General features: G+C 39.3%; 1 long non-coding RNA gene across 1 annotated transcript; it reads right to left on the minus strand.

Annotated features, from left to right (window-relative positions):
- Window positions 1–31795: 31795 nt before the first annotated feature.
- On the minus strand, window positions 31796–49347 carry LOC109638421 (uncharacterized). Its single transcript, XR_002203330.2, has 3 exons — window positions 49199–49347; window positions 45447–45525; window positions 31796–32325 (listed from the first exon to the last, which is right to left on the minus strand). It is a non-coding gene; the product is annotated as an uncharacterized lncRNA (long non-coding RNA).
- Window positions 49348–72089: the final 22742 nt, after the last annotated feature.

A 72089-nucleotide genomic window follows, 5' to 3' on the forward strand; every position in this document is an offset into this window, starting at 1 on the left:
TCTGAACTATTCCTTAATCACAGTATATATATGTCCTATAAGACTAGTATCAGGATTTAAACAACATGTATAGACTTTACACCAAAAGAATTTGGGTAATAGATTCATAGCACATATTTACTAAATCATCAGAGTTCCCCATAATGTTGACACGTAAACGGCAAATCAAACACCAGCAGACTTTATTAATAATGCTGCTGAATCTAAATAGAAGGAACAACTATGAGTTGCAGTTCTATCAGAGGTGACCCACACAGTTCTGCACTGTGGCGTCATGATGAGTGTTTTGGTCGTTCTGGCTCCACAGAGACTGGGACTGCCCCTGAGTTTGGGCTCATTCATTCAGCATGTGTCTGTGCTTTCTTTCAGTGCGCTGCCAATTTAAAATTAGACTCTGGATTTAATTTGAACCGGATCAGTGGATCTGCAGCGTCACAGTCAGTAGGGACGAGGCACTCTGCTGTAGTTCCATTTGTGATTTAAAGACATTATTCAGTTGTTGTTTTTACATTAAAATCTGAGTTAACGGTTCTGTTTGTTTTCCCTTGGATGTTTGCTCCGCATGTTTTATTAGTTTGCATTTCATTGTGTCTCTCAGTACACCTGACACGCCGCACTGTGCCTGCTTTGTTTACTATCATCACAGGTTTGGTGCTGTCTGAGTTGATGGATGTGTCCTGCAGGAGTTCCACTCTCGCTAACAGCCGACACATCAACAAACGCCACTGCATCTTAAAACAAGGACAGCTTGATTGATTCATTTCCATGCTGTTGCCTTCATTTGTAATTACTGTTATATTTTTATGTCGTTACCATGACCGGCTCCCCCACAGGCTGATGGATAATACATCTCTATCCACTCTTGCACTGGGCTTAATTGAGTCTCTGTAATGCAAATTCACTGAGTTTATTAAAGGCTGAGTTTCCACATAGCGATAAAGGGCTGCAGCCACTGTCTGTCCATTTTCTGAGTTTAGGAATATGAGTTAAAGTACATCTCCGTGAACAACTATTTTTCTTTCACTGACTTTTTCCACAATCATCTGTAACATTTGAACATCTATAACTAATTTAGTCTAAGGAAGCCTCAAAAAGCTTTTAAAGGGTACAAGCACATTACAGTGAAAAGGCACATTATTGAAGAATAATGTTTGAGTAATGCTTTTGATAGGATTACTAGTTATGAGGCCAAGCAATCATTGGTTACACAACAAATGAGACCATGCTACCTTATAATTTAAATAACATTACAATAGCCGTGTCCCCAGTCCTTGCAACTAGGTCATGCCATTTCAAAGTCTCTTTCAAATGTAGCACAGAAATGTGTCCTCCCAAGCAAAAAATGACCCAATTGATGGATGATTCTCATACCACCCTACCTCAGCAGTCATTGCTTGTGAGCGTCAAATAAAGAATAGAGTATACAATTTAGAGTATGACAGCAAATACCAAAGACAAAACAGAGTCAGTAGCTTTTGAAGGCCACCTATAATGCATCATCTGAAGAAATTCTGAATTTGGACCCTGCTGAATGTGAAAGACAATACTCTGCAGTTCCCCTCAGCTCTATGTCTGGGACCAGTCTCCTGGGTGGAGAGTATGAGTGTTGGACTGTTCTGTGACATGTGTCAATATATCATTGTTGTGCTTACTGCTCGCCCCCACATTGGCAGCAGCAATTGCAACTATAGAATCCATCCATGCTCCCGTTAGAACTAAATTGTCAATATCATATCTTTACTTAAGCAGAACCAAAAACACAAGTATTGTGTTTTTCCAAAGCCTGATATATATTATTACTCTGTGCCTTACAGCTCCATTATTGTCCATAAACTACTAAAAACACATCAGAGAGCCACACTTGCACTAGATGATATGGGCTTTCATCAGCCTGAAAACTCACGCTCAGTCCCACACACACGCACACAATCCTGCAGTGGCCTAATGGTTCATTTGCAGATCCGCTGGACGTGGACTCTTTCTTTTATGACCAATATCAAACCTGTCTGTTTTCTCTTGATATGTCTGCTGCCATTATACAAAAGAGGCACGATGTTACAAAAGAAGAATTTCTGCAAAGCCTGAAAAGAAGAAGGAAAACACTACCATGCTTTCATCAGCCTCCTCATTCAAGCTTCACCATCACATTTTTGGCTAGTAACTGACACGTGTAGTCATTATGATATCTAATGTCGAATCATATTCATAGGACTGTTCACTTACCTATCTACCCTGACACCACCACCATTAGCTTACAACTAAAATAAATTAATCAGTTTGAAATGGTTTTACCTTTAATAACGCATCATTTTATCAAGCTGGAAGCATGAGAAATCTAAAAGAACATTTGTACAAAAGGTCTCTGGCAAAAATGGTTGTGATAGTAAAAGTAGGAGGTGAATCACCCATTCATTCATTTACTTTTTTTGTGAACTGTTTGAATAAGCAGAATTTGGACTAAAAGTCAACCTTCGAAGTGAGAAATCGCTCTGAATGCAGAGCTCATGCTCTTGATCGCCTCTGGGGATACTAAAGTTATTTTAGCTGTTTTGAAAAAGTAAAAACCTTTCTTATTGCTCCTTTGAACTTTGACTTTTTTAATCTGTTGGGTTTGTGTTGTTGCCACTTTTCTGTTTCTCCATCCCCCCCCTTCTCCCTTGTCTATTTCTGCCATCTAAAGTATTCCTGTGGCCCGTCCACCTCATTTCCACTGGGTCCATGCCTTAGGAAGACGAATGAGCTGTGTCTGATGTACAATCCTGCAGGTGAGAAAGCAGCCAAGAAAACTCAGACTTTGCTGAATGAGCATCTAACAGATTGTAGGCCCCAGAACAGAGGATGCCAGGCCTCTCACCGCAATCATAAGGGTTGAGAACGGGTGGAAATTATCACTCTTAAATCTGCCATGGCCCTAAAGACTGATGTTCACCATTCTGTCATCTATTCTACTTGAACTGTTTGTGCAGACAAGGTCAATCCGGCTTGTCAGACCCCCCTCCTGGCTCTCGATTGCTCTCCAGGACACTTCAGGATCCCAGAGTGGCTGGATGAGGCTGTGTGCCCCTGAATACATCAGGCTCTCCACTTACTTTGCACCTGTGACTGCACAGCATTTGTCTTCATGTGTTTTTGCATGTGTCTGGGTGATGAAGATAAGGGGAAAACTTTTGTCTCTGCACATGCTGAAGAGTGTAATTGTCAGACCACTAATTCCTGCTCTTAGACAACCACTTGCTCTGCCCAGCGGTTTCTTAAGAGGCCCTGCTGTGTTCAGTTTGACCTACAACTTTCAAGTCAATGTCTCCCTGACTTCCTATCCTTCCTCTTTGGGGATAATTACAGACCTCAATCTCACTTGTGTATTAAATTGCTTAGTCCTTCCATTTATTTGAGGATCCAATGTGCAAAGAATTAAAAGCATTTTGTCAAACACTGAGCCACTGAGTCGATATTTGGCCTCAGCACTCTGGAGGAGATGATGTTGTTGGACAGCCAATGGATGAATTTGGACGGCCAGTCAGGCAGTGTGGGCTATCAGAGCAAGAACGTGCTCAGATGGCAATAAATCCCAACATATCCTGTTGCCCTCTGTCAATTATGAGCCATAATCCCTTTCTTTTCTGAGAGTCAAATGGCCTCTCGGCTCAGCTCACTCACTGGAGTGCCAAGCTCAGGCACTGGTTTCCACTGCAAAGAGAGGTAGTGAGAAATAGCGATTACCATAATTACCATTGAGCACAGGTCTATGACTGTCCAAGGCACTGGCGGGTAAACTTTCACGCCAAATTTCATGATATACACAAATTCTTCATCAGTTTCAAATCTCATTCTCACAAACATATTAAACCAGTATGCAGTGGGGAGGAAAAGCCTGTCCACATAAATGGAAACCCTTTTCCATGGTTTGGATAGGGCCCCTTGGTTGAGATAAAGGGAAATCTTAATATACATACATATATTATGATCATATATTATGATCATTGTTTTTTGTGACAATTGGGAAAGGCTCTCTTATGTTTTAACATGGAAATACCACCATGCACACTGCCAGCTCCATGTAGAATTACATTTTTTAAATTTTTTTATTTGTGAAATAATTCAATTGGGGTTACTATACAAAATGCAAGCCAGGCCTTATCATGCAACATCAGTGTTGGACCTCATAGATACTCTTGTGGCTCAATGGAAGCCACATTTTTCTTATTTTACACTATGCTTGTTTTAACGCTTTTATCATTCTAACAAGCTGGCTCTATGTGGAAATGTTGGCTGGTCCAGACTAAAAGTATCTCAGCAGGCAGGGGTTAAAGCAACACTATTTAACTTTTACAGAACTTTTAGCAGTATCCACACCTGGAGATTAATTCTGTTGAGCTCTGTGTCAGAGCAAATAAGAGTTTTTCATGTAAACTCTGACTGCGTAGTCCCACTACCACTGAATTGAAACACAACTGAACAGTGAATATTCCCTGTTATCCCCGGCTTCCTGAGCCAGAGCAGCTGCTGCTGTAACAAATACACAAAAATGATTCATGAATATGTCCATATTGAATATCAGCGATTAAACAATGGTTTTTAATGTTGAAGTCTTTTTCAGTGATCATATGTTGGTAAGCCACATTATATTGGCAACTATTACAAGGCATTATATTGGATTATATTCATCATGATTAAAGCAAAGGGCTCATGCAGTATTCAAACGTAGGACCCCTTGCACCCGAAGCAAGAATCATGCCCTTAGACCTACAAGCCTTGAGCATGAACCTTAAACTCATCAACAGCCTCCATTGGGACCATGTTTGCTGTATCATTGAATTATCCAATTGCTCTGGCCTGAAGGGTCCAGCTTCATACCTGAGGGCAAGTGAGCCTTTAGTGGCTTTCTAAGCTTTTACATAACCAGACCCAGTGGATTTATATCACTTATTTCTTTCTCTTTTTTATAATGGTAAATTGGTATTGCACAATCTATATAAAAAAAAGAGGCAATACAATTTCTGCTCTGACAAGCAAAGCAAACTATGATTACTGTGCATTTTAACCTGGAACCACTGGCACACTAAGCAGAAATCATACCACTAGATCAACAAGCCACTCACTCGTGTACAATTCCCCTCAAATCTCTCGGATTGTTTACAAAATGAGACATGAACGAGGTACAAATTGGTTTAGAGAGAGACTGCTGGACTCATCATTTCCAATAGAAATAAGTTCAACATTAAATACGTTGAACTTTGTTTCACAGAGACATGACCAAAGAGTTCAAGTGTGTTTTTGTTTTGAATGAAACTCAGCACATTGGATTTGGACGGCCAGTCAGGCAGTGTGGGCTATCAGAGCAAGAATGTGTTCAGATGGCAATAAATCCCAACATATCCTGTTGCCATCTGTCAATTATCAATTATGTCAGTCAAGCTCAATACATTTTACTTAAAGCTTCATGATATTTCAATTCAACTGAATAACAAATAACAATTCACAATTACACAATTGAAAATGAACCTCTGGGCCGACTCTGAAAATGTAATATTATGCACTATCCCTGTCAAATAAAGTGATAAAGTGATGACTAATTCAATGTCTTGCTCAAGGAACCTTCAACATGCTCATTTGAAGAGAAAGGCTTTGAACAACCAACCACCCACTCAGTGAACAATCAGCTTTACCCTCTGAGTCACAGCTACCCACTATTTGGCTGATATATATGATGTGTTGGTATATGCATCAAAGCTATATACTCAAATTGTCATTTTTTTAATGATTCCCTCATCAGCGGTTGTCATTAAAGATGAAACTATAGTTTAATCTGATCACAGCATTGGGAGACAGCTGAGTAGACACAGGTTTTTTTTTTTTTACATAAAGCATTTTTAAATTGTCATGTTCAAATTATTAGATCATGAGTTCCATCTTACATTCAATTTGTATGTTGTTTTGTTGATATTGTTTGTCCAAATTCTCAAAGACCGAACACATGGCATTGCATCTGTTGTCTGACTATCCTTAATGGCTTCTTGGCTCTGCTAGCATTAGCATGAAGGTCAAAAGGACACAACGGGGGAAAGATAATTACATAGCTGACTTTAGAGATTCACTTAAATCATGTCTATCCCTGATGATCCAAAACAATCTGGAACGCAGCATATTCCTCTTATTTTATGTGGATTACACCCTTGAGCAATTATGAGTGTGGAGGAAATGGAACAAGGCCAGTGGAGGAGCAGCAGAGAGAGGAGAGATCATGAAAAGAAAACCCAGAGGAAAGAATGATATATGTGAGCAAGTCTCTATTGTGAATTCATTTAAAACACAAGCCAAATACAACCATGTCACAACATGAGCCTTAACAAAATTTACTTCAATAATTCATGCAAATGCCTGCGACCATGATTTATTTGGTGTACTCCACTCTGGCTAAATTAGCCATAAAGAGTAATATAACATTTGCAGGCGCTGCACAAATGATATGTAGGTTGTATGTTTTGTCATAACTGATGCAATTTATCTTGAACAACTAAATGAGTCAGGCCTGACTTTCGAGGGCCAGTATCTTTCTTTCTGCAGGGAATTAATTTCTTAAAGTACTTCCCAGCATGTGCTCATGTCATAAAATATGGGCCAATTCACGGTTTCACTTTTACAGCTATGTGAGAGCCAAACAATATTTATCCCTATCGTGTTTACACTGTAAGGCTTTTGGAAATGTCTGTTAACATGCTGGACTCTTTATGCTTGTATAATTTTCTATAATTCAGATCAACTCGGACCAAAGTCATTAATTTTCTTAATTTTAAGCAGCTTTGCTGCAATACAGGGTTGGATATTCCAATAATTAACTCAACAGACCCCTAAGAGACTGATTTGATCAGAATGGTCTGAAATTTTATCCTAGTGATGTAGTTGATAATTCATCACCCAAGAAATGCAAGCACCCATATACATGTGTATTTTACACTGGGCCTCATTCAGGCAATGTTCATAGACTGTATATAAAATTGAATGACATGGTAACTCTTTAAAAATAGGGTTTTGATCAGTAGTGGCTGGCTGCATTCCATGTGACACTCCTCCTCCATGTTAGTGTTTGTGACATGGGCCAAACTAAACAGTCAAAATAAACATCAGATTGTCTTTTTTCAGAATGGTTTCTGTGATTAACGGTAGTTCTTATCACAGTGATGTATGTTCATGTGTTTATTTTTCCTGTAAGTTTGTTTTTATTCGCATATTGGCTGCTATAAAAACAGGATGAAACATCATGATTGACAGCTGAGGCTAACTTGCAATTGGTCAAGCATGCATATGGGAGGGACCTCAATGCCACTTCTCCATCACCCAATCACTACTGCACATACTTTGACTCCAAAAGCACACGGTGGCAGCATTTGTATCCAGGATGTTTTATACAGTCTACAGCTCATACCCACAGATATTAACTTTACTGGTGCGTTAATCAGAACTTAAGTCAGATTGTATTTTTCAATGTAACAACAAAATTGGAGAAAGCCCACGAAAAACCACAGCTTTGGAAAATGACTTGATATGAATATTTCATCAGAATGAGTGTTTCTGGTTAAACACTTCTTCCAAATGATTTGTTCTTGCATACCACAAAATCTGCCTGGTTACTTATTGTACATGATATTAACACACACACTGTAGTAATGTGGTCATCAGGATAGTTACTCTTTGAGTAGCTAAACAAAACTATGGCCTAACTGTCCATGTGGCAAGGCTTGAGGAGGTCATACTGAAAGACATTTCAAAATATGCAGATCTGAATGTAAAACTAGAATGGCACTTAGCAAAGCGTATACCACTGCCAAGGCCTGATAGTCCCCTTAAATTCAATCAAGCTGCATCAAAATGTACACACTCAAATATATAAGTCCATTAAATGTGCCTGTTCTGTTTTGCATTGAGATCCATATATTATTCAATTGGTAACCTGTTAAAAATGTTGAAAGACCCCATTGTGAAGTAATTCCTGGATCCACCCCCTCATCTGGTTCTGCACTATAATTGAATGAAATCTTTCCTGACCCATTCTGCATTCTTCTATAAAGTTTAAAAAAATAAGTGTTTGTATAGTGTTAAGAAACAAAAAGGGAGACAAGGGACAGGGGTAAAACCATAGGCTCCTTGGCGGAGGTAACAATGATACTGTGTGGCCACATTACAGCCGACGAGAACCAGGTGGGAATAGGGACTGTCTTGAGGAAAGCACATGACAAGACAGAGACATTACTTGTGTGCAGAACAGTGATTCTTCTTCATTTTGTTCGGCTGGTGCATATTATGTTTCCACCGCAATTCCTCACTAAGTGGCCACTTCCTTAGTAACACCTGCCTGCTAAAGCAAACAGACTGCTCCTCCAAACATCCCATTATGTGGCTATAGCTCAGTACACCCAGCATGCAAACACAGTCAAGAGGTTCAGTTACTGTTTAACTAAATCTCAAAATGAGCCAGATGTCTCGTGTACATGACTCTGAATGAGGTGTGATTGCTGGTGTCAGGAAACAGCTTCAACTCCTGGGGACTAGTCAGATAAATAAACAATACAAAAAGCAGCTAGCAGCAGTCCACGGGGCTAAAAGACTTTTTTGGTCACCAAGATTAGTCAGAGGAGACTTGTTAAAACTGACAGGAAGGACATGCATGTAGCAGCAAGGGCAAAAGCTGTTTTTTAAAAATTCAAAATAATTGCAACAAATTCCTTTGTCATAAATATCGTCAAAAGCTGAAAAAAAGGATTTGAAAGGTTTAAATATATAAAAATAAACTGATTTTGCATGATTTAAACTAAGTTTTGAAGCATTGCATCACTTTAATAGATGGAAAAAATATTTCTCCTCTAAACTGCAGCCCTCTTTTTAGTGTTCCTCCAACACATTTTCAGGATTTCAAATGTGTCACTGTTTTTTTTTCCAGGTTTGAAACCTTGTAACCTTGCGTGATCTTAAAACTGGTTCGAGTACGTTGTAAAAAAAGTTCTGAAACGATTTTTAAAGGGCAAATCTTTGTTTCGAAACTTTGCACACATACAACTTTACTCCTATTGCAGAGTCTAGTTTACAATACCCACTGTTCAGACCACACACTTGAAGCTTACGAGTCACTGATGGTCTGGAAAAGGTCAGGATCCTAAAGGCAGGGGCATGATGAGCAGGCATCAGGCAGTTAAAGCACATTCTGGTTTGTGCTTTGTGTATTCTGTGTTGTTATTGGATGGATATAAATATGCAAAGTAACCTAAATAAACCATTTTTTTGCCAAGCCATGAAAATGTCCAGACAATGGGGTTCAGGCAAGGGGTGTGCAGGAGACAGGATGTAATGTATACATTCTGCTGCAGAGATCATGGGTTTTTGTTCATAACCATATCGACAGACATTCGTGTTCTCGTATACATTGTAAAAAACTACATAACTGAAAGATGGTATATAAACTGAAGCTGAGGTGACTATCAAGCACAGCTTCTTAAAATGGTGCAACTTACAAGTAGATTTCATCAGTTTCCATCAATGAAGTTGTAGCAGGATGGTGATGATTATTTTAAAAACGTTTTTTGCATTCTTCATTTTCCACCTTATTTTAGCAAAAACCTAAAATGTGAGGTGCTATTTCTTGGTGCAGCTTTTTTAAAGTATAATTTTTAATCATCAGCAACCAGATGATAAAGGAGGCTTGTGCTACCTTGGTTATGTGACAGAAGCAGACTTCTTTAGTGGTATTTAAGCCAATCAGGCCAAAGGCCACTATGAAGCCACACTTTGGATGACTTTGCAGATACGCAGAGCTGAAATGTAGTGGATAAAATCTTGATTGAGTGTTATAAGGCATATAGCGCCCTGTAAAGTTGAGAACATATGAGAGTTGACTGTTTTATAATTCAACATAAAATCTCTGCCTGCACAATACCAGACAAAACCAGAGCCCTGACTGGGCGACACTGGTTTCATCCTGAGGTGTGAAAACTCCTCTCAGAGTTTCACTGATTGTACTTCCCTCTTCTGCTGCCTCTCCAGAGAAGCAGAGGTCCTCCTTACACTCCCCTGCTCTCTGGTGTAACTGCCAACAGTGGAGCCCAGAAAATGACCCAGGGCCTGTTTTTATATGCTCTCACCAGATGCCTACACCAGCAGCCTGTCCTGTTCCCTGCAGAGCGAACTGTACATGTGAAACTCCTGGCATAAAGCAGATGATAAACTGATAAAAAAAAAAGCTCCCTTCACATATGAGGTCATAATTCAATCATAATTAAGGTCACATGTTCATTTTACTACATCTAATTTAACGATTCCAGCTTTGTGATTCATACAGATATATATATAAATACGAATGTACATGCATACATTGGATCAAATAAGACTACACTGCCGCAAATGAAAAATAAAACAGACATAAACAGCTTGCACAATACAATATATCCATCCAATAGATATGGGCAAAGCAAAAATGCTGCAGGTTCCTGAGGGCAGTTTGGGTCACCTTTTTTGTGGCATGACCTTCACCTTCATCATCAGTGGAGCCACCAGTGCAGACATTAGAAGAGACCACCTGAAACACCTATATTCATAGCGACTAAAACTTTCTTTCGACCTGAAACCTTTTTTTCACCACATACCCTTTTCTATGTATGTTGTTAAGTTAAGGCTATCTACCTATGATATGGTCTGTCGACAGCAACATAACTGCAGGGAGGATCATAAGTGACGAGGAACATATGTGTTTTTATAGTTATGCACTATGTATGATTCTATTGTGGAGTGTTTCCTTATTTTCTGCAGGCCTTGTTATAAACTAAGTCGTTCCAACCATGCAGGATTATCATTGATCACACTGGTCTATGTAAAAGAGGTTCATGCTGAGACAGAAGTTTTCCAAAGCGTGGGCTGTGCCAGGTAGAGATAAATATGGACCCTTATTTGAATATAAGAAGCAAGCAAATGCAAATTCTGAAGTTGCCCTTAATGAGAAGACGGTCAGGTCTGACTCACTTGGGAGAACTCTGCAAAACAAAAGTCTTGATGATTTCTGGAAAGATAGAGGAAAGAATAATTGTCAAACATCTTTACCTTAGAGAACTGGCTTTGATGAAAATTCTCAGTTATGGAAATATTGCTATGATCTTTTCAACTGTGATAAATTAGAAAGTGGGCAATGTAGATTAAATTAAGGATGTGATTGTTACCTAACCATAAGTCCAGCATTGGATTCCACAACCCTGATTTTTAGCACATGAGAGATGATGCAAGTTAGATGTATGTTCTCTGTTTGATAAAAATATTAGAGATTGACGGGCGGTAGTTTGTCACTGATCTGCTAGTGCAGTTAAATAGATGTGGAACAAGGTGCATGCTGATAATTCTCCATCAACCATTATGTACACTGATGATTTGCTGATGTTTTGACCATGTACTGGTTTCAACAATTATTGAGGGTATGTCCGCAATATAGTAGGAGGTAGGAGGGAGGTGAACTGCTCATGGAGGCGAGATCTAGCATGACAACATTCTGTCAATATAAAGATTCCTAAGCGCGCTTAAAACTTGCCTCTACAGAAATATAGTAAAACATGAGACTGGAAAACACATACACAGCGAATAGTAAAAAACCCATGGATCATATTAACATTAACGCAAAGAAATAACAGACCTAGATTCTTATCTACTTATATTTCCACTGTAAAAATATGGAACAAAATAACAGAACAAATTGGACTCATCCACTGATACAGACAATCTAGGATCACAGAAATCAGGGTCAGTTTCCTCCTTAGCATGAACAAAAACAAGACCCTTATTCCTCTGCATGACAAAATAGAAGACTTACATTCCAGCACCATATGTCTCATTAGCAAGGATGGAAAAAGTGGGCTAAATTCTCACAGAGCTCTTAGCATGGCTGAAAACTATTCTACTGTATGTGCCACATCTGTGAAACAGGGTTAAGTAGTGCTGATACTTGTATATGGGTTATCCAGAGGGCATAAAGTGACCATGTGTGCTTAGAACATGTATATTTTCAAATTTCAAAGAACCACATATTTACATCTCACACGGGGGACTATTGAAAAAAAGAATGAAACATAAGTTTAATACATATAGCTAACAAATTAGACAACATAATATAGGGCAATTCACATCCTGAAGCCTGGACCAGTTTGTGCTTATTCTATTCCACCATTCCTTCCTTTTAGCAAGCGTAGCCAAATAGGCATTAGAAGGGATCAGATGTAGATCATATGTAAATAAGGGGTGGATGTGATACATTCATTTTACTCAGCTGAATCCAATTCGCCAAGCTGGTTCAGCTCTCATTTTGATGTTGTGTGACAGTTTTACATGACAGGTGCAGAGAGTTCCCTCCCCCTGGTTGCCCCATCAGAGAATGATAAATGAGCATCTGTCTGTTTTGGTGTAACAAATGGAACCAGATCACTGTAGCGGATATCAAGACATTAAAGACCAATTCCCTGTATCGTCTGTGAACCGTGTGTTGCCGTATGTTCAAAACACAAGTGTTGTGATCATATTTAGAAATCTGTTGACCCACTGAAACTTCACAAGAACCACGTCCATTTGAAATGTTAGATGAAGTATAAACACATAATCTCATGTACTTATCTCCTAATGTGACATTCTCACATGATCAAATACACATATGCAAGGGGAATAGTCTATAGGCATTTATGGGGAACTGAAACAGTTAACAAATCATGATCAATTTGCGGTTGAGTCATGCTATTAGGACGAATAGGCAGGGATGCAACCACCAATCTAAAGGCCAACTGTCCCTAACCCCTAATCTTAAGGGTCCAGTGTGTAAGATTTGGGTGAAAGGGAACTATTGGCAGAAATTTAATGTAGAATAATCCTCATGATGTTTTCACTAGTTCATTTCATCTAAATTTTATGAATTGTATTTTTCTTTACCCCAGAAGAGACCCTTTATATTGAAATACTTTATATTTACATTGAGGGTCCCCTCAATATAAAGTTTAAGGGAGTTTTTATGACAACTGAAGCTACCATAGGTTCTCTTTCATGTTTGGAAGGAGAGGGTGAGGTTCAGCTGCAACATTCAATATCAACACTGGTTATCACTAAATTCTACACACTGTACCTTTAAGCTGCCCCTGTTTCCAATTGGGCAGCTGATGGTGCTAGTATCAAAACAAAAATACACAGTGGCAATAACCCGGAACACTAGCATGTGTACAGCACCATTTTGAAGTTTAATTATTTTTTTTCCAACAGACAAAAATGTATGCACTGTAGACTATGTAAAGTGTATGCCATAAGAAAAAAACACGATAAAGACAAAAACAAACATAATTAAGTCTCTGTAAAAGCCATAGTGCTGTGTTTGTGTGTGTATTGAGTCGAGGACCCCTTTGGAAATGAGAAGATACATCTCAAGAGGTTAATACTAATATAGAATGTCTCATAGCCTTAGTGCATAAGATATTAAAGAGTAATCATGAGACTAAAAGCCAGAATCCACTTCATATCATTCTTTGGGAAAAGTCAGTAAGGTTTAAATTAAAATTAAAAACAGTAAAAAAAAGTGTGCTGTTAAAGTAAATTCTCCCAGCCCCTTCACCCCCACAACATTATTTAAAAAAACTTTTATTATCTAACACTGATGTAGACATTTTTTAAAGATCAACATGTCATAAGTCAAGTGCACAGAACATACATAAAGCATATAAGACTGCATGACATTTTAGATGCATTTAGATTAAAGATTATCATGATAGTTCCTAACCATAATAAAACTGATGACCAAACGTACGGATACATTTTAGTTTTTTTCATGAAGGCCTCATACCACTTATATAATTCACACACACTCAGATGATAGTCTTTACCAGCTTTTGCAAGCTCTTTTTTTTCGCAAAGTACCCAGAGCAAAATGACATGTTTGTTCCCAGAACATACCAGTGACTTCAGTTTAAGTGAGACAGAAAGAGAGGTTCACAGCATGAATGTGTGGTACAAGCACAAGCTCCATCTTTTTGTGTGCACTGTCTGCCTCTAACATTCAAGAACACCCACACTTACAGAACACAGGCTGCTCTGCAGACAAAGAAGGTCCTGCCTGGTATTAGGAAGGTGTGTGGATTTAAATGGCCTGATAAATGTACTCATCATGCTGGTTTTATCATAATTACATTTTTAGGTTATACATATGCTGGCTCACTGGGGAGGGGATAGGACATGCTTGTGTTATCTTTTTTTAATTTAATTTTCAGGTTATTAGACACACAAAATATTTTCTAATCACACCATGTTGTCAATTAATTAAGCTTGGTGTTCAAACTCCACTAAAATGCAGCTTTTATCATGAGCAGCAAGCTTCGGTCACGTTTAAGTAAACAGTCAACCAACTCAGATGAATCCCCAAGTCAAGAGCAATTGGACATTTATTTCAGGTATGAAAATATTATAAACATCCATTAATAATTAATTAAAATAGTCATTAGCCTGATTTGACCAGAAGTACTGAAGAACAATTCAGAAAGGGCTGGTATGGATCAGGAAAAATCTAATTTTCTCACTTTCTCTGCTACGTTGTCTACAGAATTCATTCAATCTATCGCGGTAGCTCTCAAACACAACAGATTTGAAGTGACAGGTACTAAGTTCTGGTGTGACAGAGAGAGCTTATGGGTCCTTGCACAACTGCAGGTGAAGCTGTGAGATCTGACCATGCATGGATTGTAACAACTTTATGGATGATCGTGCAATTGAGCACATGGCAAATGGTACATGCACAATGCAGCTACACAATGCAGCAAACCACCAAGTTAAGCTGCTTTCAGACGTGCACTGAACTTCGGAGAATGTTAATATGTCACATCCTGTCATGTTGCTATGTTCTATGTTGATGAGAAGGCATCAAACTCCAGGAAAGGTCCAGACTGAATTCTGCGAACATCCTCTGGAGTTCATGTCAGCTTTTCAGATGATGCTTTATGAGAGGTGTAAAAAACACTTTTGGTTCATTATAAAACAGTGGCGGGACAAATTAAAATATGGCCGGCAACCACAGTCTAGATAATTGATGAGAAACACTGCTTTGACATGCAGAGATAGAGCGTTAGCCTTGGTGGAGGCACATGTTGTTAAAGCATCCTTCCAGTTCACCTTTGTTTCCACTGCATCCCAGCATAGGTGATGACAACAAGCTGTTCCACTCCAGATCACCAGGTGGTGGTTATGCTAAGTAATACACAACAGTTATATTATATAAAATTGTGCAACACTACTAACAACAAAAGTTTTTTCCTGGAAGTCAATTTAATCCCCTTTTAAACTATATATGAAGTTACTGCTGTCCTGAAAAGAAGTATTTTCGATAATGAGTGAAAAGAGCCTGGCTGGTGAGAGCGTAGGCTGATGGGCTGGTTCATCCAGAGGTTATCAGCTTCCAGTGTGCTTCGACCGAATGAACCAGTTTGTTCTATGGCTCGTTCTCTTCTCACAGGTTCATTAAAGAGAAACTGTGAAACTCTCTGAATTGTTGTATTTGGGAATAGCAAACTATCAGTGAGACAGGCATCTGATGTAGGAAAACCAGCCCCGGTAAATTTATAATGACTCAGAATTAATATGTGAGTCTATCTGGTGATTTCACACACACACACACAAATCAGGGAATTATTACCTGCACTGAAATAGACCATATGGTGAATAAATGATGATTTACATTCACACAGCATCAGGACTGTCAGTGATTTACATTTTTAAGCTGCTGATTATGAAGGTTCACGTCTCCTTTAGTTTGACAATACTCTGTGATGAAGTGAAGTGAAGTGCCAAACTAATGCATTGCTCTTGCCAGCATCCCTGAAACATTGTTGATTATGTTTTTACAGATTGAGTGTGCAATCTCTACTTTAAACAGTTGCAGAGGCGGATTTAACCATTAGGCAAAGGTCGGCAATCGCCTAGGCCCCAAACTACCAGGGGCCCCATAAAGAACCTAATAAAGTAATGGTTACGTTTTTTTTTTTTAGTTAATCATTTCTTTCTAAAAATCCATACGCTAAAACTGCATCAGAATGCCTATAATTCACAAGTAGCTAGTCTCCGCAACCCCCCTCTACAATGGACTATTCCATGAGCGCGTCCATGGAAGTGATTCAGTGTGTTTCAGAGACTGATGAGAGATGTTCAGCCAGTTCACACACAAAAAGATCTAGTTCACTTCATACAGATGAACTGAAAACAAATGAGTTCAGCTCTGGAATCACACAAACACCAAGTTACTTCATGTACTGATCAGGTCCTGATAACTACTGATGAGTGTTTATGAGTTATAGTGAGAGCAGCTCAGAGTGGAGGAGGAAACAGAAACTCCAGCTCGATACAAACCAACTGCAGCTTCAGCTCAGATCATGAAGCAGCTGTGACCAGAGAAACTCTGTGTTTTCACTGTTTCCACTGTTCATCAACAAAGTCTCTGACCTGCTGCTTCATGAACGGAGCCTCCGTTGCACACACACACACACAAACACATTTTCACTCGCTCCTGGTATTTCACATGATGGCCTTTACGATGATGATTAAAAAAAAAGTGAGAGTTTTTAAGAGAAAGACATGAAAATAAAAACATTCATGGGAGAGGAAGAAAAAAGACAGGGACAAAGATAAATCATTTTTAAAAGTATGTTATTATTTCTGTAACTCCATAATTGACCTTCTATTTCTTTGTGTGTTATCTTCTCACTTAATTAAAACAAGATATAACACAGAGGCCTATCATCAACTTCAATCAGAGATCCTGCTGAAAACCAAGGTTATAGATGAGAGAGCTTTCGTGTGAATGGACAATATGGTTCATTCTTATCGTACAGAGATCATATTGTTTATGAAAATAAGATTTTACTGTGAGTGCATTTGCTAAACTGTTGAAATGTTTTGTTTGGGTTGGGAAGAAATTACAAGTAGAACTTTGTTAGATAAATAAGGATTGAAAACAGATGGAGAATAACATATGCGGATGGCGAGGCATGGGGCCTGTTCGCCTTGGGCCCCCAAACTGCTAAATCCGCCACTGACTGATGGACTATGTGCCAGGGAACAAAGATTAATCCAGGGATTTTTATTTAAAGTCAATCTTTCATCCAGTTTTCCTAATATTCAGACTACTCAAAGTTGCTTGTACTTAATCAGCCATACCCTGCTTTAATTATATCTCCGGCAGTAATTTCTTGTAATGCGGAGTGACAGTGAGTTACAGAAGTATTAACTGCAGTAGCGATATATATCAGTTTATAGTATTTCTTTATTCATTTTCAACTTTTTCTAACAGGCAAAAAAAATGTAGACACAACACATGAAAAGGACATGTATGGGGAAAGAAAGAAAAACATAGTCAGTAAAAACAAAAGACAAATATGGTCATTATACAATCAAATGATAGTTGTCTGAGCAGGCAATGGTTAATAAGTTAATATAGACATATAGCTACATGGCTCCAGTTGGATTTGTTTGAATTATTTTATGTTAGAGGTCTTTGCTGGTCATGATGCATTTATTTTCTCTGTCTGATATGATACCAAACCCCATTTGTAAATATTAGGTCTAGTGATCTGTCCAGTTCTGTTCCATAGAGGAACCATATTGGTGCAGTGTCCAACGTCCTTTTCACCTTAAAGGTCCAGTGTGTAAGATTTAGATGAAAGGGATCTATTGGCAGAAATTTAATGTAGAATAATCCTCATGATGTTTTCACTTGTTCGTTTCATCTAAATTGTATGAATTGTAGTTTTCTTTACCCCAGAAAGGGCCCTTTATATTTAAATACTTTATATTTACATTGAGGGGACCCTCTCTATGGAGGCCGCCATGTTTTTTACATTAGTCCAGACTGGACAAACTAAATACCTTTAGAGTTTTTATGACAACTGAAGCTCCCACAGTTTCTTTTTCATGTTTGGAAGGAGAGGGTGAGGTGAGGGGTGTTCAGCTGCAACATGAAATTCCAACACTAGATATCACTAAATTCTACACACTGTAACTTTAACAGTTATGTTGTGCACATCTTTCCAGAAGTGCTGTTCTTTTTGACATTTCCAGAACAAAAACTGCAAAGACAAGTGTAAAAACACAGTTCTTAACACGGCCCAAACATTCCGTATTTCTTCAGCTTTACCATACAAGACCTTTTAGTTATTGAGGGAAGAGTCTTTTACAACTGTTGGCAAATTTTCTCAATGAAGCAAGTTTTTTTTACAAATATCTCCTGAGTGCATTGGCCAGTCTAAATAAATGTTCCCTTTGCTGAGCTCATGTCAAGAACAGACAGTGTATATAGGAATTGGTTCATACAGCCATTATTCAGCATCCATGGGGTACATGCAATGGACAACATATCAGAAATAAATGACAAAATAACATATTTGAATTGAAACTAAGAAATATTAACGTTATTTTTTTATATTAATATCTTGCAACCTTTTTTCTCATGCAAGCTCATTGGTGTTCTAAGGAGGACCAGGGGGGGTGGTCATGTTTAACAGTTAAATGTCTAGCGCCAAGCAGAAGAGAGTAGAGAAGTACTGGCTGAAGCTGCTACAGCTGCTTCCTTGTACGTGTTGTGGAACTGCTGAAGAGACCAGCGCCCTCATGTGTGGGTCTACAAGACAATCCGGGGACGCACAAAGCTCAGGGAATTGCACAATCTTCTCCAGTCATTTCTGGCACTACCTGAGGCTGACCAGATGCAGGTTCGATATTCACTTGTTCGGGTCTGTGCCAGGACCTGAGGCAGTTGCCTTTCATTCTCAGTGGTGATTGGTTTTCATAATGCATTAGCTTTTTTCACAAAGCTTTAGCCAGAGTTCAAGTATTTCAACTCGAGCCGTAAACACGAATGATGTGACAGACTTGATCTTATTAGTATCTTTGCAATGACTTTTTATGCATTTGGTGTTCGGGCTGTCATTGTTAGCATTCATGATAGGTTGTCATGGTTACAATTACCATGGAGTGTTAATTTGGGAAGCAGAAAACAGTCTCTAACTTACAGTGCCATACATAATGAGTAATCATTCAGCAAACTCAAAGGAATGAGTCTGTTGTGTCCAGTGCCATCATGTTTGCTGTTGTCTGCTGGGGCAGCAGCTTGAAGAAGAAGGATATTAACAGACTCAACAAGCTAATCAAGAAAGCCAGCCATGATGGGGGTGGGGGGGGTAAGGACAATATTGGACTTTCCGTCACACCCTCTCCACAATGTCTTGATTAGCCTCTGCAGTTCGCTCAGTGACAGACTCATCCACCCACGCTGCTCAACAGAACGCCACAGGAAATCATTCCTGCCTGTGGCTGTCAAACTGTTTAATGACAACTGTAATTTATAAGGCTTAATACTGTATACTGTGTAAACTTTCACTTACATTCACTTACATTCATGTACAAATGTAAATCTATACATACCTGGTATTTATTTCTACATATGTATATATTTGATTTGATTTTAGTCTTACTTGATTTTGTATTTTTATTGTTTATACCTGCTTTTTGCTCTTTCACCTCTTTCTCAGGAGCTCTGCGACATTTGAATTTTCCTACGGGGATTAATAAAGTATTTCTGATTCTGATTCTGATTCTGAACTCAGTGGGCTGAATGTTAAAAAGGCATTTTATTTAATTTTAACTGTATATTTAACCATTGTTTTATAAGCCCATCGATGACTCCATCTCAACATGTAAAGATATACCACATTTAAATGATTTGAAAACAACAACGAGGTATAAATAATTTTCACTTTGTGACCAAATTGAACCTGGTTCCAGTCAGGATGTCAGTTGACCTGTTATTGATGAAAACCTCCTCTAGTCCTTTAGTGTGTGCCTGCCCACTCATCCTAAGTGTGTGTCTGTCAGCTTTCTGTAAATTGCTGAGGATAACACCTTTCACCGAATGCCTAAAATGCTAATGTATCTTTTTGTCTATTTAAGTGACCTGTACAATCGCACGTCCCCCCCCCCCCTCCCCCACCATCGCACGCGTTCACTATTGCTGACTAATGTTGATAAGTGGCCCCGCTGACATTGCTTGTTTGGCTCCTGCCTCTAATTAAAAAACATCCGGGTGTCTGATTTCCCTTCACTTCTTCCCCAACCGGCTGATCCATACAGAATTCCTGCGAGATTAAAAATGTTAAGTGGTTGGCCCTGAGGCAGCTGCAGAGCCCTCATCACTTCTAGTGGTGTTGTTTCATAAAAGTAATTCGGTTATTGATCCACCAGTCAAAAGTGATATGTGTTGGAGACTTGAGGACTCTTGGCGAGGTTGATCTATAGACGAGGTGAGGCTAAAAGAGACGTGAGTGGGCGATGCAGAGCAAAACAGATGGGAAGAAAGGAAGTACGAATAATTAAGTCACATCCACGACTCGGCAGAGACGGTTCATGACAGGTGCTTCACTTTCAGAAAAAAGATGTCAGCTCCTTTAACACGAATACCTAATATTTTTTGCAGGTACAGACAGAAGTAACACCCCAAAACAATTCTTATCGCTTAGATTTCACATCCGACAGGGTTGTTTTGAGTTGAAAAAAAAATCCCATTTCATGATAAATATGAACTTATTACCTGTATAAAGTGGTTTAAATCAAGACCGACTGTTTCTACATTCAAAGCTTTATCGATCAAAAGCTCATCAGACTTTGATGTAGCCTCCATTTGAGAATAATTCCAAGTCATGAGCAAGAATGCTACGATTGGCCCGTAATAATAAATACCCTCGGGTACCCAGAAAAAGCCTTGATGCAAGTGCTGGGGTTAGAGTTGTTGTAATGAAAGTCAGCAACTGGGGTGAATGTTGAGGAATAGCTGATTGGGGTGATGAAAAGAGCACTGGTTTGTGATTGGTTGACAGAGAAATCATTACAGAGTAACTTAACATCAAATACACAGTTTGAATCCATTAATGCGTTCTGGTCCAGGTCCATAGCAGAAGCTGAAATCTTTCAAAGTTAAGGGAGTATTTTTTCCCACTCAGAGCAGCTACATCCACTGTTTTTCCTGCCATTTGGGGAATTTGGAAATAATTTGGGAAAAACACGACAACTTTCCAAGAGAAAATTATCAAGCAGAGCAAACAGAGACAATTTTGTACGTAATAGTTGTTCAGCTGTCTTCATCAGTCTGAAACCTGAAGACTCATATTTTTCTAGTCTCAATTTAAGGTGAAACTGTACACGCAAATATGTTTTAACTAAATAAAATAATTTTTTTTTGATGGAATAGATTAATGATGGTTTCATTATTACACGTATTACCAAATTTATAAAAAGAAAAACATTTATGGAGTGAACATGGCACATAAAACCACCTCTTATTTTAAATTGTCTTGGACCTTTCAGTTACAATGCTTACTTAGAGTCAACTATAGGGGACATCTCTTTATTCCCCCCCCCCCCCCACGGCAACAATGGATCTCTGAAAAGCCGCACTTATTTTGAAATCTATGCTGAAACCACTAAACCACCACATCGTTTATAATTCAGAGACATCCATCTTCTGTCCATGTGCTGTCTTACACACTGTTAGTGCCTGTGATGGCAGGTCCAATGATGCGGGGTGACCTTGGTCTTCAGAAAACTGTGTAGGTGAGAAGCCCTCTTCTTCATTCCATATTTCTGTCAGAGCCTATATGACTCCAGCAGCAACACATACACTGGACAAGCGTTAGCAAGCTAAGTGTTGGACTGTATATATGTGTGTATGTGTGTGTGTGTTTGCGATGTCTTAGTGTATTAGTGAGAGTGACAGATGGAGGGGGGGGGGGGGGGGGGGGGGGGGGGGGGGCTAAGCCTTTCCTCTCAGCACTGTATTCTCAAGGGCCTTTTTTTTCTATTTCCAGGGAGAGAAACTTCTGCCAAAACTTAGGGGTGAAGTTGCACTGTGTACAGAAGTCACGTGTCCACGCTTTTTATCTGATATCATTGACACGCTGACAGAACAGCCGAAACAGCAGGGGCAGCAAAGCATTTTAGCTTCAGCGAGCGAAGCGGCTTGCCCAGGGACCGTTCTAACCACGATTAAACCATTGACATTCTGGTTAGAGGAGAACCCGTTGCAATGTGGAGCTCAACTGATTTCATTCTTGCCACCTCAAACGAGGCAAAAAGTGTCACTGTTTGATTTTTACATGACGTAACATACAGTCAGGATTTCAGGGATTTGGCATAATCATGATTATTTTTGGTTCAATTACGCTGGAGTAGAATATTTAACTGTGAAATCTATCTGGTTCCATGCACTAATAATCTCACTGTAAATCAAGTACATGTGGTCTTTAATATCTGAGGTGAATATCAGGCCGACAGAATAGTATTTACTCAAATGATATTAGATTTCTTTAGGGAACAGTGTAGTGGGATAAGCAACATGGGCATTTATTATTATATTACAGTACTTTATTTGATCTACTCCAGCTCACTCTGTTCTCTTCCTCTTCTCTTCTTCTCTCTCAGCTCCCCTCATACATCCCTGAAAATATCATCCTCTAGAAGTAAATGTAAAAAAAAAGTATTATTAAGCTCTTGATTAACCTTGGAATGTTAAAAAAATCTTCTTCTTCTCATTTCTTTATTCTTTCTTTCATCTTTAACCAACTCCCTTCATGTCCCGCTCCTCAGGTTTTCTCTCGTCACCACACTGCCTGTATCTCTTTCAAGTATGTCCCCCTCCTCTTTTCTTTTTAAACCCTTTTCTTCTGTGCATTACATATTCCGTTATTGGAAACTGACAAACTTTAAATTTCCCAAATGACATGACTGAATGAAGCCCGGTGCCCACCGCGGTGTCCCCAGTGCAATGGCGCGCGTGGCGAGAAATTACACAATCACGTCTTTTGTGTGAGGCCCAAAGGCTCTGCAGGTTGTCTCAAAGAGTGAGATGGTGATATTTCCACAGTAATAGAGTTCCATTGATTTGCTGGTCCAGCCAGAGAGACCGAGAGTTATTTTAAGACCTTACGATTTTGGCCTTTTTGGAAAAGCCTCCAGAGTTGGCACTCCATAGCTTGCCCCCCTCTCTCGTCTTTGGTGGACATTACAAGAGTAACCTTTTGCCTTTTTTTTTTTTTTCCAAAAGACATAGTGGAGCTATGACATTACATTGTATTTGGGGAACAGAGAAGACCAATATAGATTTTCAAGTATTAAACATTGACAGCTACAAAGAAAGAAAAAGACAGAAAGCTTTGGTCAGCGAGCTGCTTCACCACAGAGACATTTCTCCTCTTAATATCTCACAAGGTTCCTTTTCAATTACTGGTCAAGGCCTGAAGCGGTAAAGAGCTACAACCATACTAAGTTGATGTGTCAGTATTAACAAATGTATAGTTATACCAGCTTTAGAAATGCATATACTGCGCTGTATTGATCACTGCATTTTTGTTTGTCCAGCCTTGGGCTCATGCATATTTGCTTCTGCTGGGATTATTACTGGTTTGAGAAAGCATGACTTCATAGTAATGATTCTAGCCTTTGTGCATTGGCTTCTTGTTTGTTTTCACATTGACTTTAAGATTTGATTTTTGATTTTGTTGAGAACTAAGCCCTTCTGCATATAAAGGATTTACAAACTCCCTATGAGCCTGCACGCCATCTTATATCGGCTGATAGTGGTCATCCGGTAGTCCAAATATTGTGCCTCTGCTGTACAGAACCAAACACTGCTTGCTGCTTTTTTTAACTATCATCTCAAGGTGAATTTTTATTAATTTAATTTGCTTGTATTTTAACTTTTGTATCCAATGTTATAGTTGTATTCTCTTGTGAATCTTTTTGATACTTTAAAAAAGTGCTGTACAAATAAAACTTAATGTTGTTATAATCATTCTTATTATTTTTTGTTTGTGTTGTAAATCATATTATTATTAATACAGATCAGTGTTGCATTACATTTTAGCCAAATGTATGGAGGCCAGTAAAAAGTCAGTAAAGGAAAAAATGAGGTGAAGTATTTAGAGATCAAAATGTCAAACAGGTTTCCTACTGTGACATGAGCCGCATCTATCGACCCAGTTTCTCAGGGTAAGAGTCAATATGTTTGTGGCTCCACTTCTTGATAACATTGATCCTGTGCTATGTGTGACCCAGGTCCTCACGTGAGTCAGGCTTCTGTGAAGGGATTATTGATCATGTATCTGATGAAGAATCACCGGGGTTTGAATCCACAGCTCGGGCTCTGCAGATTATGTATAATGCGATGAATAATGACATCATCATATCCAAAAACTACAACACAACGATAAAATAGATTGTTTCGATTCTTTAAAAGGCAAAAAAACACCCCATCTCCTGTCAGGAATACAACATGGTGCGACGAAACTGCTGGCGTCTCCTGCTGTGTCTCCACTCATGTGGCAATGAATGTAAAAAATGATTCTGTGCACTATTAACCCAAAAGTTCTTCTATCTTGTCGCCATCATCTCTCTTCTCAGCAGATATAAATCCGAATGAAGCTGACTTTGATAAACTAACAAAGCAACTTTAAGCTGAATGGATACAAATGCCCCCGGGGAGTAGAAGAATGGGATAGAAAACAAATAATTTGAACTTTTTTTGGATATTTTATTTTTCAGCAGTGTGCAGTGAGCAGCTTATTTATGGTTTGTTTTGATAATTCATTTTTACACCTTCTACTTATAGAAGCAAGAAGGTAAATCCCAGTTTAACATTGCAAAACAATGAACCCTGCAGAGGAGAGAACTGTGAACATCATAAAGTGTCTTTATTATAACTTCTATAAGCTATTACAGCTTCCCCAGCTAACTATCTGCTTTTATAACACATCCTGCCACTACTTCCTGTTTGAATTTCAGCACAGGGACCATGCTGGACATCTCATTGGTATATAATATTGATTTTGAACAAATTGACTGGATTGACGAGCCTCTCCAAAGCCAATCTCCCCTTTAAATTTGGCATCTTCTGTCTGCAATGCACACATCAGTGAACAGGCACTAAACGGCAGGGTAAAGGAAGTTGTGAATAATTAAATGAAATAAATCATGTGTTTATTCTTGTTCAGCCACTTGAATGCTAAAATCCCTCACAATCCCAATCCAAATCAAGAATCATATGCAGTGTAAATCCCAAACAAGCAACATATGTTTACTCACGCATTGGAACTGTGTGACTTCATATGAAATGAAACACTCTGCCTTTAGCAAATGAAAAGTTGAATTTGTTGTAAATGCTTTCTTCAAAAAGCTGAGGTTTAACTGCTGCAGCTGTCAGTATACATAATGTTTTTAATGTCAGTCATTTTAGAGCTGTGTCCAGTGTCCTTTGCCAAACTCTCTCTCTCACACACACACACACACACACACACACACACACAAACACACTGACCCGTCTGTCACAGCCAGACTGACCACTGGCAGCACCGGGAGAAATCCAGACCACGTTGGTTGCCCTTTAAAACATCCATAAAGTCAATGAATGAAACTAAATAAAACAGCATAAGAATAAAATAAGAAGTAGTGAATTTCAAAATAAAGCAGACAAGAATAAACCAATTTTAAGCAATACTGAGATCGAAATACAGAATTCAAATTCCAAGGGTTTTGTTACTTTATTACACAGTTAAAAAACTGAAAGATTCAATGTATCATTTTCAGAACTACATGTACATATTGTGTTAAAAGACTAAATAAGATCTATTGTATTAACAAACATTTTTCGCATGCCCAGGTGGAAAAAGTTATCTTACAATCCCTTCACTTCAGATTTGACAGTACACTGTAAATCCTTCGATTTTAGATTTGGTACACTGTCCGTCGTGTCACCAATTACAAACATGTTGCTTTTCTATAAAAACCTGATGACAACGCTATGCTAATGTGACTGTGGCCCTCTTCAGACCTGGTATTATCATCCCTCCTGAGAAATCACATCACAAGTGGCCAGCTAAGTACGTATCTTCACAGCTCGAATTAAAATGCATCCTGAATGTGATCCGATCTCTCTTATCAGCGCTACATGCAATTTAACATGAATGTGATTTGTGCTCGATGAGACCAAATTATGTTGTTTTGACCCAGTCTGAGTTTGCAGACGCGTTAGATGTCACTGTGTGTGTCTGTTTGCCGGCGTGAGAGAGAGAGGAGTCGGGAGGCGCTGAATGGATCTTGTGCAGCTGCTGTGAAGAAAGACTTTCACATTTTAAGAAAAGTATCAGTCAGAATGTCATGGTCAGAGTTGATATTTCGGCGATGACCACAAACAAGTCAGCGTGTGGGCACAGATAAGAGTAAAAATAGGTTCAGTTCATTGAGACACTGAAGCAGGTCAGAGGATGTCAGTGGCCCCGGACAGATTCACATTAACACTGCTAAATGAACGTGAACGCTTCGGATTCCTTGGGGGACAACGACATGTCTGTACAGAACTGATTGCAGTGTGAAACCTGTACAGAAGACGTGTTTGTAGTTTGCCTGTTGGCGGTCCATCGCTCCCATCTGGTGATGATGGGATGTTTTTCGAGCTTTGTGATATTAAAGCTAACGACAAGAGATTATGTAGAAATTCGGAGGAAGTTCATGTGCTGAAATCCTTCAGATGTTTTTTTCTTGTACAGTGTCAACTGCACGCCAAAAGATTTGACTTGTTGAATGATTTTTTTACCTCCGAGAGTCAGATGGCGCGCTCCATATGGTTTTGAAATGAAGACGCTGTGAGGAGGAGGAATGGATGTCGGGTCATGACGTGTTTTCTTGGAATTAAATCGAAGGGAGAGAACTATTTTAAGCATTTTATCTGTAGCGGGTATCACTGGAGACAGAGGGTCTGAAGAGCTGACAATTAAAAGTGTCCCTTTCAAAAGGCACAGCTTCAATCAATGAGAACTAATCAGAGCTGCCGGGAACCCTTAGTGTCGCTGAGATCCTGCTGCCTTCAGCGCCGCTAAAGAGATTGATCACTGTAATCTGGCGCCATATCTCTGGACAAATCACAGTTTAATTGCACTCATGATAAAGAACAAAGATGTGAAACAAGAGAGAGAGCAGGAGAAGACGAGAAGTGTCCAATCATTAGTGATCAGAGCATGGCTTTGGGACAGCCAGTCAGTGGCTGCTTATTAAAAGTGCCCCCACCACCCAGGGTACAGTACATGCTCACCTCACTAATCTAATTCATCCATCCCTCTGTGTGCGAGAGGTCCTGCTGTTCCTACCTCTGTTCCAAGCTGGTGCTGCCAAAACTCTTGCCAGGTCTGCCACCGTGTGTGTGTGTGTGTGTGTCTGTCAGAGTACTCACTAAATAAGGCTGTCCAGTGCATCTGTTATAATATTATTGTCCTATGCCCTATATATTGTATGTACATATATCAACATGTGTTCCTTATATACTACATTCACACAGTGTGTTTGTGACGTGTCTATGTTGTGCACAGAGATATGTGATCTATTGCCACTGCTTTTGAAACTCAACCTTTAGTATTATTTTTATTACCTCAGTATTTAATATCAGCATTACTGTTAATATTGCTTATATTATTAGCTGGTAATGGTGTTGTTGCTGCTGACTTCATAATAATATCTTTACATTCAAATATTATTATTCTAACTAGCTGTTGTGTTGAATCACTGTCAGGGTGGGAAACTGGGATCAAATCAAACTTTCTTTTTTTTTTCCACTGTAGATAAGATTTTGAAATTGCTGCAACATAAAAAAATAATACATTGAGATATAAACAAAGTTTAATGCTTGAAAAATAATAATCATTAAGATAAAATAAGATAATCCTGAGAGTTAATGTAAGCGCCTGACCTCACAGATAAAGTTACCTTACCTACAGCGAAAGGAATTCCCTCTTTATGAACTTAATTCTCTCTCACTGATGAAATCTTAAAGACTGAATGGATTATTAGCTGGTGAAAGATCGATCACTAAATGACTTTTACTCCTTTGTGTGGCTTATTTGACGGTGTGTAGTGTTTATATAAGGCAGAACCTGCAAGCTCAGAGCCTGAGTTACTGCCACATCTGCCAATGGGGCACATCTTAGCAAACATGCACATAGACAACTGAAAAAATTAATACTGAAACAAAGTTAACATATCAGGATATCGCCAAAGAAAGAAATGAGATGAAAGGCTACTTTACGAGCACTGCTTTGGCTTCTTCAAGAGACTGTCCCAGAGTTGAAAAGAAAACAAAGGCCTGATGTCCCAGCAGAGGGACCCGACTTGTTTTGCCAACGCCCTGGCTGCACTGCTATTCACACAGGCAGCGTGACTGCTATGGTTCTGCAGCACAGCTGCTTTGAGACGTTTCTTGTATAACTTCCATATTTCCTTGAATAAAAGGCCAGTTACTACTTCAACTGAATGCCCGGACTCGACGGTATGAAGCCTTCCATCTACTGGTCCTGCGATAACAATCCAAACCTTGTTAAAACAAGTGATTCAGGCAACAGAAGTGCTTTTACCTTGAAATGGGAATAGGAAGTGTTTCGCTGAGAACCACACTTTCTTCACTAAAGTCAAAGTACAGATACTGGTGTTGAAAATGATTCAAGCAAGTTTCACTGAAAGCATTTCCACTTTAAATAAAATTTGTGGTCGTCGATGATGCAAAATTACAAGAAGAAAATGTAAGGAGTTGAAACTACAGGTATTTGTATTTAAATTTAAATTGAGAGAGTTAAAGTAAAAAGTGGACAGAAAATAATCTACCCGAGTACACTTCAGATAACTGAAAAAGTACAGCAACAAAGTGTTTGTACTTATTTACTAGTTTTATTTATTAGTTTTAGATTTCATAACTGTCCTGACCTTCCTCGTCCCAACTGGCTGGTAACCCACCTGCAGGAATAACCTATTCTTTAAAACTGCAGCCACACTGAAGCTGAGCGTCCCAGCTCTCTGTGCCCTCACATGTGACAAACATCGAATAGATTTTAATCAGCGTAAGCAGCAAAACAAACGACATCTCCCCTGCATGGGTATGTAAAACACACAGGGATCCGAATCTGATCCCAAAGGCAAGTGACCTACATGCAACTTTCAGCTGAACATGTCAATCATAATTTGTCAGCCTTACCATGACAATAAGTCATTCTTACATCATTCACTCGAGGCACTGGCACACTCTGGCGGCTTGGCTCAGCCAACGCTTAGGACAAATCCGTGAAAAGCAAATACATGGAGAACAAGAAGTTTTTAGTTCGAGCGACACCTCCATTCACTTTGAAAACACTCTGAATTTAGAATATGGAATGCAAATTTTGTTTTACCAAATTCAAATTCGGCAGCTGCCTGTGCAAATATCTGCCCGTACTTTAAGTAACTTAACATTCAGTGTGAGTTTCATCATAACACTCCTACAGAGGCTTCTCCAGCCCGACAGGAAGAAAATTCTTGGGGAAATACTTGCGTGTGAGCATAGCAGCGAGTGCATCTGCGAGTTGGAGAATTTGTGTGCATGACCATATGTGTCTACAATACAGCCAGTGTAAGGCAGTCGGCCAAGCTAAGGCAGCGCTCAGCCCACAGCAGCTGTTTGGCAAGCAAACAAAATGCCACCGAGAAGAAAATAAATAATCCATGCCTTTAATTAGCAATCCAACCGCCGCCATCTCCTCCCCCTCCTCCTCTTGATCTCTTGCCTTTTTTTGATGTCAAGGGCCGGAGACAGGATTTAGTTTTCAAAGAGAATACGAGAGCCGCCACCTCAGTAGTTCAAGGGTGATCACAACCCAAAGCCCTCAGCTTCTTCTGTTCAAGGGGCTGTGGCATGTTTGGATCCAAATGCTGAAGGAAAAAGTGTCAGGGTTGTCAAGTGCGGAGGCGAGGCAGGAGGCGACAGCAGCCCTGGGTAAAAAAAAGACTTTGTAAATGATTTCAGTCAACAGCCTTGTGAGGGGACGAATGATGGTGGCGACATTTTTATTGTGACTGTGACACTGCGATGCTGCTGCTGTGTATTTGAAAGTGAAAGTTCAGGCCAATTTCAAGCTTATTGTTAAAGGTGAAATTGAGACTAGGTGAAATATTATTGATCTGGAGGGAAGATGGAGTTGTTGCTGCAGCAAAGGTCACAGGCTAATGCAGGGAGTAGACTGAATATACAGTGGAATATATGAACAGACAATGTGTAGGCCCAACAGTATGGGGGGGGTCTTAAACATAGAAACATAAATAGCTTGATCAATACATGCTCCCTGATTAGTAAATATCAATATGTGATATGCACTGGATGATGTGACTGCTGCACTGAAAAAAATGCAATTATTCAACTGGTCAAAAGGTCAACTTTTCATCCACATACTTCTGTCAACATCCGGTAATATATCATCCGTCATTTCTCCTCTAAATTAATCTCCTTTGTCTCAGTTTGGTGCGTTACACATAGTTTCTAATAGTATTTATGCTTTGCAGTAAATAGCTCCTTCATTTCCTCTGAGTTTGTGTTCCAAATATCTTAATTTCAATAATTTTGGCAAAAGAAAAAAGAAAGTTGTTAAAAGATCCGCTTCTGAGATGTTGTGAGACTTTGATTTCATTTTATTACATTAGAGTTCAGTGACTGTTTCAAAACTACATGTCCTGGAAGAAAATTAGTATTTGAAGATGCATTTACCAAAGTTGGGAAAAACTGATTAGGTTTAGGGATAAAGATATCAGCTCTCTAAACTCTGCTGTCAATAAAATCAACTGCTTTCCCTGTTTGACTTGCTTCTTTTCAAGAAAAAAAAGAAAAACTTAAAATCATATAAATTATATCTATAGATAAATAATATCCACTCACCTTCCTTTTACCAAAGAGTGGGGTGCTTCTTCCACCTTTTGTTTTGTTAATATGTTAATATTTTTGTGAATGCCATTTTCTAAACCAGGTTTCTTCCATGAAGTTTTCATTTGTCTTTGTCTTTCTATAAAGCTTTGGCTGTGCCAGAAATTGCTTCAATATGTAAAAGCCCACAGAGACATTTTGTTTCCATTGCTATCTGTATACATGATATATATGTAAATACAGATCAGAAATGGAAATGTAGGTGTACAATATGGTTATGCAAATATAAGGAGGTGTCAGTATGAATGCAGAGGAGACAAAGAGCATAAAAAAGAATCTTCAATAAAGTCTGGAAGCGTGTGCAAAATGGTGAAACAGTGTTGGGTCATTGTAGCATCACAACTGCAGATGTATGACTGAGTGAAGCCGATTTACAGTATTATACATTAGATGAAACTTGCCATACTAACAAATCTCCAAAATTGGCAAATCAATGAAAAGATGGTATTCTATAAAATAACCCATAATTACAGCCATGGGAAGACTGTTCAGTTTAATTGATAAATTACATTTTATATTTATTTGAGTTAAAGGTACGGTGTTGAAGTGTCATGTTGCAGCTGAACACCCCTCACCTCACCCTCTCCTTCCAAACATGAAAAAGAACCTGTGGTAGCTTCAGTTGTCATACAAAGTCAAAAGGTGTTTAGTTTGTCCAGTCTGGACTAATGTAAAAAAACATGGCGGCCTCCGTAGAGAGGGTCCCCTCGATGTAAATATAAAGTATTTGAATATAAAGGGCCTTTTCTGGTGTAAAGAAAACTACAATTCATACAATTTAGATGAAATGAACTAGTGAAAACTTCCTGAGGATTATTCTACATTAAATTTCTGCCAATAGATCCCTTTCACCTAAATCTTACACACTGGACCTTTAATATGTAGAACTGAGCTCCTGATTGGCAAACTTCCATAGGTTACTAACAATAGGCTACAGAACACAGTTCATCATTTGATTGCTTAAATCACAGAGATTGTATTCATCAAATCTGTTAATGAATCCTTATTAACTGTAATTCATTTTTTACAAATGACATTGGAGAGATACACTTTCGACATTATACATCTGTAATTACATCTATAAAAAATTTAATGGAACTCTTTTGAGAACAATAAGGACAAAATCAAGTGAGTTTTACGGACTGTCTGAGAGAGATCCCTATCTACATAAGAGCTTTAATAGAACTCTACAGAGACTCCACGTCCCTTGTGCTGCAGAGATTTAACTCTTTCACGTCAACCACAGATCCTCAGCACAACCTCCATCCCCATTATGGCCCATTTCTCCAGGTCGCTCCATCTGACTGAGTCTGTCACTGATTTATTATTCCGGCGCACCAGTGTCGACCTGTGGTCGGCTGCTCTGTAGGGACCATTTGATGATCGATGGCAGCCCGGAGGTCACACGAAGGTGGGGTGCCGAAAAGATGTTTGGTATTCATCAGACCTCCTGAAACCAGCTTGATACCTCTGGAATACTTCTGGTGAAGGATGAGTTATAAACAGCATCAAGAAAAAAATAAAGAAGAAAGAGGTGGAGATCAGAAAACAGGAATATATCCTACTCTGATCAAAACACAAACTTACAGTATATAACATCCAGTAAATAGTTAATCAGTTAATCTCGCCACAACAAAGAGTATAATGTGCTTCAAGGTTCAATACTCGGTCCAATACTTGTAGTATATATGCCCCTGCCTAATTCAAAACAAAGGAACAAGTTAGATACCTTAAAGCGGGCTTAGAGTGACTTTATTATTAAACTGATTTTAAAAAACTGCAAAGTAAAAAAAAAACAACAATCCTAAGGCTAAATATGGAGTTTTGTACCAGAAAACTGCATAAATAACAAATTAATGTGGATTAAAAAAAAATGCCATTCCATCATTCAGACTTAATGCTCTGGCTGGATTTGGAGCGGACTTAAACACCTTGGACCTGGTCCCAGTCCAAACTCCTGGATCATGTGGAGGCGTAGGGATGATGGATCATGGTTTTACAGGATCCATGGGGGCCTGCTGTCCCTGCCCTCAACTCACTGTCCTCTAATTCTGATAGGTTCAATCAAGAATTAAGACTTTTATCTGAAAAATACACACATATACTGTAGCCTATTTATATTTCTTTTGACATTACCGTGTGCATTAGCATTCTGATATTATTTTATATCGAATAATTAAGTTTATAATTGTTTTAGCAGGCCTGGCCGAGTGACGCTATCCATGGTGCTGAAAGTGAGATTTAATATTGGTCTTGTTAAATTAGTGTTTAACCCCCCCCCATGTCTCAGGTAAGGAAAGGACAAAATATTGAGCTTGCTAGTGATGAATTAAACTTTTCAAAACTGATTACAATGTTCCTGAAAATGCAGTGATCAAGTTAAATTCATGTTCCGAATATTTAATTGAAATTCATAATTGTTTTATAACTGTTTCTTTTACAGCTGAAAGAACAAGCATGTTTCTTTATTACAACAGGCCCAGTGTGATTTAGTGGATAGAAATAATGTTTCAGCTGACTGCCTTGGTTAGAGCATGAAACAAGTTAATATAAGTTTGATAAAAAAAAAAACACAAAAGATAAGAGTAGATGAATTGAATGGGAATTTTAAAAGTTCTGATCTCAGGTCAGAGGCTTGATAATCCCTTGTTTTCAAGTCACCTTCAAAGCTTGAGACTATGAGAGTTGAGGGCAGAGCAGGAACTGAACAGCAGCCAATGCACCATTCAGAAAACTACTCTCAAATGAAAGTTTAACTAAATGACTTCTCAAATACAGGTTTACAGTGGATGGAATCAGGAAGTCTCTAACGTTCTTGCTGTGCTTTGCCATGGTGTGAACGAGCATGGCGGTGCTTTGAGGCCTTCTACCGACCCATCAGGCAGGAGACAGGCAGGCAGGATTCAGGCAGGCCACACTAGCAGGCAGGGAAACTAAGGGGCAGAATGATGCGTATCTGAGGCAGGCAGAGTGTAAGTATGCAGCCGAAGCACAGTGATAATCACAAGGATTGAGCCAAAGTACTCAGACTGTATCATCTGACAAGACCAGGAATCTTATACTGCAGGAGATGATTAGAGGAGATAAGCAGGAGGTGTGCCGGGGACCTGGAGCGTTTAGACATGCCCATGCCCTGACCAGCACACACGCACGCACACACACACACACACACACGCACGCACGCGCGCGCACACACACGCACGCGCGCGCGCGCGCGCACACACACACACACACACACACACACACACACACACACACACACACACACACACACACACACACACACACACACACACACACTCATTCCACTCCAATCAGAAGAATTCATACACACGCCACACACACGCACAGCGGAGGGAGGAGCAGCCAATCCTATGACAATGAGGTTACATGATTTACTCTATGCTACTAAAGAGGGAGTTTTTCCTCTCCAGAGTCGCCGAAGGGCTGCTCATTATGGGAACTGCTGGGTTTAATATGACAGCTTCTGACTCTGCCACCTATGAGAGTCGGTATTTAGTTAAATCTAGTTTAAAAATAAATAAATAGAATAAAAAAAGGCACAGAGGTAATGGCTTTCATAGCACTGCCATACAAGCCAGTAGCCAGTCAGATTTACCTTCAGCCTCTCTCAATGTTATTGTGATTAATAAGCTGAAACACTTGATGACACCAAGGTACAACTGAAGTTATTATTTTCATTACAACAACCAGTCTTACAGAGCTCAAATGTGATGGTTAAACTGCTCCATGGCCCAAAGAATTTAACTGAATTAAATATATTTTTAGTATTATTTATTCTTCTTCTAGCCATGGATTGTATTATTTTTCTTGCGAAGCACTTTGTAACATTGTTTAGATAAGTGCTATACAAATACAGTTATTATTATTATATTACTCTTGTATGTGAAAAGATCAGTGTGAACATATGAAAGTCTTTATTGGGACAGCTACTTCATGATTTTAAAATGGAATGTGATGTGAAAGTGTATATCGAGCATTACACCTGTGTATTTGACCTTGCTTGACTGATGATGACGTTTCCTCATGACTTTATTTTTACATTTCTGACAGAGTGAAGCCAGCACAGCCAGCTCACTGGCTCTTTTCCCATGATGATCAGTTCCCCTGCAATCTCAGGCCATGCTCATGGTAACCTTCTATCAAGACTGGATATTCTCCTTACTCTCACTCAAGTGCCATTAACAGGGTTTTTGTACATTTTCCGAATTTACTGAATCTAGTTCAGGTCAGAGATCTCCTAGCTGGTGTGCACCCTTAAACAAATAGATCTAAGAGCCATTAAACCATTTACTGAGTTCACAACAGGCTGATGGATGGATAGCTGTTGAATGGATGATTTTCCTGGATAATAAACAACATAAATTCACTCATTACCACTACTACACACAATAACAACAAAAGCATCTGAACTCTTCATCAAGACATTACCACCAAACATTAGGAGCTATTATCGTGCTTGGTCGCATTGGTGCATCCGAGAGGAGACATTTTTATTTCATCTGTTTTGTTTTTCTTTTTTTTTTAATTTCAGCTCCAATTAGCTGTCATGATTGTTCTTCAAGAGCAAAAGCAAATAAAGAAATTGCAGAAAATTAACACCTGCTGAATTGTAGACAGTCTCTTGAGGTGGTCCCTTAACAACAGTAATATACCGCAAACAAATTTATTGAATGCTTTAATTTAAGCAATTTATTCCTATTAGGTAGTAAACATGTATTTGGAAGGATATAGCAGTTCACTTGAGCTTAATAATAAAACATTCCTATGAATCATAACACAGTAAGAGAATAAGAAACAGCTAACTGGTTTCACCGGAATCTGTTCTTCCTCATTACTATGTAGATAGATGCAGCTAGGGCTCTTAAATGTAATTAAATCCTCTACATAGGACGGCCCTGTGGTGCAGCTTGTATCATGTTGTTGAGTTATGTTCATAAGAATGTGCTGTAACAAACAGATGCCGCAGAGTAGAAATAAAATAACTAGCTGTCAGCTATGCCTGATTACCATCTGAATTAAAATGGACTTACAAAATGCGGTTGTTTCAATATTAATTGTCTTAAAGAAGGAATCCAAATAAATTCAGCATCAATAACTTTTATTGGGTCGATCTGACACATGTTTTTGAGATGAACACTCGTTCATACTTGTCCACAAATGTGGCCCTACATTCGGCTCATGATCAGATCTCAGATCAGATTTCACCTCCCTGCTCTATACAAACAAACATGTACGTCATTCCTGTTCACAATGTCCAAGTTATATTGTTTTTGCAGTCTGAGTACACAAGCATGTTCAATGTCACTGTCGGGGGGGTCTGGATGAATCGCATGCTGCTGCGAAGGGAGATTTTACCAATACAAGTAAAGTATTGATCATGAATTGGTGATCAGTGTTGATATTGGGATGGTTAAAAACAAATCAACGAGAAGAGAAAGAATATGTTCTCTTCATAGTGAAACGGCAGCAGGTCAAAGGTAATCAGCTGAGTCCTTCATATGTGGCCCAGGACTGATTTGCGTTCACAGTGCTAAAAGAATGTGGACACGTGGCCCTGACCACCTCCGAATGTGGTCTGGTGAGATCGGATCCATAGCTGATCTGAATGCATTCACACCTGTACTGTATGTGTTAAAGGGATAGTTCACCCAAATAAATTAAATGCATTCATTATCTACTCACCACTATGCTGTTGGAGAGGTGGGGGAAGAAAGAACCACACAGACTGGGGGAAATTGCCTCTTGGTTATATTTGTGCTCTGCGAAATTCTGGTGAGCACGAGTTCTCCCTGCGTTTTATTTACTTATGTTTATATTTTTTTTTTTACTCTGACTTCTCCTTGTTAAATCAAGACTTTATTATTGTAAATATTCAAAAAAAATCATTCTCAAAATCACAAAAAAAAATCCCTTTCACTGGCTTTCAAACTGTTTTATTATATATTTCATGTCATTCACATCATGTAACTATTACCCTTCTACTATGTAGCCAAGACTAATCCATCATCAGTCCATCATCTCCATATCATAAACAATGTCAAAGACAACGGATGGCCACTACTGTCAAATAGTCTTTTTGCTTAACTGATTGAAATTACCTGGAATTTCAGAGGCAGCCATGTCCCACAATTCATTGAGGCTGTAACGTTTGAAGCAACACACTATTGTTGTACAATCTGCCCAGAGTGGATTCATGTTGACAAACAGGCACATTAAATTCCCTTACAATATAATAACTCAAAACTTAATTTATGGTTCTGTAACACACCTTGACATTCAACCTGGACACATCGTCAGTGATGATTGGAGTCATCAGGTAGCACACTGCACCACTCACACCCCCTCTTCACCCAGAGTCAACTGGAAGACCTCTCTGCGGCTTCCAGGGTGGTTTTAATAGCTCTCCTTCTTTGCAGCCCACACATACCCAATGTAGACGCTAGCTTGCAAAGCCCCTACGTCCCACTTCCACTGGCTCACAGCGAGCTTTCCACCCGTTCCTCCGGCACTCAACCTACCAGGTTGACATACTTGGCTTGTTTCTTTTTTTCTGGACTTCCTCGTTTAGTCTTTCCAAGGGACAGTCAACTCAAGCAACACCACTGTCTTGTGCTGCACATAGATGCACTGAATGAAGGTGCGTGTGCCAATGTGTGAATGTAAAACGGTAACATAAAGTGGACATCAGGACCATTTACCATGCACCCTCTTGGATAACCCGAACATCAGGACCATGTCTGGCCGAAGTGTGAGGACCGCAATGATGTCTGAGAACTTCAGCTGCTTCCCTATAGATCAACCAGCGGCTGCCAATGCATTGCTGTTGCCAGCAGCCCACCCTGGCTCTTTGGCTGAGGTTGGGGCTTCACCCCTGCTCGCACAAAGGTGTAGGCACACTCAGTTAGGTTGTGCTGCTGGCTGTTGTGGATGCCAGTGCAGATAAGTCAGCCAGAGTAGAACGTGGTCATGGCGCCACCTATACTTTCTGTCTTTGGGGCAGCTGTTAAGGATGTGCTTCACTGAGTCTTTCTTCTGGCAGAGTGGGCCACATTCAATAGTGTTTCAATAAATTCCCCCCATTGTGGAGTGCAAAAAAAATTTGCCCCATTGAAGAAATATTTAGAAATAGTCAAAAACACCATTAATTGAATGATTATTATAACTTTCTATACTTTGTGTTCCTCCCAAGTGTTACATCAGTTTGAATTTATATTCCTTACTTCCAATAAGTAGTTAATGGTTACATGTAGCCTGTTGAATAGTCCTTTGTGAGGAGGTGTGAAACTTTATTTGAATTGTCGGCCTACACCATGACTTCATCACTGACATTCTTTGTTGGTTTAAAAATAGCCCAGTGCAGCCAGAGTCTCTGCACTTTTCTTTTCCTGACTCAACATGAGGTAAAGGAAAGAAGTGATGGAAATTACATGTAGTTTTGCATCAAGGTCAAGCAGTTGGGAGAGAGACCACTACTTTCTCTATTTCAAACAGTTTAGAACCTAATGGTGGCACAGAGTTGGTTCAAGAAGCTGGGTACCTTGTCGTATAATATTCCTCCCGCTTTCATAGGTTTTCCTGCTTTCTAATAATTCTTCACATTCTACCACTATACAGGCCAAAAGAAAAACTATTTCAACAGCACAGATCACCTTGAATTAAATTAAAATGCTTTTCCCTATCATATAAAAAGCAGCTTTTTAACAGAACCTATAATGAACAGTGGAATTACTTTCTTTCCCGTGTATTTATTTTATTAACGATACGATGTTTATAGATTCAAAATGATTCTAATGGGCTCAGTGTTGGTTACTGTACTCACACTGTTTTGTTGCAGCTTTAAAGTCCACTAGACCAGGTTATTGAAATATTTTATGTTTATTATCTTTACATCTCAGCAGTTGACCTCTTGTGTCCTCCTCCACACATGGCAGGACAAACTTTGTTGTGTTTCTTATTTTTATTTAGTTCTTGTTCTGTGGACAACACACTCATACTAATTTATTTGACATTTTTTCTATTCAAGGCAAAATGTCAGAAAAAAGAAAATAGAGTTTATTAAACTTAAGGCCTACATAATTCCAGTAATTCATGATTTATTGCTATTTCTATTAAACTAGATTGTGTCCCTTTACCTGTTTACATTGTAATAACCTGATTTCCCTCTGAATAATAGCTTAATATTCCCCAGGATGCCCGAGTGTGAAAACAGGTATAAGAGCAACACATTCATACAGAGAAGTGCATTCTCCTCATGAAAGGACCATAATGGGTCCATATAAAGGAGCCATGAAATGCATCACTTCACGTTGTGTATGACCTGATGAGTCATTATGATGAGGCTGGACATAACAGTGAAGGACAGTTGAAAACATAAAACCAACGGGATGCCATTCAGATTTTTTTTTCCCCCCACTTTCACAAGAAAAGCATCAGCCTTCAATATATGCACAGCAGCAAAATGGAGTTCTGAGTACTCTGATGCTCAGTCATCCTCATTGTGTGTTCCTGAGCGCTGATGGAGCTAATGGCGGAGGAGTCATCAGGGCATAATCTGTATCAGCAGGAACACACAGGCCTTCGGTTCCTCTCACTTGTCTCAGGGTTCACTTGAGCAAGGATAGAGGACAACCTTGACCTCATTATCATTTCTTCAGTAATAGCTGTATGACAATAAATACTACGTCAGAGACGTTGACAAAGAGTACTGCAACAGATTTAGGAATATGGTACATATGAAGTACGTCTCCCTGTAGGATATAGATCGTAAATGTAGTTCAAATGTGACAATATAGACATTTTTTGCACGATGAGATGCATTCAAAGTCAACGCAAATAAGTAATTCGTCTATCACTCAAATTTAAATATTTGAACTTGTGTGAAAAATAAGCGTGACGCAATATCCTGAGAGCTGACAATGAAAGTCAGAGTACTTGGTCTCCAATAAGCTGAAAAGAAAATGGATGGACTACACAGTTCTTGTATCTGTGCCACAAAGTTGTTAACTGTAAAAAAAAAAATCAGTCCTCAACACTCAGTTTCTGTAATGAAAAATTAAAGGAACCTCTTCAGTGACTTCTTCTGATCACTAATTGAAATAATAGTCAGGGGTCCATCAGGAACTAGGTCGACACACACAAGCTGCAGCTCTGTAGGAAACATCAGTTACTCAATCTCAATGTGACGTCAGATAACTGGCTGTGCGTGCTTTGGGACGATTATAGGCCGATGCTTTGCTGGGAGTGATTCTCCTCTCGGCATCCAGATGTAGCAGCTGTCAAAGGAGGCTTCATAATCTTATCTTCATACTTCTTTCTCCTGGTGGGGTTAATCACATCATATAGATTATTACCTCCTTATTTAAAGTCCGTAGCAAGACGATCTGCCCATCATGCCAATGTATCTGAAATCCTAAAGGTGGGATTGCATTTTTACGCCCCCTTCTACAGCTGCTACATCGGTATCATGTGATGAGAAAGGCTGCTGGTTAAATTCTGTTTATGGTGGAGCATGCACACAAGATTTCACTCAGCACACTTTGTGACTTTTTTTGGATCTGTGGATGATAAGAGATTTACCAACTGGATGTACAGGTAGGTGTCCAACATGATGGAAACAGCCCGCATCCATATAAACCACCATGGGAGAAACCTATTAAATAGATTTTTTTCTATAGGATAAAAACAACAACTTTCTGCCTGTAACTATGTAATTCTTGCAGGATTATGAATTCAGCCGGGAGGAAATCCCACGGTAAATTTAACACTTTTGTTTTATACTTTTAAGGAACAAACATGTTGAATGATTTTTTTAATGCAGGAGTAAACTTGTTTGCCACATTGGGCTCTGATGCACTGCTCTGCCTTTACATATTTCCCTGCCATAACTCAGATTTGTCTTGTGTCATAAAAACACAAACTACACCACTGGAAATATTAAGGACTAAAAATTTGTCTGCAAAAATGCCAGCAAATATAAACCTGTTTATCTCTATCCTCACGATAACCTGATATTTTTGATGAGATTAAGGAGTAGAATCGCCAGAGAGAGAGGCTGAGATGTTTTGCCCTCTCTCTCCTCTAATCTCTCTGCCATTTTCCCTTCTTTTAACGCTGTGAGCTCAATCCATGATGGTATAGTGGTATATTGCTTGGTAAGTGACCATCGGTTGTACACTACTTTCCCCGATGCATTATAAAAAGGAATGAGTTCACTACATAGGGTTTAAAACACAGACATGGTCTATTTGTACCTCCAGCCAAAGAGGGTTGGATGTTCACACTATGCACTTTGCTTTAAATAAAAGTGAATAATGGACACAGGGAAACACAATTTGGCTATAATTCCCCAAAAGTTGACTTATTGCAACTGCCAGTTAAATATTGTGATATCCAAATGCCTATTGGATTAAACTACATTTGCTGTAAAGTGTATACTAACTAGAATATGAGTACTACAAGAATATGTGCATGTATATGAGAATAGGGAAAGCCTGCAAATGATTTATTGATGAATGTTGAGTGGAAGAGCTGACGAAGAGTACTGTGTTTCATTGGTGACATTGTCTCAACTTGCTCTTGTCTAGCACAACTACACACACAGGCACATCCAAGAAGTAAACACAAGACAACCCAGTGCTAAACCGTTTTCTGTGTAATGGTTGCAAACTCTAGTCACTGTTAAAATCCTAGATTTTCCCAGAAAACAGCTTCTCCACACGCTGGTCGAGCTCCACCGCACAGTGTTCATTGTGCATAACTCAACAGGTTCTTCTAACGGTGCGGTGTGCAAGCAACACGGAGTCAACCAGGTGAAACGGGGACAAATCCAGCCTGCTGGATGGAAAGTGTGGTAGATGGAGGGAAACACAAACAGGAATAGTGGAGAGTAAAGAGGAGCCACGGTTGAATAATGATGCAGAGCTCAACAGTCTGCATTGTTCTTTGAATAAATTCAACTGTTAAAAAGCAACGCTGTGTGTCCTACAAATTGGATGAAGTCACCAGCTGCTCTTGCGAACACAGTTTCTGGTCATTTGGTCCTGAGAATAACAGACATGTCACATCTCCTGGTGTGAGTTGGTTTCTTTGCTTCTCTTGTGCAACTCTGTGTTCTCTCTTTCTCAGTGGTAATACTTGTGCTCCTCACTAACCCGGCGGTTCACAGGTCCTCAGTGCCAGCTCAATTTACTGACCCTTTCGACCAACAGCACTGCTACCCAGCTCACACCTTTCACTCCATCCCATAAACACTCAGCCTTCAGCTGGTCTCCATCTCATTCATCCAACAGGCTGCCTCTGCTGCTGCCTTCATACCCTTCAACCCTATTCGACCACGTTTTCCTTTTGAACAACCCTTGTCCTTTTATTACTCAGTAATCAGAAGCAGAGTGGGGGAAGTGATGTTCTAGGGTTCAACAAGGGGCAGCTGGTCAATAGGGGGCAATAGCGCGCTGCCCCCCCAAAGAAAATAAGAAAAAAAAGAAATCAAGAAAATTAAGAGAGACCTGTATATGGCCCCCATGTGCCTGTATGCACACCCGACAATGTCTGAGCATGAGTTGGCAGATGGTGTCCTGGGGGATAATAATAATAATAACTGTATTTGTATAGCACTTATCTAAAGAAGTTACAAAAATAACATTATCCATGGCTAGAAGAAGAAGAAATTATAATAAAAATGTATTTAATTCAGTAAAATTCTTTGGGCTATGGAGCAGTTTAACCATCACATCTGAGCTCTGTAAGACTGGTTGTTGTAATGAAAATAATAACTTCAATTGTACCTTGGTGTCATCAAGTGTTTCAGCTTATTAATCACAATAACATTGAGAGAGGCTAAAGCTAAATCTGAATGGCTACTGGCTTGTATGGCAGTGCTATGAAAGCCATGTGGCTCGCTCAGTAGATCAGACGTCATTACCTCTGTGCCTTTTTTATTCTATTTATTTATTTTTAAACTAGATTAAACTATAATACCGACTCTCATAGGTAGCAGAGTCAGGAGCTGTCATATTAAACCCAGCAGTTCCCACAATGAGCAGCCCTTTGGCAGCTGTGGAGAGGAAAAGCTCCCTCTTTAACTGGGAGGAACCAGAACCAGACTCAATGTGGGCGGCCATCTACTTTGACCAGTTGGGGTGAGCGGAGAAAAATGGGGAAAGAGGAGGTGGGTTGCAATGAGGGTGTAGAATAGAGAGAGAGATGGGGTGGTGGAGTCAGGAGGGGAGAGAGAGAGCTCAAGAACATCATACGAGAACTCTATACGTGTCATTATTGTGGTGAAAGTAATTACAAGTCGCATGTTAGAAATGCTTTCCTGTAAAAATAAGTTTTGAGCAGTGATTTAAAGATCAGTATTGAGTTTGCGGGCCTAATCTCATCTGGAAAGGAGCTCTAGAGCCTTGGGGCCCCTGACAGAAAAAGCCTGGTCAGCTTGAGTAGCCAGCCTTGACCTAGGGACAGCCAACAGGGACAGGCTGGCCAGTCTCAGGTTACGACCAGGATTATAAGGAGTCACGAGCTAAGATGTGGGTTGGGGCCAGCCCATGTTGGGCTTTAAAAGTTATTAAAAGAATCTTAATATCAATCCTGAATTTAACTGGTGCTGGACTGTGAGCACAGGTCCCACTAGAGGACATTGGACCCTCATCTCACCCTCATGGAGTCTGTTTCTGACAGTTTGGTCAGAAACATGCACACCAGTAGCCTGCTGGAGGTCACGTTGTAGGGCTCTGGCAGTGCTCGTCCTGTTACTCCTCTCCCTTATTACTTTGAGCAGTGTAAAATTGAATCATTATATTTTTAAAATGTATTACATTATACAAATTCTCATGACAGTTTGTCCTGCTTGCTGCCTCTGAATGACATCGTCCAATCAGCTGCAACGCCAAGCCCCGTTCAATAGAGTATGGGGCGATTTTAATACGGCTGAAAATCAGCCACAATCGCTCTCATAGACTTCCAATGTTTAAAAAAATGTTGTCCCCCCCAAACTGCAGACACTGCAACACAATGCAATCTTCCCAGAGGGCTCGCACTATTGTGCTTTCATCATACGTAAGCTGTTCTTGCACCTTGGTCCAATCACGGCTTGACTATCATCTCGCCACTCGAGAGGAGCAGTGTTGTGCATGAACGCTGAACTGAACGAATCAGTTTACATGTGATGAACATGAACGACGTCATGTGGCCATCATACGAAACAGCAAGAGGGAGGAAAAATGACTCGTCAATATTTTGAGCTCAGTACATCACGAGACATGAGCAGCAGGACTCAGTGATAAAGTGACGGGAGCGACACAGAATCATGTATTTACCCATTAAACAAGTAATCTTAGCCATCATTGCAACAATACCCCCCCCCCCAATGAGAAATTTGGCAGGAGCCACCAGTGGGTTCAACGTATCTTTTTTTAATAAAAAGAATCAAACAAAATCTCAAAACCAAACATAGAAAACAGCATAACTGATTGAAGTATCAAAATGAAAGGGCCAGTTCATGCAAATTACAAAAAATACTTTCTCACTTAGCCATTGCAATGAATAATTTTCTATTTGTTTTTGGAGATCTCAACAAGTCTACTCTTGAAACTGCATCAGCGTTTTACTTTTCCTGCCAGTTGGGTAACAACAAACACATATTGAGAAATAACAGGATACATATTTGTTTTACTTGAGTGCATGCACTTCCCGCCACTTACAAGTTTTGTCAATGATTAATATTTCATGGGTCCATGATTGAGATTTACAATGACGCAGCTAAGCTACTGGCAGAAAAGGGACTGTTTAAACTGCGATGGAGACTGGGTTGACTTACAATCATCACCTCACCCTCACCTCATCACATTATTTTGAGTCCGCTCACTTAACTTTACCAGGTTTTCTTTTAGCCACCTGATCATAACTAGCACATTAACAGACAGACTTGAATGCTGGTTGGTGTCTCTAACGTGGTCTGGACCTGGTTAAATCTTACGTCATGCTATTTTAGCTGTACACCTGAGTGTGGGGTTCCACAAGGATGGATTCTCAGACTTGTAATTTAGTCTTAACTACCCCCTGGAGCTAGAATTATTTAATATTCAGATTTTCATATAGCATATATGGAGATGGCATGAAAATATACAAATACATAACTATATCTACTGAATAAAGCAAAAGGCAACCTCTGACCAACAAAGTCATGGCTGGATCCAAGATCTTGTTCAGATAAATGACAAAACTGAGCCCAATGAGGAAAGATAAAGTATCTGCTAACAGCCTGTCCTCACCTGGATTCAGAACAACTTTTCAATAGTCACATTATTCAGCTTGTAAATATTGAAGGCACTGAACTGATATCACAACACCATTTAGAGAAACTTGTACATGCTTTCATTTCTGGCAGGCTGAACTACCACAATGCACTGTTCACAGGCCTATACGATGGCAATCAGACAGCTTCAGCTGATTCCCAGTGCTGCTGCCAGGGTTGTGAGTACCCCAGCGCCTCAGTATATCTTTCCAGATGAAGAAAATGGCTGCCAATTTCTCACAGGATCAGTACAGTTTGTCCAAGATACCTATCAAATGTGCTCACCCAGTGTGAACCATGCGAAAGTCCCAGGTTGGCTGGCAACATGACTTGTCCTCTTGTCCTCCAGAGTGAGCCATAGTGTCTGTAAGACAGCAATTCAGCATATGTGTATTAGCGTGACTGTACTACACATTGTAAAGTGCTTTCAGTGGTTGAGAGACTAGAAAACCACTTTATAAATGCAAACCATTTACCATTTTGGATTACTTGCTTTTCCCAAGAGTGAAAGCTAAGAATGGAGATGCCACCTTTCTTTCTTTGCTGCTCATATGTGGATCAATTTCAGTAAAGCACTTGGGTTGTCCATGTACTAAATGAAAAAAAAAAAAAAAAAATGTCCTTGCAATACACACTCGTCATTACATAACTAAAGTTTTCTACAACCCTGTTGTGATATAAATATTAAAAAATTTGATGGCATTGTTTTAGAGAGTTGTCAATTCAACCATAATTTGTAGGATGTACTCTGCATTAGAGAGATGTTTCTGTAAAATGATTGCATTACTTTCAGCTCACTGTAGCTAATAAACTAAGTGGATATTTGAATGTTCTTAATTGCTTTCTTGCTGAGTTAGATACAAAAAAATATGCACACTCACATCTGTATATGAAACAAGTTAGCTTGGAGAAGCCAGCTACCTGCACCTAAGACCTTTTTGACATTTGCGTAACCTTTAACATAAGGGCTGCATTAACAAAGAGTTGCGTTTTACTGGGGACGGTGCAGGAACTTCCTTCAGTCTTTTCATCAGTCAGACTTGTAACTCTGCACACAGCCAGGCCAGCTGTTTCACCTTGTTTCCAGTATTTATGTTACATCTGCTTTAGATCCTAGACTCTTCAAGACTAACTTAAAAGAAACAAGTTAATCTTAACAGACCTCTCCAAGTTCACAAATTTCCAATGATGAATAAATTGCTACTTTTGTTAGTTCCTCTCAAAAGGTCCATTTTGGTGGAGAATAAAGCTTCAATAACAGACCATGAACAACTTTAGGCAAAACTTTTTCAATGAAAATGCGTCACTGGAGGTTATTCGGGTAAACTGACCTATTATGAGCTTTCAAAAGTAGCTTTGCAGAAACTATGTGTCATAATGGCTGTTTTTCAGAATGAATGTTAAGAATTCAGAAACAATACAACAGAACAGAGTATTAAGGCAGTAGAATATTTATTATTGATGGTGTTCAATAATAGTGAGCACACACACACACACACACACTTCACAAGGTGAAATATAGAGAGGAAGGTGTAGACAGAAGGGGAGAGCAGTCACGCTAAATAAATTGACTCCAGCTACATGCAGACATGAAACAGGCTGCTGCCTTCTACCAGAGCTGCATGTCCTGAGGTGAGGAGCTGCTGCTCCTTCCTGTGACATCCCTTGTTAAAAACACACTGGGGCATATATCTAATGTGTGTGTGCATAAGTTATCCGGATCTATGCACACCATTTATGGATAAGCGTCGACAGGTGTAGAGCGCAGACCTCCGTGTTCGAATTGGAAATTCTCTGGAGCACAGTAATACTTGTGCCTTGGAGACCTCATCTAATCTGACTGCACTTATCGATCCACGTTACAAGCTGAAAAAACCCCTAGAACTGAGATGTTTATATAGGAATTGATTGAATTCTGGGCAAAACAGAGCTTGTATCATAAAAAAAGAGATCAATACTGCTGATTCTTTTTAGATAAGAAATGCAAATTTGAGTTGTGTTGAACAGATGGAGGACACAAGAGCATTGGATCTTATTTCCAGCACATGAAATTGAGAAATGTTTCTGATTTCAGCACACAGGGGTGTTTTCTTTTCCTGATACACTGTAAAAAAAAACAAAAAAAAACAACACTCAAATGGTTTTGGTGGCTGTGTAGCTCAAGCAGAGGCTGTCTGAGGTTCCTCTCTTCATCAGCTGCCTTTTCTATCTCAACACTGGCAGCTGAGACTGATACATGATGCCTGGAAGAATAGAGAGCAAAGGGAATTCAGCTGTCACAGAGACCCCAAATATAACCTGAAGAAACCTTCATTCTCCTGTTCTGTGCCTGCCTCTTTCTCTCTTTTCTCTACCCCCCCCTCCCTGCTCCCAGGCTTACATCCCTCCCATCCTCTCCTCTTTGGCTCTTTCCAGGTTTAAAACGCACTCGCAAATGCAAAGAGCGCCATCAATTTTTCAGCTTTTGACGAGATCCACCTCTCTCTATGACATGCTGCTGGGACAGCGAAAAAGCTCACCAACGCTGCCACCAATGTTAAACTCTTCCTCGGATGCCTTCCATTTACAGGGCTTTTTAATAGGAAGCTTGGCTTTTCTTTTTTTCCTTCTATCTGCCAACTTTCTCACATCTTGAATAACAACACACCAAAGAAAGGGACCAGCGGGGATGCTGCTGCTGGTGGTTATTTCTGCCTCCCCATCACAGCTCTCGTTATTGTCCTGCAATTGATACAGCTGTTTTCCCCCTAAACATTGATGTGGCAATTTGTATGGTCAGCTGAACTGAAAACTGTGAATACATCAGATTTAGATTTTAATGAGGATCATAACTGATGGGTTTAACTCCTTGTTTGCCTAAATAAAAGCCATCTTACACACAACAAATTAGCTGTATATGCATGTTCGACAAGCATGTGTTCAGTTTGCATGTTAGCAAAGAGATGTGCAATTAGCTCCCTATGTTGAACACTAATGAGCGTGATATAGCGCCACTCACAATTTGCTTCGCCTCATGGAGAACCACTCATTACACAATCGTGAGCAGTGTAGCTAGAAGGAAATTAAAAAAAATGTTAGTTTGACTGAACTCATAAGGGAGCGGCAATATCCATATACACTAATCCATGCAGCCGCAGCAGCACAGTTGGAGGATAAAGAGCTAAGCATTTTGTTATTGTTTATTAAAGACCTTTGTACGTAAGTATCCTTCCCCATCTGTAGTTTTTAACCAATGAACAATTTCACACATTATATTGTTGCACATGTTCATCTGGATCTGTGACTTTGCTTTAAGCTCAAAAGACTTTAAGCCGTAAACACAGGTTTCATAAGACAGACACACATGCACATGTATATTTAATACACCTCCACAAGCCCACAGGAGGTAGGGGTGCAGATGGTGCTGCAGCTACCTTTTGTTTATTTGTACTACACATCGAGGGCATTCTCAGGCTACAGTCATGCTACGTTTCATTTCAAAACTCATTTCACCTTTGCATATAACATGAAATTCATGTAAACTGGACATACGCATTCCCTGGGAAACAGACTGCTTGTCTCGTTTGCATGTAAGAGGTTGTAGCATTCAAATGTAGAATTTAACAGGACAACAGCTGTTAGCAAAGACAACAGGGTCAGCAGTGCTTATCAATGGAATCATAACAGTATGGATGCAGCCTCAGTGTTATGTATAAATTCCCCTCCTCACTTAGAGCAGGTCGTTCACTAATGTGAGATTGGAGACACAACCCATGGTACCACTCGAAGCGTCCTTGGGTAAAACTCAGCCCCTGATGGCCTGTGCCATTAATGAGTGAATTAATGATTAAAGCTAAAAATACAGAAGCACAGTATGAATTTTTTAGGGGGAAACAGAAGACCCAAGATGCAGAGACAAACATTTTTTCACTGAAAGTGTCCTTTAATAAGATAGGGTTCGATACAAAAAACAAGAGCCAATAAAGTCCATAAACAGAAAAGCACTGGAATCCAAAAACTCAAAATAACCATGGGAACACTAGACTGGAGGAACTTACGAGGCAGGGATGATGAAGGCCAAACAACGACGGGTGACGAAACGACCATGTGAGAGGATGAACTGACCAAGACAAAGAGAAGCACAGAGACTTATATACACATTGGAGGCAGGGGAAATTGGACACAGCTGAAACACATGAGGAACTGGTGCAGACGATCACTATGGCAGGAAGTAAAGGTGGGAAAACACACAAGGAGCAGAAACTACAAAATAAAACAGGAAATAGAACTCAGGGAACAGAACAGAACACAAATCCAAACAAACAGGCATAAATGCAATACACAAAGAGTCCATAATCAAAATGAAAACACTAAAGAAGCAAAAGTTAAGAGTCCAGAGTAAATAAGTTCATAGACTTTTTCATTATATACTACAACACACTCTTTAACTAAACTATAAGTGCTGTGAGTTCCTAAACATAACAACAACCACAATCTTTCACCAACCATAACCAAGCCACAGATGTGAGTCTAGACTCAAACCCCAGTTTCTGGTGTGACAGTCATGCTTTATGTCTTTGAATGCCCTTTGCTGCCTTTAAAAAAAAAAACATTTCCACTGCACATTGTGAAATGATGCTGGAGAAGGTTTGTATTAAAAAGAGAAGCCAAAGGGTCCTCACCGAGAATCTGTCAACAACTAAAATGTCCGAAGTGAAGTTCTGATAATTGTTAGAGGAAAGAAAAGAAAACTGTTTTCTAAAAGACCATTCCTCTGGATTAAACTGCCTTTGATTGAGCTAAAGTATTAATTTGCACAGTTAAAATGATAAATGTTTAACATAATAAAAAGCAGTCCATTGTTATGCCTCTGGTTGAGAAGAAACATGAACTGTTTTAGATTTCCACTCTTCCCAATTCCAAGAAAGGTAGAAGTTTGTCAAGTTGCAGTTTTGTTAACTTAAGAGTTGAGCAATACCCAAAACAACAGAAGTGTCACAAATGTGCCCTTACTTTCCAATCAAGGTAAATAAAATTACACAGACTACAAATATCTAACCTACGCTCTGACCACACTGCTGCTGGTGCAAAGTTTACCCCCACTGGTTAACAAAACAAACTAATCCAGACTAATCTATTACTTTTACTTATATAAAGCTTAACAGAGCGAATGTATGGTCTCTTTTTAATACAGAGGCTGGCTCCTTAGTTTGGAGGAAAGTGTTCTTAAAAAATAATTGTGGGTCATTACATTACCGGACTGTCCCAATTCACCCCTTAGTCCTACCCCTTCGTTTTGCATGTGACTGTAAAGAGGTACTTGACCTATTTCTCTATGATGTACGGGTAGTAACCTATCTCATCAAACACCCCTTCAACTGTTGTGTATTCAGGACCCCACACTTGATTTCTCAAATTTCCCACAAAGCCTTCTCCATATTAACGGAGCTACAGTATGAATGGCTATTAAAAGATTCCTTCCTAGAACACTTCCAGTTGATGTCCAGTCCAAATTTACATTCAAGAAAGTTGCAACCCCAACAGAAAAAATACATTCTTGTCACTACCTGGTATTAAAGTGTATGTTTACAGACATTTCAAGTATTTATATTTAAAAATCAGAAGGCCGAGACTTCATCCACAACATTTAATGAGCCATGGTCGATTTTCAATAAAAGAAAGGACTCTGTTTTGCTTGGTTAAATCTCATTTTATCTTCTAATACTTTACATTTTTTAAATCAATGGGGACATTTATTTCAAAATGCACCCGTCAATGACTACATATCCTCGTGTGTTGGGATGACAGAGAAAGGGAAGCGACAGGAGGTTTAAAAGGACCTTTCTTCCTGTTAGTTCACAAATTGCTGTGGTCTTACTAATGTTCCTCCATCCAGGCCCACAAAGCGCCGACGTCGCCTCTGCGCTCTAAAAGCTCAGTCGTTCTCTGTCATCACAGAGGCTGCGACTGCATGAGCTCACCTCTGTACTCAGCGGCATGTACAATATTAGTGCTGGACCATGAGTTTGGCTGAACCTCATTTCAACACGATTTGCATAAAAGCATTTGATTTGACAAGGTTAAAAGCAAGAGTAGACAAATAGGGACTGTCCACCTCTTACCCATGAGTTAGAGGGTGATGACTGAGCACACTGACGGCACAGTTTGCATTAGACATGCAAATATATCGTGTATGTGAACAAGCTATTATCTTTTCAATGAGTTGTGTTTATGGCATATAGGAAAGGTGCAAACGTGTTTGGTGGTCTGTTCAACTAAATGTGTGAATTCATTCGGTGAAATTGAGGAAGGCCAGGCAAGACTTAAAGTGGCTGTGGCTCAGGATGTCTACTAATCTGAAGGTTGGTGGTTTGACTCCTTGCTCAACGCGTCCTTGGCCTGTTTAATTCTCCTAGGGCAAGACACTGAACTGCAAATGCATGAGTGGCACTAGATATAAGCTATAATATGTAAATTGTGTTGTAAAGTGCTTAGAGTGTTTCTGAAACCAGGAAACACTACATAAATACACTCCATTTACCATCTAATGTTTAGAATTCTGCGTAGATGCCCTTGGAGGGACATTATTCACTACTAGTCACAATAACAAGGCATTGGAATTTAAAAAGTTTAACAAGTGAAAGCATTGGCCGAAAGGGAATGATCAATAGGCCTGCTCTAATCTAATTATTTTAGAGTGAATAACCCCAACATATTTAATGCAGTCCAGTCAGTAAAACACTGCATCATTTCAAATGACTAAAAATAGGTCCATGTATAATCGACAAAGAACTTAAATAGTTATAACTTATTTTTCAGCAGCAGAGGTGGAACTAGCTTTAAAGATCGGTTCTGCATGTAATGGACACAAACACAAGACTTGGAGGCTGACGAACCAGTTTAACTGCATCCATAGTTTAAAATAAGAAAACATGCCTGTACGTGAAGTATTGTTCAAGACTTTATTCTGTATGGGTTGTAATATTCTGGACACACTTTCAAGCGTTTTGATTATTTCAGTGCTGATAAGTATGGATGCAAACAGAAGGCAAGATAAACATTGTACTGTACTGGAGCTGTGATAATTAGTAGCAGAAAATGAATCACCAACTTGTTCGATAATCAATTAATAATGTGTCAACCAAGCAGAGTTTTTTATTAATATCTATCCATCACCCCTTTTTTATCAATGTTTTTTCTTTACTATTGGTCTGATTAAACATTTAGCAAATGTTATAAAGTAACCAATAATCTTCCTAGTACCTTAAATATGGAATATTTAAGTATTGATATAAAATTATATCTGTAATGGAGAAATTGTGCACATCTAATGATTATCATATTATTAGTACATCTAAATCAGATTAAATATTTACTTTCTAACACGTGTCCTTAAAATTTTGGAGGGAAATTGGTAAAAGTTCAGAAATAAAAATATCAAAAATTGCATCATAATGTCATTTAAGAGGAAGAACTTTACTGACACACAACAAACACCCTTTCTCTCTAAATATTGCCATTTATCGTTCTCTCATGAACAGTAGGCATGTAAATATGCTCTATGCCCTGCGAACATGTGTGCTGCATCATATCTTCAACCAAGTTCTGGCATATGTGTGTGCCTGGAGGTGGGGGGAGCCCTGCAGCCTCTAGGCTTCACTGTGTGTGCATGTGTCTAATAATTGCGTGACAGCGCCTTTTATTTTCAGCAGGAAAATGCACTTAGAATGGTTATTTGACTCAACCTAGAGGAGACGTGACTCAGGTCCTCTTACTGTGAAATGGTGGAAATGTAAATAACAAAACAAGCTCACGAAAACAGGGAAAGAAGACAAACCGACAGAACATGTTGACAGGGAATTTATTACCTTCAAGGCTGCTTCAAATCAGAAAGCGTAGGTCGTGGTAGGAAAAAAGACCGACAATAACAATCCCTTTATTCTTATAAAGATTTTTTCAAAAATGATTTAATTTTAAGAAGCAAGGAAGTAAAGGCTTTATGCTTGGACTCAATATTTCAAACTTAATTAGTTGTAAGAGCTGTTGAGAAGCACTGTTTATCCCTGCATTTTAGTCACTGGTCATGATGCAGGAACTACCTCGTCTCTGAATGGATTGTTCGGTCACATTACATTTTAGATAAATTGAAGATGGAAAAGCACAGTGTGTTCTCAGTGTGGTTAGTGTGACAGATGGGGCACATTATGGGAAAGTCAATATAGTCCATCTGTGACACTGATGTTGCCCTGATGTCACTGTCACGGTTTTATAAACGAGGGATGTAAATTGATAAAAAGGATCAAATATTTGGAGCTTTACTGAAGTTGCATTCACAGAAAAAGAACGATAGAAAAAGGGCTGTTAGGATGGGTAGTTAAATATGTGTATTTACTGTGTTTACAGATATCTGAAGTTTGCATGCAAAGCAGCCAGCCCCAAGCTTTCCCAATCTGTTCTTGAGCTGTCTTTTTGCACCTCAATAGGCAATAGTCGACATAGTGTCCAATTCACCATCAGTCTAGCATGCAAGGATGAAAATGTAGCAACTGCAAGTAGGCCATAACCCGAGTGACAGCTGTTACGTCTGAGCCAAATTCTTCCACTCTTTTATTTCAGCAACATCTTCTTATGATGCTGTATCTGATACCTCTCCAGCCACCAGCCACATCTTCCAAACCTCTCCGAGGACTGGGTGTGAAATCTGCTGTCTTACAATAACCAAAGGAAACATCACACAAGTGAGATCAGATTGCACGGTAAACCTGTGTGGAGAACATTATTCTCCAATCCATGCAGGTTTAGCAGCATTTCAACAACCCGCCATATGCTTTAATTTATTCTAAGCTAATGTTAGCAGATGGCGTGTGAGTGGCTGGGGAGCCCATTCCCTGAACACAATATGCCGCATGCTCTCGCACACATCCTGGATCACAGGTCTGCCCACCTTCCCATCGATGCAGCGGTCTGTGGCCGGTCCAACTATGGCACTTATTTAATGACTGGAAACCATGAATATGCTAAAATGGCCACACCCCTGCTTCCAGTCTTCTCACCATCACAGTGAAAGAGCTTTTTCCAACTACTGAGCCCCACCCACAAGTGGACAGGATTGGTTTCTTAGGTTTGTGACATCACAAACCCTAGATTTTTCAGACTTGCATTTGTTTCCCACCTTTTTTCAATTATAAAACATCGATAGTGGGACATGTTCACATGTTTAAATATGTGTTTTTCTCTAGAAGGGGAAATTAAGCTTGATGCAATAGTGGCTAATGGAGCCTCAAGCCCCTTGTTTCATACCAATATCAACAGCGGGCTACAGAGGTCTGGTTCCAAATCATCCTTTTTTGCCGAGTTGCTATATATATTTGACAGAATGTCCATAATGAAGTAGCTGAGGTAAAGCTCTGACTATCCTATATTTTTTATCACTAGAACCCCGGTCAGAGTAGAGCTGTATACAAATGTCGTGTGTATGAATCTATATTTACACAGCTGACAGCCAACCTTTAGACATACTACAAATATCAGTAAATGTGTAACTAAGGTTTAGATTTTATACATATTTCCCTTCTTTTCTATTCGTCATGGTTCTAACACAAAATACTTTTTTTCTCATCCCTTGCCCTCTCTGCCCTCGCCTTTCTCCACCCACGTAAATACTACGTGTGGGCTTCCAAGCCCTGCTGACAGAAGTGGAAGTGCTAACCATCTCCACTTTCACACCCATCCACTCCCATCCGTTCGGGCCATTGGTTGACACGGCGAGGCATGCCGGCTGCAGAGGGCTGTCTGCCACATCCACTCAGCCGTCAGCCACTAACACAGAGATGAAGCTGTTGTCTGAACAGCCCGGCCAGGTAGCAGGTGGTCACTTGTCCAGGTGAGAGGTGGATGAAAGCAGAGCCTGGTTTCTGACATGTATTAGAGGCAGAGAAAAGAAAGAAAAATCATACAATGTGGAAAAGGTGGAACTAAGCTGTAACACTGTGCTGCACTAAATCCACAAAAACAGAAAATTATCTCAACCAAGCAAATCCACAAAATCCTGCAGGGTTACATCCCTGACAGCCTGACATGACGGCCTTCTTGTTTACCTCCACTATTTTGCTTGTGAATATATTGGAGGACTTGTTATTTCTTTGACCTTTAATTGACAACACTATGACACAGAGGGGCTGCGGCGGAAATTTTAAAAATCCCCTTGAGTGGGCAAAATATTGATTGACGGTTCAGTTGAAAAAGTGTTTTCCATGAATAATGCTTCTTAATGAACAGACAGCTGTGACACAGGGAATCAAATGTTCGTTTTCTCATCTTTTGCCAAATACAAAGCGATGTGCTTCGACTGCATAGTGTCTTAGGAAAGCAGAATAATTGCAGTAATAATCAAAGTATGTCGACTTTCACTGACACTCAGTGAGGCTTCCTTACTAACATTAATACACACCTTGTAAATTCGAACACTTGCTAATGGCAAATCATTTCCTTTGAGAAGAAGAGATTGCTAAAAAGAGAGAGCTGCCCCTACTTCTACAAAATGAGTAAAAGTCCAAACTAATTTCCCAAGGATATTGACTATAATTCAGTTGATAATTGGAGCACTTGTAGAATATGTTCCTTATTAAAATCTCCAAAAACTTAAAGTAGCAGTGTGTAAAATGTCTGACGTTTTCTAAGGCTCTCTTTGCCAAAAACGGGATATAATCCTCATATCTAAGTTGTATTAACTCTGTAGCGTTTTTCTTTCAATAGAATAAGCCTTATAAATTTGTAATATCTCCTCAGACGCGGGTCGAACTCGTCATATTGCTACGGATCGCCTAAAAGGACAAATCGGTTTGAGGCGATGTCTCATGTATGTTTACTGTCTCTTCTTCTGGCTTTTAGGATGGAGGCTAAAAACTGTTTAGTGCATTACCACCACCAGCTGGTCTAGAGTGTGGACACATAGACTGTGGGTGTGCGTTTGCCTGAAGAACCGAAAAAGTGGGACCGGGAGGTTGTTGTGAAAGGTCTGTGGGAAGTTTGCGAACAGAAAAGACGTTGAATGGGAGAAAATTAACACTGTGTTGTCTCCAGGATGGAAAACTACTGAGAGACAAAGACTTTCTGACGCTGAAGTCTCCGGTTTTCTGTTGAACAGATTGTTTACCACATCAATATAAATTCTATCTGTTGTTCGATAGATTAGTTGTTTTGTATATTCAGACTGATGCTGTTATAGTAACATTTACATTGTTACATATTCAAATTGTGAATTACTCCTGTCTAAGATCATTGTTGTACTTGTTGAGTCATCCTAAATGTATTTATTTGGTTTAGTGAACTTCCCACCACCTCAGGATGTAAAATCATTTATTACAGGAGAAGACCACTGTGTCATGTATGACTTATTTTCTTACTGTTCTTTTACAGCTTTCTGACCCTGATACATCAACTTCATTGAAAGAAAAACTTTTTCGGATCCGGCTGTATTTAGCAATTGAGTTTGCACTGGAACACAGGCAAGTCGATGCATTGCCTCTCCTTTATGGTTGCCATTTTACTATATCCATTAAAACAAAGTTTGAAATGCTTTAGTATTATAATATTATTTCTTGCATCTGAAATTGATCACTCACATGCACAATCAATGTTCAAAGTTGTTCACATGTATATCAGATATTGAATGGTTGAAAACTGGGATTTCAGCTTCAGAATTATTTTTTGAAAAATGCATTTTTATAAATATGCATAAAAGATGCACTTGTTTTGACATCCTTCTAGTAGAATACAAACCCTGTTAGTCATATTCATATTAGCATTGCTTTTTTAAAACTAGATATAAATGTCAAATATTGACAGGAGGTCACTAGTCATCCTTGAAAAGCAAAGCTGAATGTTTAATGTCCCTTTTAATGTTGCACTTTTCATTACAGTGTAAACTGAATTTGATCCGAGTTTGATACGATGTTACCAGCTTGTTATACACTGGACCTTTAACAAATTTGCTTCATCTCCCAACATATATTTTGACAGCACATTATCCCTGAGCTTAAACATTCTTCTACATATGCTTCAGCAGCAAAAGATGCTGAAAATACTCTAAACTAAGTTATTTTAAAATTGTGGGTCAATTTTGGCCAAAATCAGCACCTATGCATCTGTGTTGTTCTTAACTGCAACTCAAAGGCATTTCAAATTACTTCCACACTGACCAGGTGGAATGCATTTCATTAGAATGTCTTTAGTCATTTAAAAATGAAAATGAAGCCAAATAAATAAATAATGAAACCTAAGCAACCTAACAATTTAACAGTAATTAAAAGTGCAGTGATGTAGGGTTTTAACTGGTTCTTAAGGATGCTCACTGAGCATATCTCAATGCTGTTCAACATTTAGGAGCAATTCCAGTTTTTTAACAAACCAGTCCTTGAGGATATTAATGAGTGTGAAGGCACACACTGAGAGAGAGACTCCAATATAAGAACCTGGTCGGCTAAACTGTCAACCACCACCAACCACTGCCTTCCATTGTATCCAGTTATCCTCCAAACTATGTTTTAAAATAACGAGTAAGTACACCTTTGAATTATATGCAGCAGACTGAGTTTGTTAAGGCAGGTTTTTCTCATGTTTCCAATTATATGACCGCATATAAATTCTGACACAATCAAAATTGGTCTAATTAAAAATGATAATAGTCTTTAATAGTCATTTTGATTTAGTTGTTATGTTTTGTTGTTGATTTGATTGAACCTGCACAGTGAAAGGGAAACATCCGAGCTTAAGCTGAATCCTTTCTGCCGGCGCCAGAAGTTAAAATCTTCTTTTTGCTGCTGATAGACAATGCCACTGTGAAAGTCGGTCAGATTGTTTGTGCCGGAGAGAGAGGGAACACATGGCAAAGTGCACTGTCCTCGTGTTCTTTTCGATGCCATTCACCTCTAACTTTACTTATCAGTACTATAACTATAGGATACTGACCTGAAAGAACAAATTCTCTATCTGCACACACAGCCCTCCCTCTCATTGGGGATTGCTGAGAGGTGATGGCAGAATTGGCAGGTTAGTAAGGGGGGTGTTTTTTTGGTCATTTTGGTTCGAAGGGGAAAGCATCCCCCTCATCCCTCTACAAATCACCAACTGATTATAGGGCCAGATACCAGACTCCAAGATGGCACCAACTCTCTTGAATGAGAATTGCTCACCTGGCTCATAAGCCAGAAAAGGTTTTCCAGCATCCAGTTTTACATCCGTCTTGTGTGGCTCACTGCTCATGTCATTAGTGTTTGTTGAGCCCTAACATTCCAAATTCTCAATGACATCTCTTAAATAATTTTTTAAGTTTCAAAAATCATAATACAAAGACTAAAAATGGACTAAACTTTCAGTTGAAGATGCCTTGTCAGCAGTTTTGCAGATGCATCTATTATAATGATGGCCTATGTGGTTTTCATAGTGATACAATAAGTAACCCCTTGGTATCACTGGGCGAATTAGCATCCTGGCTAGGAAGTAGCATTAAACCCATCTCTAAAATACATCCATGGTTTTACATATATAGTGGGGTCCAAAGGTTTGAGACTGTTTTCCCCTCATTTTTGGACCACACTCTATATCTTTTTTTTTTTCATTTATAGCAAAACTGTCACTGTTGTGGGAAGAAAGAAGAATTACTGTGGTAAGCAGATACCACGTAAGTGAGCCAATGTTAAATGGGGTTTTGTTTTCTATTTATTACCAGTCATCTATAAAGGATATGACTCATTTCTTAATCTCAACAAATCCCATTTAAAAAACTGAGTAAGCCCGACTCTGATGATGGCAAATTGTACAAAACCATTTTCACTCACCCAGTTACAGAAGGAAAAGTTGTGAGTGGAAAAGTAGCCTGGCAAGTCTGATCAGGCTATAACATAAGGCAGGGTGAACAACCCCAGAATAGACTGGTTTTAGGTCAATCCTAGGACAGACTGCTGCACCTTGCAAGATAGTTTCCAAAAAAGCAGATGGATGGATTTATTTTAATAAAAGTGGGAAATGGAAAAGTTATGTTATATAAGTTATTATATGTTTCATCTTAAGGTACTGCATTGCTGGCACTCAGTATGGGAGATGGCTCTGTGTCCTGAACACTTAGTTTTTTATATTTAATGTGCTGCTGCTAGGTACAAAAACGGGATTTTTTTGTGTGATGGACAGTTTCATGTATATATGACACTAACCTCTGCATTCAATTGATTCTGGATAACCATATCGTCATGGTTTTTAAATGATGGAGTCATGTAAACAGTAAAATGAGATGCTGCATTATTGGCTGAAGGGGACATATGTCTGTACACATGTAAAGCTCAAGAACACATGTTTTTAAATCAGCATCAGTTTTGGAGGATTGGCAGCCTGTCGTCCTCGTGTGAATATGGTGTAACTAAGATAAATGCACTTGGAGTCATGATGTGACCATTTTCCCATCTGTATTTGCCCTCACAGATTCTGCTCTTTATACATAGTGTAATAGGGGAAATGCTGCCAGCTGTAGAGTTAAAGAGAGCCGAGATGAATGAAGTCATTTTGAACCAGGTGTTTCATTGAGAGTAAGAGTCGAAGCGAATGATGGTTTCACTAAATGAGCTATTTCACTGCTTTTTGTCTACAGCAGCATGAGTCCCAATCAGGAAATGAATTGCGCCCAATGGCTGCAACTGCAGTGATGGAAGGATGCTAAAAGGAGGGAATGTGCACTGGAGCCTTCTCTCAGTGTGTGGAAATGAAATGGAAAAGCAGACACCTTCACATGAATGTTGCTATTTGTAATAATTGTTGCATCCGGTAGATGTAACTGACGATCAATTCCTAAGAGTCTGTGAATCAAATTTAAAATCTAAATCGATGGCATCATTCTGCTGACAGTCACGCCACCTGATTTTATCAAGTCTATCAAGATAATCAGTTTTACATCCTTATTTAGGTTATGTCTCCTTTTTTTTCCGATGAGCAGAATCAATGCTCTGTTCCTGATAATGTATGGCAACTTTATAGTACTCGTGATTAGGGTACCTTTTGACATAGCATAGACTTTTACAACTGTCTGACATTAAAGATAAGATGGAACAACATAATGATGCTTGTAGAACTTTAACCCAGTTTCTCTCAGCCATTGAATTCTGAAGGAAAGTATAAACGCTTTAAATTGAGGCCACTTCTGTTAATGGGGTGGGGGTGTCTTGGTCAGTTTTGGTCAGTATGCACCATGAAGGAACAAGAGCTGGTGAAGTGAATGACAGTTACAGCTTCATCCCAAAGCACTGCCTTGCCAGACGGTCTTCTACATCTGCACCTTAGCAGCAAAGATAGACTAAAAACAATTTAATGAGTAAGAGAGCTGTGTTTTTTCATGCAGGTCTCATGGAAGTCAAAACATTGCTTGAAAATGAAAAGTCACTATGTCGATGGAGGGTTGGGTGAAGTGTTTGAGTCCACAAAACACTTCTGGAGTCTCAGGGGTAAACAGCGTTGCAGCCGAATCCATTATAATTGAATGTCCTCTGAAATCCTCCTCGGAGGCGCGTTCACGTACGCATTGGCCCACTGGAAACCCACATTCTTGCCAGGGGGGACTTTTAGGCTTAAACAAGGTTTAAATGACCTTGTTTTGATCCAAATATGAATATCGGGGCGTGTGGACACTTGGATGACACTACAAAAGCAGAATGGAGTCATGTTATGGTGTTTTTTTACTGTTGTTTTAATACATCTGAAGAAGAAGTCACAAGAATTTACCCCTGAGACTCCAAAAGTGTTTTGTGGACTCAAACATTAGCGTGGTTTCAGTTTCGGCTCGAGAATATATATTATACTTCATAAATATCCTTCACAGGTGCAAGTGGGCCATAGAATAATTCTGTATCTTCCTCTGTTGAACTTTTATTCCAAGGAAGGCGAGTGTGGGCAGGACTTCCGCCTTGGCGATGAAGATGTCTCCTGGATGACACCAACCATGGATGGGGGGGAGGCATTTGAGGTCCTTGTGTTCGTGCACTTGTTGTCTTGTAGCATATCCTGCAGGGTTGTGTCTGAGACCTCCCCGCCCCACTTCACAACATGGTTCACTTGGTCAGCCAAGGAGTATTTTATTCCAAAAACACTTTTTCATATCATCGACTGTCACTTATGTTTCCTGTATTTTCCAGCTCTTGTCTGTTTTTGTCCTCACAGTCATTTTATAGTTATACATGATCAGACCAAAACAAATTCAACCTATACTTGGCATAAACCTGTTTCTGTCTCCTTCATGTTCATGACCCTTTTAAATCAGCAGTCCTGCCAAGATAAAATGTTGCACACATATATTAAATGATTGGCTAATAATCGTATTGCTAACAATTGTTCTAATTTGATTAAAAGGAAGGGTCTATAGTGTGAGGGCCACCTTCGGCTACTTGTAATGGTTCAAAATTAATATAGGGAGCAATGTTTGCTTAATTTAATAATGTAATTCTTTTCCATTTTTTATCCATGAAAAAACATGTGCTATGAAAAAAATCAGAGGATACAGAAGAGATTTTTTTTTATTACTCAGCAAAGTCTTTCTCCCTTCCACTCTCCATCTTCCTCTCTTCTCTTTCTTTCTGGCCCTCAATCACTCCTCTGTCCGTTCACTCCTCACTCTCCTTTCACTGTGCGTTCTTTCGTCTTGATTCTTTCTCCCCATGACCTCCCTCTCCTTCTTCTCTGAAGTTTCTTCCCTCTCCTCCCTGTTGCTCTCTCCTGGAACTCTTGTGAACAAACGTGAGCCACTCACTGATAACCAAAATCCTCTGAGGAGCTGAGGTTTGGTGGGGTTATGGAAGGTCTTTCCCTTTAGGAACATTTTGAGAGGCTTTACATTAAAACTTTTGCTGTGCTCCTTGGTGAACGTACTACACAAGCATAACTTTGGTCAAAGTAGTCGAATATCCACATACATTACAGCTACAATGCACTACCTACTAATTTTTAAATTATTATTCAAGTCCGCTATCATAGCAGACTGGACTGTCAAGGCTAAACCAAAGTGGCTGATCCACCAACTAGTGTTGGATAATGTCCCAGCTGTGGTATGATGTATTTGCAAAGTGCGAGTTTCTTGATTGCATTTCCTTGCACAGTGTTTTGTTCGTGAATTGTAAAGCATTTGTAAAACGTGTTTTTTCGAAGATTTGTCTGAAAATAAACTTCATAAGCTATTCAGTGGTAATTACCGTGAGTGCCTGTCCATGTGTGTGCGAGTTTGTGAAGATATTCTACTTAACTAGCCACGATATTAATCAAGAGCAGAGAGCGTTACCACACTGCAACCTTCCCTAGCTGAGAGGGCGTTTTACTGTACTATACCTCAGCAGACTCACACTACAGGAGAATTAAATAATCATGAAAAACAGATAGAACCCTCCACAGAAGGTAGGTTGGTCTTAACATCTGTAATTATAGTAATAATGATAGTTAACAAACATCTGTGTGTGTAGGTGTGCACTTGCCTTTCTGACGGAAGTGGAAATTTCCCAGCATTGAAAACCTGGGCAGGATTTCAAATCACAACATGACCAGATATATTAATAAACTCATATTTGCCGTCAATACGCATACATTACGACACAGCATGTCTGTGTTACTCTTATGGTCAGTACCATTCAGTTCAGTGTTATGTCAGTACAAATACCAAGTGCAAGGTTTTTTTATTGTTAGGGATTAACATTGTGTTCGGCAGAATTTTTTTTTTGGTTAAAGAAGTCCTATGACACTTCAATGACTAATTGCTAAATACTGATATGTTAAATCCATAGGTGCACTTGAGTTTAAGTGAGTACAGTAATCAGATAATAATAATTTACTTCCCACTGGAAATATGTCAAATTGAAATGCAACAATCAGTCAACCAGTTGAAACATTATACGATTTAAATTGACATTGAAATTAATGATGTTATTTCGAGCACAATGATTTGATGCTTTTTTGTCAAATATGATAGTAAACTGAAAACCCATAACTTACCCGTATAGCTATTTATAAGTTAATAGGTAAAATGAATAAGTTTAATAGTATGGTCATGGAGTAATTTATTTATTTTTGGTCAACTTAGGTTATAATATGCTGACGTCGTAATATATATTTAACAATAATGTTGACAAATATGTCAGTAAAAATGCCAAGAACCCTATAAATAAAACTGTAATGCTGAGGTGGTTTTGGTTGAAAGGACACTAGGAGCTGTTTAAAATTAAACAGACGCACAAATCCTCCTAGCAACTTGTGGTGACACTTTAGTTTAGGGAACACAATGTTAGCCACTAATACATGAGTAATAAGTGTATGTGTTAATGATCAATAAGATCTGCATTAAGCATCTCTACATATGTATTTGGTATTTATTCAACAGTTTCTTATTCTTACTGAATAGGTCATTTATTCTTGACAAACCCTTAATAAGCAGCTAGTTAGTCTTGAGGTTAAGTTGCTGATATATAGTATGGATCAAAGTAGACTCCTAATACTATGTTGCTACTCTGTCTCAATTGGTAGTATATTAAGACAGTGTACAAAGAGTCTATAGCCTCTTTATTTTGACCCATACTAAACACTAATAACTTACGATCAGGGCCAACTAGTGGCCTTCGAAGGATTTACCAAGAATAAACCAGTTGTTAAGCAAAAATAAGAATGTGTTCAATTAAGACCTAATACATGTATGCAGATGCTTAATAAAAACCTTACTAAGTACTAATAGATATCCTTATTAGTTATGTGTTAATGACTGATATTGTGTTCCCTAAACTAAAGTGTTACCCAACTTGTTTTTCTTTGTGTTTACATTTGCAGAGACAGTCTGACTCTCCACTCCAGGCTAATGTAGTTACTCTGACAAAAGGAGACAGTGCTATTTACTTTCTGACATAATTGAAATGTGACGACAAATGAGGATGTTATCACCACTTCATGGCTTCTCGTCCCACCACCATTGGCACTAAATGACAGAACCTGACCTTGCTCACATTTTCACATGGTTTGCTTCTTCTACCAGTTTAACTCACTTGCTGCCAGTGGATGATGCTGACTGTGGAATTAACTATTAATATAAAAAACTGAATTCGCCAATGTCTGTCTGTTTGTGGATTGAGGGAGGAAGGAAACAAGGAAGGGCCCAAGGAAGAATCCATTCAATTTTGGATCAGGTCTTTGTAAACTGATGGATCCAGGGTTTTTCTTTCCCCCACTGTCTTTAATATTGCAATCGCGCTTGTAGTTACCTGCTGTTCTACAATGAAATCTCTGGTTCTCATACTTTATATCTTAATATAGCTGTTTTCAAACATGTAGGCTACTCCATAAAATGTCCTCACAATGGGGGCCAGCCTTCCTCCAGAGTTTGCCTTTCACATATTAAGAACGCAGCAGGAGATTCTCCGGTCAGAACTCAAATCTTCTGCCTATTTGTGCAAGGAGTGGAGAAGTTTGCTGGAGGCAGCACATTATTTATAAATATCGCAGCAGATATCCCATATTTTTATCTTTTTTTCACAGAACTTTAGCGTTGGCCCTAAGTACCGAGAGCTCTCGAATCTTGCATCTTCTTTCCTCTTTTTTTCATCTCGAGAGATGTTTTTTTTTCAGTTTTCTGTCTGTCAGGTGTTGGAAACATCATCACTTTGCCCACTCGCTTGCAGTGAATCCTCTGGATAATCTCTTGGTGTGTCATCACATGAGTTTATTCACATATTATCCAGTTTTTACAAGGGACCTGGCAGGAGAGACTCCGGATGATATCTGCAGCAACTGACAGCAGCTTGATAATTGATTGTTTGAGGGAGATTTGTCAAAAAGCAGTTAGGGAGTTTATATCAAGTGGGTCATGTTTTTTTTTTCCATTGAAATTCCAAATTGCTTGTTCTGTAATTTTTTTTAGCTCTTTGGAAATGTTTAATTTGGTGTGAAAATACAATAGCTGGATAAAGAAAAGGAGTTAGAGAAAATGTTTTTGCTACTCTGATAATGGGAAACATGCTGAGTCCTATTTGGGAAATAAGTCAGAAAAAGTTAATCGCAAGATCAAGGCCCTATGATCCAATAAAAACTCATCAAATGTGTTGTCTTAGATCATTTCTAGTCTACATTGGTTTTCATTTTGGAAAATGTAAAATCATGCTGAAGTAGTTAAGCAGACTTTGCAAACTGTGCGTGCACATACAGATTCAACGTAACAAAAGAAATCTTCAAGAAACAAAAGTCGCACTCAAAAACAGGAGTGGAACACAGGAAGGACAGGAAACAACTTACAGGGAAACGTGACGAGAGCTGACGGGACACATGAACAGGACCTGACCAGAATCGAAGATGACGAACCAACAATCACATGGAGGAACACCAAGACTTAAATACACACTTGAACTAATGAGTAACTGGAGACAGGTGGCACAAGACAAACAGGTGAACCTGATGAGGGCAGGAAGTCAAAGGGGGAAAACACACAGGGAGCAAGGACTACAAAATAAAACAGGAAACACTGAACAAACTTATCAACGAGAACAAAATACAATAACCAAGACAGGGATGAACACTGGAGAGGCACAGGGTGAAACATTGCGAGGGACAAGGAGGGGAACACAGGAGAGGGACACAGAGAACAACACAGGAGAATCACAGGGTGGAGCACAGAGGAAGGCAGAAGGGAACATGAGAGAAACATAGAAAAATACATAACCGTGACCAAATAATCCATAACCGTGACGCATACATGCCTATCACAAACCTATCTTGTAATTTCTCAATGTTTGAGATGCCACCCAGAATCAAGAGTTAAATTAACCTGGAGCGAACCAGACATTTAATCTAAACAACCATACAGGTCGTTTGTCTCTGCCTTCGGATAAACCTTAGTCCCATCAGAATCACGATGACCATTAGAGGTTGCCTTAAATAACTATGGGTTGTAACTATAGCTGCGTGTAAAGACAACATTTTTTTTTTTTTACGAGGAAATTCCCTGAGAAGCACGTGAAATATTAAATTCTATTTCCTGCCCCTCTAATATTAATCCTATTCAAGTGGGGCTCTAGTCTTCCATTTTTTGTGTTTGACTAAAAAGAGAAAACCCTGAGAAGCATTTCAAATCACAGACACGTGCCTTAACCCCCTATAATTACAGATATCACTCGACCATTAAGCTTTACTCACCAGAATATTTTCAGTCCTTCATGTTATTATTTTACCAAAACACAATTAAAGGGCAATTACACTTCGGATTAGCACAGTTGCTAAAAAAAGGCAGTTTTATGTTGCATTTCTATTCGAAATGAATTCAACTGCACATGCTGGCCCCGCCTGTATTTATCACTCTGACATGAAATGAAAAGAAATTTGATCAGAGAGCAAGCAGAGAGCACCCACCCAACCCATTACTCCATCACTCGGTCAACCCAGCAAACATTTTTCAGCAGTGTAGTGAGCGGCTGAAACATAGGTGTGTAATTACTCTTAAACTAGACAGGAACATGTAGCCAGAACCACCTCACAAGCACTCAACCCCTGTACCAGCTTTTAAAACCAGCTGTGATCAAAGATGCTTTATCCCCTGAGAGAAAAATCTGAAATGAGATCTTCTTTCATGTCGAAGCCAGCACCTCTCCCTCACACGTCAAACAACACATAGACACAGCACTTCCACACTTGAAGCAGATGTTGTCTGAGTCGTGATTATTACTTATCAATATTCTCTACCTCTTTTTGTCTTGATTGTGTTCAGATTATTGTGTGTGTTCTGTCTCAGTGCTATTGTGAACTGATATCTTGATATCCGGTTGTGACTGTCGTAACATACCCTGCAGCAGAACAAGTGAGTGACTAACGTGAGTGCATTAATCTTTTGGTGAAAATAAACAAATACCAAAACGACCATGATAGCAAAATGATATATTAAGTAATAAGTTTATTTTTTCAAATATTATTGTCACACCAGATACCAGTGAATATAACACCTGTGCCACACCAGCTGTGGTTCAGCCGCTGTTACGCCGCACTGCACTTCTAGAGAATCAAGGTTTTGCCAATTTTCCGCGGCCTGCACGCAGTTCACAGCAGAAAGGACAGAGAAAATTATCATTGAGCTCAGTTTCAATGTTTATCTGTCGGGTATGTCACAAACATAAATGTTTCTACTTACTGTAGATTTCCCATTTTCAAAATAAAAGCACTCCAGCATTTCTTTTGACTTTCTTTTTTTCCTTTAAAATATATTTATTGTGAAATAATTACAGGAGTGGAAGATGCATGGCTTCTTGCTGTATAGTACTGGTATTTATTTGACTACCTTGGATTATTTTTACACAAGAAAATACTCTCCCATTTTCAAGGAAAATCCAATGTAAAAACATGGCTCCACTGCAGAACCACAGCCAGTGTGAGCAACTAACCCCCTGACTAGGTGACTTTGCATCTAATGCCACCAGCAGGTTGACATTTGCGATGGCAACAGGCGACGGGTCTCAGTCTAGTTTTCCAGTCACTTCATCATTCTCTATACATATTGATGTGTTGACCTTTCAGCCTCCTTAGCTGTCCAGTAAACTTTCTGCCTCATGCGTTTCATAAAAACCAGAACCACAGGGCAGTGTCTTTTGGAACCACTCAATATTGGATATGTATTTATCGTGTGTCTAAGTATTTTTTGGTGAATTTACACTAAATGATGATGATAAATGACAAACTCTGTAATATAATAATGATAATCTTTTGTATGGACACACTTTTTCTTAGCACTTTTATTTGACCATCTGCCAATAAATGGATTACGCCAAGATATTCCACCCATAGTTTATGGTCCCTGAATCAAAGATTCCCCTCCCTCCCTGTCATTTTTAGATAGCAGGTTGAAGCCCCAGATGTTTTTTGGTTTTTTTCATTTTAAAAAATCTTCAGACTGTGACATCACTCAAGGATTTTTTTGCAGACTTAATACAGGATCCTCCGGAATGTCTTCAAAGATTTTAGTTGAATAAAGTTTAAACAAAAATTTTGATCCCCTATAAATTACTCAGAAAAAAGGAAATTTGAATGTTCTCAGTTCTATGACATATGGGCCATTCCATCTACTGATGAAGACCATGTTATGTTGTGGAGACCTCCAGAACAGCCTCAAAATAAAGTGGAATCAGGATTTTGCTTCAACATTGAGAGTTGTGTGGAGAGCAAAAGAGGTAGAAGACATTGACTTAAATACATCAGCCTTTAGCACCTTTTCAAATGATCTGCATTCATATGTAAATGGTTGTTAATAGAGATTAGCCAAACAGCTATAAAAAACTATTGCTTTTTCTGTTTTGTGTGGAGAAACGTTTGTCCTCTGTTTGCCTCACACTGTTTACAGGCCACTAGAATCTTCTATCACGAGAGTCAGAGTCTTGGCCAGACATCCACTGTCTACATCAGAAGCCCCAAAATATTGGCCATTGCTAATTCATTGTCAGATGATAGCAAACTGGCTCTAGGATTGCACACAGCCCTTCTGTCCAAAGAAAGATTGTTACCACAGTTTAATGTGCGATTTGCAGTTTGACATTTCATAACATGATTTTAAGAATCTAGCTACACCTGTTGAAAATTTGATTTAATTTGTAGCAATGTTACTCAGATATCTAGATTACTTTGGACTTTGCAATTATGTCACAATTAGTTAAAGTTATAGTCAAACTAGCCATAGTAAAACCCAAGAAATAATAAGTTGGTTTTTCCTTTATTTAATTTTTTGGACTAAGACATGAAGTCATTATTCATGTGCTGGGCTGAGGTCTGAGTGAAAGCAGTAATCTCCTATAATGCCAGACAACCTGAAGTAGCTTTTGAGATGGTGCATTCATGACCAGTAGAAACAAGGTTATACTGTATTTCTACAGAGGATGTTAAAAGGTGCTTGTGTTGTTTGTCCTTGAATTTCCACTCGTTGCATTATTATTTCATTTTGACGACATATCAGCCGATACACTGGTTTGACCTTCTAATGATTGTACATGCCAGTGTGTCATGTAAAGACATGATTCAGTTTTGTTCATTATGTATCTATCATATAAATATCGATGCCACAGCTATTTATGAGGCAACGTTAACCTTAATTGATTTCTGTATGCTACGCTGATTGGATTCTATGTTTCCTCATTATTAATTGTGTGAGGAATAATGATCGCCGCTAAAGCACATATCATTATCGCCTTCAAAAGTCACACAAGTCAAAGCTCTCTATTCCTCAAGCCCTTTGGCAAACTGAGGCTTTCAATTGCTGTACTCCACAGTGATGTTTGAAGATGTATATGTTGTACAGTATGTCAAAATAGTTCACTCAATCAAAAGTGTCCCAGATCATGCCGGAGTCTCTGGCTTTCTCCCACAGCCTCCTAGCTCCATCTATTGACTGTGATCCACACAGGTTGGACTGCAGGCGAGGATCCCAGCAGCAAGAGTCTGATCAGCGTTGCAGAGAGAAGGAGACAGTGAGTGCATTTCTCTGACAGATAAATATAGGAAATTACTCCTAAACTGCCAAAGAATCTCAGTCACGCAAATGTGGTTGAACTTAGGTTAAAGTGTTTTTGACATCGAGTCTCTCAGCTTAAGAAATGATGGAGGTCGGGCAGGGACATTCTGTAGAAGTAGGGGTGTTTTGAAAACTCTCCAATGAGCTAATTTGAATTAGTGAATTTGAATTACAAAAACTAAATTGTAGCTGAACTTGTGCAGGACTCAAAAGAAAAACAAATCAAGGTTCTTTTTTGGCAAAAATGTTGCTTGGCAACAGAGATCATGCAGGCAGGTCTGTTCATCAAATAAAAATCTAGGCGCATATACATCTAACAAAAAAGATCAGAATTATGTATAATCAAATCAACCTTTAGTCCAATCTTGAATTAAATAAGAAAATCCATGATATAAAATTTTCTGACACCACTTGACAACTTACCTAAGATCATTTTGACAATAGCAGAATAGTTTTTGATCCTAACTTTGTGCTGATGCAGAGAACACACGCTGTTGCCTGAAAAAACTGTTGCTCTCACAACCCTTCGCTTTTTTGCAGCATGTTAAATCCAACTTTGCTACAGTGATGAATATGCCAGAACCAACAGCTTCAGCATTCATTAATCACACTTTGAGCTGTGTTTCAGAGCTTTAAAAAGATAATGCACTGAAAAACATTCCTTGGGGAGAATTAACATACCTGTATTTATCGCATGATGTCTTTGACTTATTATCTCAATCGATCAAATTGTATTTGTACAGCCCATATTCACAAATCACAATTTGTCTCATAGGGCTTAACCAGGTGTGACATCCTCTGTCCTTAACCCTCAACAGGAGTGAGGAAAAACTGGTACATGTGAGTTGGTGTATTGTATATCAAGCAGTCTTGTTGTATCCTAGTCCACGATCGGCTGCCTCCACGATCGGGATCCACCATCACAATCAAATGCCACCATGATCCACAATCCAGCATTATGATCCACCACCACTATCAGGATCCACCTATCATGATCAACGATCAGTTGCCACCCCATCACGATCCATGATCCGCCATCATGATCTCTGATTTCGCTGTCCATCATCATGATCTATGGTCCGTGATCACAGTCTACGGTCCATCATCATGATCCACGACGTGGTCGCAGCAGTGATCCTGCAAATCTGCATCTTTATTTTACCTCTGATTGTTTCATATTGTTTGTTGTACTGTAAAAAGTCATAATTATGTCTCCTGGTAGGATGTTACCTGCTGTGTATTTATTCATTATAGCTGAGCTTTACTATTTGAGAGATGTGTTCATGAACTGTGTGACATAACATAAAATAATTTCCCCTCACCTATAGGGTGAGAAAATTACAAATAAACCTAGGATGTTGTTTTGCACATATTTTTATTTTTTAAAGTCACATATTCCCATTTCACACATTTCCACATTTTTCTCACATACCCAAATTAAATATTCTCTCAAGTAGGCAACTTAGATCCTTTACTTAACTAGGAGTAACAGCACACGTAAAATTCAGTATGATATATATTTCTGTACTAAGTGATGAAATGACACTAGAGATGAAGGAACCATCCGAGTTGTCTTCTCTGATAACAAACAGCCAGTTTGTAGGGCTTTAATATTTTAGTGGTGGAGCAGAATGTCTGTGCTTTTTGCCAACTACTACACCCTGGTTTGCCAGATATGGCAGGCAGACATATCCAGTTGCAACAATGGAAGCAAGCAAACAAACTGGACTAAAAAGCCTTGACATCTTTCTTAAATCCTCCGTGACCATGAGACGATTGACTGCATATCAAGGTGGATGAAGGTAGCTCTTCCCATGCTGCCATCTTGTGCTTTTGACATCATTTGCAGTCAGTCAGTTTAGCAGCTGTGGTATTGAGGTCCCACCGACCAATCACGAGTCTGTCTCAGCTGTCATTTGTGACGTGTGATGCAAGAAACTGTATTTGGTATTTGTTTGGCCCTTGTCTCATCTACAAACATGGCATGGTTTATAAACTATACTGCAGTCTGCCAATAGGGGGTGATCGAGATATTTTGGCTTCATTTTGGGAGATGTCATGTGTCCATCTTTATGTACAGTCTGTGACAGAGACGTTTTATAAACATGGGTGAGTAGAGGCAATCCATTTAAAGAGGGATAAATACACTGCGGGTACAGCAGCCCGGATGCAAAGATAGCCTCACGTAACATTCAGTTACTCAAAAAATACTCAGGAATATCTCCAGACTCTGGCCATCGCTCTGTGACTCTGTGGCAGAGACGCTCATCCATCCCTTCATAACCTCCCGTCTGGACTACTGCAATGGAGTCCTGTCCGGAGTCCCCAGCAGGGCCCTGGACAGGCTCCAGTATGTGCAGAATTCAGCTGCCAGGGTTCTCACTCGCACCAAGCCCATCAGCCCATCA

The sequence above is a fragment of the Paralichthys olivaceus genome, chromosome 17 (assembly GCF_024713975.1).
Source record: "Paralichthys olivaceus isolate ysfri-2021 chromosome 17, ASM2471397v2, whole genome shotgun sequence".
Lineage (NCBI taxonomy): Eukaryota > Metazoa > Chordata > Actinopteri > Pleuronectiformes > Paralichthyidae > Paralichthys > Paralichthys olivaceus.